We start from the raw sequence: 69,893 nt of genomic DNA, 5'->3' as shown, positions 1-69,893 counted from the left end.
AATAAGTTCTGAATCCCCAAAAGGTGAATGCATGTTTAGAAGAGGAAAATGGAAATAAAGAAGTGACATTGTCTAAAAAGAGAACTCCTGAGACCAAAAATACCGAACAGAAACAGAATGGCCTGGAAGGTTGTCGAGCATCTGAATGTTCAAGAAGGTAATGTATACACAGAAAGGGCTGTAGAGATGGCTCAGTGATGAAGAACACTGGCTGCTCTTGCAGAGTACTCCAGTTTGAGTCCCAACACCTACATAGCAGATCACAACCACCTGTAACTCCAGTCCCAGAGACTCTGACTCCCTCTTCTGGCCTCTGCTGGCACCAGGCACGCACATGCTCTGAAAACATATATGCACACAAAATGCTCATATGTATAATGTAAACCTAAAAGATTGTGGGGGGTCCCATGTTCAGGCTGCCATCTGTGGGAGGCCAGCTCACACCTTTTCAAGGGTTCCTATGAGATGGAGAGAGGGATTAAAAAATATCAGGTAGAAAGAGACCTAGATGATGAGAGAGAAGACAGAAACAGGATTGTGGTGATATATTATGTACCCCAATAAACTTATCTGGGGATCAGAGGACAAAGCAATTCAGTAGATTAGATATAGAGGCCAGACAGTGGTGGCACACATCCTTAATCCTATCACTTGGGAGGCAGAGATCCATGTGGATCTCTGTGAGTTCAAGGCCACACTGGGGACAGTCAGGCAGTGGTGGCACATGCCTTTAATGCTAGCACTTGAGTTCTCATGCCTTTGCTTGAAAAGCACACATGCCTTTAATCCCAGGAAGTGACATGACTGGGTAGAGAACGGTATATAAGGTGTGAGGAGACGGGAACTAAGCAACGGTTCAACTGAGACCCTCAGGGGTGAGGACTCAGAGGCTTTCAGTCTGAGGATTCGTGGAAACAGGGTCAGCTAAAGAGCTGGTGAGGTGAGGTTGGCTGTGGCTTGTTCTGCTTCTCTGATCTTTCAGCGTTCACCCTAATATCTGGCTCCAGTTTTTTTGTTTTTTTAATTAATAAGACCATTAAAGATTCATGTTACACAGGATAGCTTTGGGAGGACCTGGGTCAATACTCAACGGCCTTGAAGGTTTATTCAAAAGACTTTTTATAACATGTCAAGGGGAGAGGCAAAAGACCTCCCTCTTGCTAGATCAAAGCACATCATACAGCCAAGTGTAGACCCTTCCAAACTCCTGGTAAACACGCCTGTGGTCAAATCATCCCCTTATGCAGCCCTGCTGGGTAAACCAAGCTCAGATTCTCTGACCCTGAGTAATTTGGGCCTCCACAAAAAATATTTTAAAAGAGAATACACAGGAAAAGTGACTCAATAAAAACGTGGTTGTGAATATATATACATATACATATACCTACATACACATACACACATACACACACATCTATATATATAATGCCAACCCAGAGGATGAAGAAATTCTTAAAAGAAGGACCTACTAAGAGAAAACTAAAAATAATCTGAACAAATTTGTGAAAGAACTCCTACTTAGTATTTAACACTGGTGCCACTTCCTGAGTAAAAAAATAAATAAACAAATAAATAAATAAATCTCAGCTGTTAAAAGGAAACTTTTATTATATATGCATGTGCACACATATCATACACACACACACACACACACACATGCTTGCACACAAATGCTTGTGAAGTCCAGAAGAGGAAGTTGAAACCCCCACGAGCTGGAATTACAAGCAGTTGTAAGCCTGCAACATACCCCCATACTTCACTGTAGGAGACTCTTTCTACTCATGCTGCTTCTATTTAGAAAAAGTGTGTATTTAAGCCATGGTACCATGGTGACACATCCTCTATGGCAAGCATAGTGTGAGTTAGCCCTGAAATCGGAAGTAAAGTGTACTCAAAATGACAAAAAATGCCTGAAGACACTTCCTTGACAGATTGAAATTACTGGCCCTTTGCTTCCCATTTGCCTCCACTAATTATGTTTCTGGTTAAATTTCATTTTTAGCCGGGCGGTGGTGGCGCATGCCTTTAATCCCAGCACTCGGGAGGCAGAGGCAGGCGGATCTCTATGAGTTCAAGGCTAGCCTGGTCTCCAAAGCGAGTTCCAGGAAAGGCGCAAAGCTACACAGAGAAACCCTGTCTCGAAAAACCAAAAAATAAAATAAAATAAAATAAAATAAAATAAAATAAATTTCATTTTTAGATGAAATAATTGCTTTGCTCATACCATGCACAACTTAGAATCATTCTTATCATCTTGAACAAGTAGTGACTATTGAATATCAAAATGTTAGACCAGTGAGTTTCTTTTTATATTAGTTGTACCATTTTTTATGGATATGACAGTTGTTGGGAGGTTGTGACTCTTAAATGTAAATGTCTCTTTGGCTATAAGACACCTAGATGAAACATTGCTTGGGGGGTTATATATTCTGAGTAAATACATGTTTCAAAAGTGTTGAATTTTTGACTTTTTATTGTATCATTTATTATTTATTTATTCATTCATTTATTTGTTTTTTTTTTTGTTGTTGTTGTTGTTTGTTTTGAATAAGGTCTCATGTAGTCAGAATTGTAGCTAGAGTTTTCCTGCCTGGCTCACAGTCAGGACAAATCTTTGTCACCCGCCAGTCCCACAGCCACTTAGACCCAACCAAGTAAACACAGAGACTTATATTGCTTACAAACTGTATGGCTATGCCAGGCTTCTTGCTAATTGTTCTTATAGCTTAAATTCATCCATTTCTATAAATCTATACCTTGCCATGTGGCTCATGGCTTATCGGCATCTTCACATGCTGCTTGTCATGGCGGTGGCTGGCAGTGTCTCCCTCCACCTTCCTGTTCTCTCAATTCTCCTCTCTGTTAGTCCCACCTATACTTCCTGTCTGGCTACTGGCCAATCAGTGTTTTATTTATTGACCAATCAGCAACACATTTGACATACAGACCATCCCACAGCACAGCATGATCTCATAGTTATTATGTAGCCAAGGCTAATCTTGAATTCTTTCTTTTGGAAGGAGGATTGAGAAAGAGTCTCTCCATTTTGTAACTCTCTATATAGACAAGGCTGACGTTGAACGCAGAGTTCTACCTTCCTCTGCCTCCCAGTTGATGTTTTTCTGTTGGCTTAGCAACTGTACATGAATCTACTGATATTTTAATTATCGTCTGAGGCTCTGTGACCCCACACACAGTCAGTGCCCTCTCTGGCCTGGTCATGGACTGCATCTGCCACAGCTGCTATTTGTAGGATTAAATTAGGTCTCTGTCATTCTAATTATCACTATGACTCAGAGTCAAATGATGGGGTGAATATCAGAGAAGTTAGGCAGCACCTAGAGGACTTTGCTTTTTGGCCAGAGACACTGCAAGAAACCGGTTTCTTCCCTTGTCCCAGGACCAAAAGGAGTCACCAAACTCAAGTCCCTGTGCTTTCCTTCCTGTGCATCTTCTATACCCAAATTGCTGGCTTCTCTGTGGCCAATTCTGGTCAGCTAATCACTGGCTCCACCCCTCAGTCAAGGTTTAACTTTGTTAGCAAGTTTCAGGAGAATCAGAATGCAATCAAAATAGCCTATATTTCCCTCTTTTTGTCTAAATAAAAAGCAAGGGTGATTAGAACAATTATTAGGTATTATCTAAATAAAAAGAGAAGGTTTTAACTCCAACATAGTAAAACTATATACAATAAGGACAATTATCACCTAAGAATTACTTTCACAATGCCCAGGCCATGTTTTTGGCAAATTTGGAGAAACTACTATACTATCTATCCTATCTTAGTGAGTCCAAAGTTTTATACCTAAACCAGACCTTAAAACCTCTTAGATAAACAACTTAAGTTTTTATGTCTCTCAACCTTATACACTGTACACCTCTTTTGTGAGTTTCTTTCTGAATTTGGAAACAAGGAAAACTGAAACTATAACTATCTAGTCTTTAACACCATCAAAGACCCAAGAAGGATATAATGTTACCCAAGTAAACAGAAAGTACAGAACAAACAACTTCCAAAACTATAGAAATCACAGAGACAGCTGGCTGCCTGTACAGTCACCCAAGTTTCCTCTGCAACCTTGGGACATCCATCTTCAGCCTACAGACCTACAATATCTGACAGACATTTCTGTGAAACAGAAAATTATGAAGGACTGTCCTGCCTTGACTTGGCAAAGTTTGGTAGTCACATTCTTTTGTGTCCTGCTTGTCCAATTTGGACAGCATAGTGTCAGCAGTTGAGGCAAGAGCAGTTTCTTACCCAAATGGCTATCTTTGCTGAATTGAAAGCAAACTTCATATGGAGCTTCTTTGATGCTCATCATCCTTTTTTTGAAGTAGATTGGTGCTGCCAGGAGTAGACATGCCTCACTGTCATGAAAAGCCTTAGGTTATTAAAAGATTTTAAATGCTATATTCTGTAGGTATCTGAAGTGTTTGAAGACCACCTATCTATCTAAAATATATCTCTATTGAACATTGAGAATATGCCTATCATGACTACAAGTTTGATTATTACAGATGACTAAGTACTAATGAGTATTTCTTAATTATACATTACATTTTTACATGAGCTTCATAGGTACAATGCCTTAAACAAGAATAGAAACATATATACAGTATGGTATACCAAAAATAACCTTAAATTTGTGACAATATACAAAAATGCATACTAATGTAAAATATTTAAGACTAGTAGTTGCTTTTTAGTCTAAAAGTAGGTCCAATAATCTACCCTTTTATCCTATCATTCTCACATCTTCATCCATCTCATTTTTTTCAGAAGGGATCCTTGAATCACACCTCCTTTGCTTGGTTTCCTCCCTACCATGACCATTAATGATTTGGAACCAACCCCCTAAATGATGACAAATATCTATAACCCACCAAACAACCCAAACCACCCACTCCATCTCTTGGGAACATGGACATTGTGTTCTTAAAATTACTTCCTGATTTCTGGGAGTGATGGCATCTTTAGGAGATCCTGAGGAAATTGAGATAATGGTGAAGTCCTGGGAGAGCTAGCTGTATCATTGTTGTTCAGTCTATGTGTAATGGGAAAGTGCAGGGCTTATCTCAAGTCCTGACTCAAGTAGTCTGTGAGGCTGGACATTCTTAGCTAACCACTTTGAAGTTGACCTGAGCATTTTGGAGTCTAAAGTTGATCTTTGGGTGGTGTTTGTCAGCTTAGTGGCATTACCACAATCCAGGTGGAATAGTCATTCTGGGGCCTCATCATCTTTTTGGAAACTCCAAAGGTCACTGCTAGGAATCATTATGGTTCACAGCAGAAAACTTAAAACATTTTAAATGTCATATGTAGCAGATCTTGGAGAGGTTAAAGGACCACTGTTTGTTAAATACACCTGGAGTACACAAACTTAATTCTTAGTTACCTGCTTCAGACTTAAGCCTGAAATCACATCCAGGAAGCTAGATCAAGCCTATTTCTGGAATTAATTACTACCCTATATGACCATTAATATCACAACAGAAAGTTTAAATATATAATCTTATAAATTTAGATATATAATATTTATACCTTAAGAAAAGTTTTAAAGAGTCAAAAATAGAACCAAAGGATTTTTAGATAAGTGGCAATAGACTAGTCCTTCAATTCTGGTTTTCTTCTGTCTCTTGCCAGGTAGCTCTTCTGACATGAGACAGATTTTTGATTTTCCTCTAACAAGCATGTATGAGTTTAGAGAAGGAAAGACACATGCTTCAACTCCAAAGCCAGCTTTGACTTTTATTTGAATTAGGACAATAAAAAAACCATTTGCCCTTTCTGTTTGTAGAGAGTGGCAGAAACCAATATTTGGAAAGGTTTATGAAATTCTACCCTGTTGGATGTGTGCTATACAACTAAGCCAATTTACTCTGTTTCTCAGGACGTTTTTCTCTTGATGTGTTGTCCTTTTTCAGATCTCTCATTTGTCCAGTAGTCTTCAGATTCCTTAGTTGGATACTTTTATTCTCTTAGAAAGACAAAAACAAAAACTTGCCCCAACTCTAACATTGGGGAGTTCCTTTTTGGTAGGTTATATCTTTTTAAAGACAATATAGTTGTTTTTTTTTTTTTTTGCAACAGAAAAAGTGTTATCTTTTAATAATAAAATAGTTAACTTTTGTCATGCCTAATCAAATTAAAGGCATTTGTTAGTCTTATAAATTAGTTTGGATTGAATGACTAAGCTGATTGATAAATTATTGCCTCTCCTAATCCAGAAGTCTCTCTTGTTCGAATCTAATCTTTATCAATCTTGATGGTATCCAAAACTTTTCTTCTGTGAAAACAAAAGCAAAATCTCTTCCCCAATGTAATACATATCCTGGCTTCCATTCTGAGGTCAACACATCTTTAAAATATGTAGGATGATTTAGTTCAGAAGTTTTTTCCATTATCCAATGTCTCTCTGCAGCTGTTGTTCCCTTTTCATTAGCTTTTTAAAAATTTAAGGTTGATAAAGCACTGTGTAATCTATCTATGGGGATATTTATCACCCCTTTCCATTTATTAAGCATATCTTTTAATGTGCAATTAGATCTTTCTATAACTGCTTGTCTGTAGGATTCTGTGGCATACCTGTAAAATGTTTTATGTTATAATATGCAAAACTGTTTCATTTTATTAGAGACATACGGTGGAGCATTATCAGTCATAATTTGTACAGGCATCCTTATAATGACCATGACTTCTAGTAAATTTGTAATTATAGAATTAACCTTTTCAGAATGTAAAGCAATTGCCTAATGAAATCCTGAATGATTATCTTTGGCATGGTACACATATATTCATTTTCCAAACTGCAAAATGAAACACATCAATTTGCCTAATTTCATTTTCTGAGTAACTTTTTGGTTACTTCTAGCAGGTAATGGAGTTTGATTATACAAAGAACAAGTAGAACATTTTCTTATAATTTTCTTTGCTTGTTGCCAAGTGATAGAAAAATCTTTCTGCAAAACTTTGCTGTTAACATGGTATTTTTTTTTATGAAATTCTGAGGCTTCTAGCATATATTCTACCAATAGCTGATGAATTTCATCATTACCTTGTGCTAGAGGGCCTGGTAGACCAGTATGTGATTTAATATATGTTATATACAATGGATGAGTACTTGTAGTTGAATAAACAACAAAGTTAATTCTGAATAATTTGGAGTAAGTTCAATGGTTTCAATATGTAAAACAACTCTTTCTGCATATTGAAAATCAGTAACAACATTTAGATGTTCTGGAGGCAGCCCCAGCTACCTCCAGAAACTCTTAATGTTGTTGCTGACTCATGATGGTGAAACCCACGGAGACAGCTGATCTCGGCTCATGGGAGCTCACAGACACTAGACCAAAAGCTAGGGAGCTTGTATGAGACCAACCAATGACTTCTGCATGTGGGTGACAGTTGTGTAGCTTGGTCTGTTTGTGGAGCCCCTAGCAGTGGGACCAGGTCTGTCCATAGTGCATGAGCTGGCCCCTTGGAACCTATTCCCTATGGTGGGATGCCTAGTTCAGCCATGAAGCAGTGGGGAGGAGCTTAGTCCTGCCTCAACTTGATATGCCATGTGTTGTTGATTCCATGGGAGGCCTTACCCTTTCTGAGGAGTGGTTGGAGGGGGGTAGAAAGAAGGTGGGTGGGGAGGGAACAAGAGGAGAGTAGGGAGGGGAAACTGTGGTTGGTATATAAAATAAATTAAACAAGGCAAAGACAGAGGTTCTGGAAAATCTCATAACATGAGAATAGCATACAGTTTTGTAAACTGAATCATAAGGGCTTTGAGCCACTAAACTTAAATTTCATGACTTATAACCTGCTTTCTTGATTTATATGCATCATTATAGAATGTGGGGGTTCCACCGGATGCAGAGATCCATGGCCAGGCCCTAGGCGGAGCTCCAGGAGTCCAGTTGGTGAGAAAGAGGTGGGTTTGTATGAGTGAGAATTGTTGAGACCAAGGTTGGAAAAAGCACAGGGACAAATAGCCAAACAAATGGAAACACATGAACTGTGAACCAATAGCTGATGAGCCCCCAACTGGATCAGGCCCTCTGGATAAGTGAGACAGTTGATTGGCTTGATCTGTTTGGGAGGCATCCAGGCAATGGGACCGGGACCTGTCCTCAGTACCTGTGCTGGCTTTTTGGAGCCTGGGGCTTATACAGGGACACTTGGCTCAGCCTGGGAGATGGGGGCACTGGACCTGCCTGTACTGAATCTACCAAGTTGAAATCAATCTTCAGGGGAGTCTTTGCCATGGAGGAGATGGGAATGGGGGGAAGATGTGGGGGAGGAGGAGGGCAAGAGGGGGGAGAACAAGGAAATCCGTGGCTGATATGTAAAATTAAATTAAATTATAAAATAAAATAAAAAAAAGCATGTAGGGGTTCCAGAAATTGGTTTTCCCTTTATTATATGAGGGAGAATCCAATTAGTTTTTTTTTTTTTTTTAATTAACTGAAATCTCTTGCTTTGGGGATATTTGTTGCTAATACCTCCATAAAATTACTGCAAGCTCTTTACCAATGTTAATTTTCTGTCCATAATAAGGCTATTTCAGTATTAGTAAAAGGTGCCACAATTTCTGCTAGGTCTATTCCTGCTAACTGACGAAGTCTCAATTGTCATTTCAGAATCAATTCAGAAAACTTTTCTTCATAAGTATTTAATTTTTTACTCTGTTTGTGTGGTAAAAATATCCACTCTAAGATATTATCTTCTCTCTGTATAAGAATTACTTTAGGAGGGTAAGTAGAAGGTAGTATGACTAGGATATAATCAAGCTCTGGATCCAAGGAATCCACATGTGCATTTTTCTTTTCTACCAGTCAATTCTGTCTCAGCCTCAGCTGACAATTTTCTTGGACTATTCAAGTCTTTATCACCTTGTAAGGTTTAAAATAAATTACTTCATTCTTGGGTTGTCAATCCAATTGTGGAAAGTAGCCAGTTAACCTCCCCTAGCAATTTTTGAAAATCATTAAGTGTCTGTAATTGATCTCTCCTGATTGGTACTTTCTGTGGTTGAATTTTCTATAAACCTACCTCATATTCTACAATACCTTTTTCAAATGATGCTGTTTACCACAATTAAAACAAGTGACATTTAGATTATTCTTTAAATTTTTAAAAATAACTTATCCTATCCAATTATCATTAGAAGTGTGGGATCCAATAGCAGCTGTATTTTGGGTCCATTCATCTATGGGTGCTGATCTTGTCTTTAAAGGCCTAACACATTTTTCATTCTCCATTAGCATTTTCAAAAGCCAAAGATTCAATTAATATTTGTCTAACTTATGGAACTGATATTATTCTATTTAGAGCTGAAGTCAATCCTTGTAAAAAAAAAATCAGTGAAGGCTTCTTTTGGCCCTGTATAACTTTAGTAAGTGACTCAGTCCTATTTCCTGATTCAATCCTATCCCAAGTGTAATACAAACTGCTAAACAGTCTTATAAATAAAAAAAAAACCCAGAGCCAGATATTGGGGTAAAGACCTGAGAGATCAGAAGAATAGGAAAAGGCACAGCTACCTCTCACTTCATCAACTCCTCAGCTCCCAAAGAGACCTACTTCCTGTATACCCATGCCTATATGCCTTTCTGTTCTGCATCTTACTTCCTCTCTTTGCCCAGATACATCACTTCCTGTCTGTCTGTACAGACCTCCAGACCTCTATGGTTAGTGCTAGGATGAAAGGTGTATGTCACCATGCCTGGCTCTGTTCCCCCCGTGTGGCCTTGAGCTCACAGAGGTCCGGATGGATTTCTGCCTCCAATGCTAGGATTAAAGGTGTGTGCTACCATTGCCTGACTTCTATGTTTAATATAGTGGCTGGCTTTTTCCCTCTTATTCTCAGAAAAGCTTTATTAAGATGCACAATATTTTGGGGAATACAATATATACACAATATAGCACCACACCCAAGCATTCAAAGCTGCTAGAGCCAAGGTGTGATCATCTAATTCATACTGTCTTTGCAACTCAATATACTGCCCTTCACTAAGAATCTGTTCTTGGCGAATTTCAATATCTTTAGCTCTACCTTGTTGTTCTATGACCCTACTTTCCTCTCTCCACCATGTTTTCCATTGTATCTGAGGACCAGCTTCCAATATTGCTGTTGCTAAATCTTTCCAATCTTGTGAAATATATCTGGTCCAAGTGGCCCATGAATTTAACATTTATTGATGTAACCAACCGTCTTATTAAATAAGAAACACAGAAATAATGCAAAAGAGAAAGCCGAGAGGTCAGAGCTCAGAGCCAAAATCTCACCCTTCCGCCTGCGGTGTCCCAGCTTCCCGAATGAGCGCTCTATTTCCTGTCTGTTCGTCTATTTAAAGTGACAGAACAAGCCACAGCTATCTCACCTCACCAGTTCCTCAGCTGGTCCTGTTTCCTCAGACTGGAAGCTTCTGTGTCCTCATCCCAATAGCTCTCAGCTGAACTGTGTTGCTCCAAAGCCTGAAAGCTTAACCAGCCAAATGCTTCTAGTTTCTGGGCCTCACGCCTTATATATCTTTTTGCTTTCTACCACCACTCCCTGGAATTAAAGGCTGGCTTTCTGGGATTAAAGGCGTGTGCCACCACTGCCACACTCTTGCAATGGCTCTAATAGTTCTGACCCCCGGGCAACTTTATTTATTAACATACAATCAAAATCACATTTCAGTATAATTAGATTACCACCACAAACATTTGCTTCATAAAAAGATGAATGCATGCCACATGAAAGGATTGCTTCTTTAAACTCTTGAAATTAATAATACTACAGGATCCTAGATAACTTCTGTGTAGTCATAGGGGTGCCTATCATCTGGTTGTCATTCTTGAATGGTAACTGGAAAAATTAAGGTTGGTTTTCCTTTTTTTTTTTGTTTTTGTTTTTTGTTTTTTGTTTCTCGAGACAGGGTTTCTCTGTGTAGCTTTGCACCATTCCTGGAACTCACTTGGTAGCCCAGGCCAGCCTCGAACTCACAGAGATCCGCCTGGCTCTGCCTCCTGAGTGCTGGGATTAAAGGCATGCACCACCACTGCCCGGCGGTTTTCTTTCTTTCTTTTTTTTTTTTATTATTGAGAGAATTTTTTTTATTCCTTTTATATACCAACCACAGGTTCCCCTCTTCTTCCTCCTCCTGCCCCACAGCCTTTCACCCAATGCACCCCCCATTCCTACCTTATCCCATGGGGAGTCAGCAGAGCCTGGTACATTCAGTTGAGGCAGGTCCAAGCTCCTCCTCCCTGCACCAAGGCTGTGCAAAGTGTCCCATCATAGGCACTGGGCTCTAAAAAGCTGGCTCATGCACCAGGGATGGGTCCCAATCGATCCCACTGCTTTCCTGGGGGCGGGGCCCTAAATAGTTCAAGCTAAACAACTGTCTTGCCTATCCAGAGGGTCTTGGTTGGTTTTCTAATAACCTTAGGTTGCATCTTGTAGTGGGAGATGTTTGAGCCATGCCCTGAAGCACCACCTCTAGCAGGTAGCAGGTAACTGTTACACCTGCCTATGACCTTGAGTACATGCCCCTGGTGCATGATTGCTAGGGGATCCTTAAGACCTGGGATGCATGTACACAGCTCTGTCTTCATTACCTCGTGGTTTTGGATGCTGGGACAGACCAGGGCAGAGCTTACCAGAGAACAGCATTGGACCTTGCCTCACCCTTACAGGATCCTGTGACAAATTCCTTTATTCTGTCTTGTGAGTTAACCCCCAAATAAATTCCTTTGATCATTAAGTAGACTCCATGGATTGCTAGCAATATAATCCCATTAGCATCTCTTCAGTTTTATAATGCAATGCTGTGGTAGGTTCTTTTCTAAGTTCCTCTGTTTGTGTCTGAGTATTTTTCTTATTTTTATTAGCTGATTTTTCTAAGGCTTGTATATTATTAGTCAAAATTCTCTTATTTTCATTAGTAAGTCTTTCTAAGGCATGTATCTTATCAGTAGTAAGTCTTTGTAAAGGTTGTATCTTATCAGTAGTAAGTCCTTCTAAGACTTGTATCTTATCAGTCAAATTTTTATTATTTTCATTAGTAAGTTTTTTTAAGGTTTGTTTCTTATTAATAGTTAATCTTTCTAAGTCTTGTATCTTATCAGTCAAATTTTCATATTTGGCAGTTACTAAACAACTTTTTAAAAGGAAAAATATGAATTACCAAACTGATAGCATTTAAAATTGGCATTAAATCAATTCCAGCTAAGTGGTTTATCCTCTCATTTATTTTTTCCACTTGCAAGCCATCTCTATTAGCACTTTACAGAGTCCTTACTCCTTACATTATGATATTTCTGATTCTTAACATGGGAAAGATTTTTCTTTTTAATATCATTTACCTCTCTCCTTATGAACTTCCCAAGTATCTTGCCAAATCTGCTGACTTCTCAGTTTGTCCACAGCAACAGTGCCATCATCATCAGGCTCAAGCAACTTTTGTGATTTCCAAGCATGAGCCTTTTATAGAGTCCCTTGGAAAGACCCAGGCAGCAATTGAGAATGTTCCAGTTGGCATGACTTCTCCATCCATGTGGTCATACCATTTATTGGAGCACCAAATGATGCTTTTCTGTTGGCTTAGCAGCTGCACATGAATCTACTGATATTTTAATTTTTGTCTGCGGCCTCATAGCCCTGCAGTCAGTGCCCCACCAGCCACTCTGGCCATGGCCTTCTGAAACTTCCTGTCCCATGTCCTGGCTCTGCCCTGGCTGCTATAGATAGGTTTAAATTAAGTCTCTACCATTCTATTTATCAATGCAACTTGGGAGTCAAAGGATGGGGTGAAAACCTGCTAGCTCAAAGAGGTTGAGTAGCAAGTAGCTGACCTTGCTTTTTGGCCAGAGACCCTGCAAGAGACAGGTTTCTTCCCTTGTGCCAGAACCAAAAGGAAGCACCAAACTCAAGTATCCACCCTTTCCTTCCTGTGTGTCTTCTATACTCAAAGTGCTGGCTTCTCTATGGCCAATTCTGGCCAGCTAATCACTGGCTCTGCCCCCTGATTTAAGGTTTAACTTTATTGGCAAGCCTTGGGAGTATCAGAGTGAGATCAAAATATTCCACAACACCTAGTGCTGGAATTAAAGGCATGTACCACTGTGCCCAGCAATCCTGGAACTCTTTTTTTTTTTTTTTTAATGACAATGCTGTTCATATTTATGACGCCATTTTGTGTGTGTGTGTGTGTGTGTGTGTGTGTGTGTGTGTGTGTTGTTTGGTTTTTTATCCTGGAACTCTTGATCTCTTCACATTAACCTCCCAAGTTAATGCAGGCATGCTTTTGGTTATATGGGCTTTTGATAGGTAAACTATCACTTTTACACTAAAGCTACTCAGTCTTTCAAAATTGTTTGCCAGCAAAATATACCTTTCTCAGTAATTATGGCAGTAAAATTGGCAAAGTACAGGCTTGTCTTCATATAAATGGAAAAAAAACAATTTAAATATGATAACTGAATATTTTGGCACATGATAGTAGGAAGCCTCCGTGTAGCATGAAGTAATTACTACACCCTTCTCATCTCAAGGTGCATTCTATTTATTACTTTGATTTTATAAAGCAAATAATTTAGAGTCACTCATTCATCAAAAAACATAACAAAACAAAATAAGAATGTATCTTCCATGGGGCTGGAGTTAATGGCTCAGTTGTTAATACAGTTTGCTGATCAGTCATAAAGGCCAGAGTCAGAACCCCAGAACCCACGTTTCTCAGCCCACCACTTCCAGTATCTCCAGCTCCAAGGGATCTAATACCTTCTGGCCTCGAGGGGCACCTTCACACACATGTTCCAGCCCCCTAAACTAAAAAAAAGGGGGGGTCTTCCATATCACTTCCTTTCATGTAATTGCCATTCTTTTCTCAGGATGTTCCCCCTTCCCTACATGACATAGACTTAACATGTGCCACTGTGCTTCACCATAATCTATGAAATTTTAATGATTTTTAGTGAAAGCTTACTTTCATATATTCCTCTGTGGGGCATTTACCCACCAACCCCACAGCTCCCCAGAGTTTTCTTGAGTGTGAGCAGCAGGAAATATTAGATAGAAGGATTTATTGCAGAGAATCTTGCAGAGATAAACAGACAGAAAATAAAGGACAGCCTCGAGAGGGTCTGGAACCTTTCCCAATGGGCCCTGACTTTCTCTGCGCCAGGGTATTTATAGAAGACACCAAGGGGTGGAGCAAAAGACCGCCTCCCCCAGCACAGCCAAGTGCAGACCATCTCAGACACTTGCACTCAAGCCCGTGGTCCTAATCATCCTCTATGTGGACCTTCTGGGTAAAGCCATGAGGAACCCGAAATCCCACATTCCTCCCCCTTCTCTCTTTCTCCCTTCCTTCTTTCCTTTTTGTTTTCTCCTCCTCCTTTTTCATGGTTGAGGATTGAATCAATCTTTGCATATTCCCCCTAATTTATATATAGCTCACTAAATAACCCAATAGCAGACATTGAGAAATGCTATATTTTATCTTTATTGTAGCTTATCCTATTTCCCTCTACTGATATGGAAAATGTGCCTCTGAAATATTCCTAGGCTGGCTTTCCTCAGAGTAATTAATGCCAGCTGCTGTCCTAACAGCCTTAAATTCCAGTGGCTTAATATTTCAGTTTTTTCTTGCCAAAGTGTTTGGTTGGGTGACTTTTCCCAGGCATGTTCTTCCCAGTGGCTACTCAGGAATGAAATTTCCTTCATGCTGTGGCTCTGTCACTTTTAAAATGTGGTTTCAGTCTTCCAGCCAGTACACAGGGCCACTAAGGAGCCATTTTGCTTCGGATAAGGAGTACACATCCCTGATGCTAGTGGTCTATAAGCAAGTGCTACTTACAACATCATCATGGGGCTGGGAGAATTGTATAAATGCACCTGTAAAAAAGCTAGGTTAGATAAGATGAACTGAGCAGTCTCTGCCATAATTCCAAGGCAAAAATTCCAAAAAAAAAAAAAAAGAAGAAGAAGAACACAATTTCACACATGCTCTTTTTGCTTTTTACCTCCTTGCTTCCCTATTCATGCTGCCTTGCTAACAGAGGAATGTGAGGGCCTACAAACACAGCAGCCTGTTAGTAAGGATGCAGCCATAGGGACATAGGATCTGAGCTCATGTTTATTCCATCATGAGTTATACAATTCTTACTTCATGAAGGATTGTTTTAATGCTGTGTTTACATAAATGAAATGTAAGAAGACAGAGTTTCACCATGTAGTCCTAGATGTCCTGGAACACTCTCTATAGACCAGGCTGGCCTTGAACTCAGAGATCTGCCTGCCTCTGCCTCCTGAGTGCTGGGATTAAAAGTGTGTGCTACCACTGCCTGATAAGAAGTAGCATCTTAGCTTAATTTTAGAAGTTCCCTGGGATTATTGGATCCTCTCTTTCTCAGAAAGATTGAAATGGATGTGTGTGTGTGTTGATATATGACACATGTATATGTATATACAAGACACTAGAAAAAAGAGTAAGTGAAACACTGATAAGAGAATAAAGTGAAAGTAAAATACATTGAAGTTAAAACTTGTATAGAGCACGTTATGTTAGACATGAAACACTGTAAATAGTAAAGTGGGCTAAGAATTTGGTGAGATATGTAATAGATATACTTCTAAGTGAGAAACTTGTAGACTGAAGTTTCTTGGTCCTGCCCAGTCCTGCCTGAGCAGCAGTCATTTTTATAAAATAATTACTCAGAGGCTTAATATTAATTACAAACTGTTTGGTCTATGGCTCAGACTTCTTGCTAGCTAGCTATTACATCTTAAGTTAACCCATTTCTCTTAATCTATGTATCACCATGTATCTTGTAGCTTTACCTGTCTTCTGTTAGTTACATCTTGCTCTCCTGGCAGCTTGAAGCATCTTCCTGACTCTGCTTTCTTGTCCATGTAACTCTCTTAGATTTCCTGCCTGACTATATCCTGTGTTGCTAGGCAACACAGGATATAACAGCTTCTGTATTAACCAATAGCAGCAACACGTATTCACACTGTACAGAAAGACCATGCCACAGCAGAAACATTGAATCAAAAAGAGTCAGATCAATTGCCTCAGAACTGTACAACTGCACTTTAGGCTTACACCAGAAGAAAATATAAGGCAGGGATTGCTGACATTATCCATTCTTCTCACAAATATTGTGTGACTAATACATGCCATACATCATTTTAGGGATACATCTGTGAGCAGACAAAATCTTGTATGGTGGAGTTAGGGAAGAAAGAGGAGAAATAAACAAGTAATTGTTAGTATGTCTAGGAGTAGTGAGTCCTGAAAGAGTGCGAGCCTGCTAAGAGTGATGGATGTACTAAGATGGGGTGTGGGAGGGGTCAGAAAAGGCTTCACTGCTAAGTTAACGGCTGAGCCAAGACTTCACAGAAAGGAGGGCATTCAGGATGCGAACCCCAAGTGCTCCAGAAGCATTAAACCACAAAGGTGCTGGTCTGGAAATGTTTAGGCTCTTAAGGAAACCACTCTTTCACAATTCCAGATGAACATAACGTGCTTTGATTCTACTTCCCATTATCTTATCTTATCTCCTTCTAAGTCATCTTCCTCATTAACCCTGATTCTACTTAAAAGTCTTTTGGGGGGTACCCAGTGAGCGTCACTTGGGTTGCTTGCAGGAGTGGGATGAGAGGTGTTTTACAGGAGCACTGGCGCCTTCCCAAATGGTTCTACCAATGAAGAAGGCCTCTCACTCTTCCAGAAATGGTTAACTGCCTATCATTCCTCAGGGATGTTTGGGGGCTTTTCATTCCTTTCCAGTCCATGATGGAATGTTGGTGGCCCAGACTTATGCAGACAGTCACAGCTTCTGTGAGTTCTAGAGTAAAAGATATTGCACAAAACTCCTCTCTGAACTTCTGGTCCTCCTGCCTCCATCCCCCAGTTGCTGGCTTTACAGGCATGTGCCACCCCCACCCCATCTGCACCCCCACTCCAGACCTCCCTTGCTATTTACTTTGGTGTTTGTTTTGTTCCCAAGAGAACTTTAGAAACTTTATTAGGGTAATTACTTGACATAGCTCTGATTCTTTTTTCATGCAAACATCCACAGATGTCGACTTTCCTCTTAGAAACCCTTTTGCTGTACCCTAAGGTCCTGGTAAGTTGTGTTTTCAGCTTCATTTGATTCTAGGAATTTTAAAATATCATTCCTGATTTTTTTCATTCATGACCCATTGATCATTTAAGAATGTGTAGTTTACTCTGTATGTATTTGTAAGGTTTTTGAGTTTTGCTTCTTGTTGACATTTCTTGAGTTTGTCTAATATTATTTGATAAGGTATGTGAATTATTTTGATTCTTTTTTAACTTTTTAATTTAAAAACATGTTATTTACATTTATTTATTTTCTTATTTGCATAAGTGTCTGTGCATGTGTGTTTGCATGTGTGCCTGTGTGTGTTTGTGTGTGTGCAGGGCTTGCACATGGAGGACACAGGACAACCTCTAGGAGTTTTTTCTCTCCTTCTTTCCCCAATGTGGGAGCTGAGATTGAACTCAGGTCATCAGTCTTGGCAGCAAGAATGTTTACCCATGGAACTATTTTGTTAAAATACGATTTTGGGGCGGGAGGCTAGAATGATATGCATCACAATAAAAGTCAGACAGACATATGGCAGGTGTGGTTGTGCTTTGTAACTCCAACACGCAGGATGCTGAGGCAGGAGCATTACAAGAACAGGGCAGAATATGTTCCCAGTGATTTGAAGGTCACCCACAGTGAGATTCTGTCACCACCAAAATTAGAAAACTACCCCAGTCTTTGAATAGGCAGCCTAAGGTTAGGGACATCTCCCCAAAGCACTTTCCCAGCCAGGAACAGAATGGACACCAGTAAAAAGGTTAAGAAAACTTTGAGTGAAAACCGGAATCCAGGGGAAGGATAGTACTCCTTGCCAGAAGGCAAGATGGGTGAATGGCAAAAGTACAAAGGACAGTTGTAGTAAGCCTTTGCTTTATCGAGGCTAGCATAAAAACTATCTTCTGCCCAAGATCATGTGACACTCCACCTCCTCAGGCCAATACAGGAAGAAGCAAACACATTTTATTTCTGTTGATTTAATCTTGCAGGCTGTTCTGTGTAACCCAAACCTCGGGATGGGTGTATGAGACAGGAGATTATAGCTAACCAGACTGAGAACTTTACCTTTCTAGCTCTTTTTGGTGTTGGGCCAGGAAGGCACAGGTATTTATAATTACTGTTACCTTTTTAATTTAAGCTTCAGGGACAGATTAGAGCCCCAAGCTGCTCATCTGGTTCCTCTTCAACCAAACAAAATAAGCACTTTGAATACTGTTTACTGAAATGTCCGTCTTGAAAACATTAAGGGGCCTCATTGAGAATCTGCCTCCCTTTCCAATTCCCTAACTCCCTGCCTACAACTTTGTCCCCAAAGAAAACAATGGCTGGGGATGTAGTTCAGTGGAAAGGCACTTCCTAGTATATGTGAGGCCCTGGGTTTGAACTGTAGCACTGAAAAATGTGGAAGGACTCCACCTGTTCATTGCCTTGCTAGCTTTGATGGCAGAAGAAAGAGCTGGGAAGTAAGCTGTCTGATGGCGGGTCCTCAGCCCTGAGGAAGCTCAGACAGCAGTGATGTTCCACTGTGGACAATGAGTACAGTAAGCAGGCGTTTGTACCAAACCAACGAGTATGGGAGAAGTCTTAGATGTTGGAAAGGCAAGGAAACAGATTTTTCCTCAGATCCCCCAGAAAGGCATATATATATATATATATATATATATATATATATATATATATATATATATATATATATATATATACACAGCCAGTCATTTTATTACAAGGAGACCTTCGTTGAGCTTCTGGCATGCAGAGCTGTATTAGCCAAGCAACGGTGTTTGTGTAGTTTGTTAAATCAGCAATAGAAAACTACCATACAACCTGAGTAACAAGGGATATAAAACGAACACAACACATACACGGACGTTTACTCATGGCCAACATTCTCTGGGCTACACCAACCCAGTGTCAACATGAGATTACACTAAGACTGACAGCCCGCATTTACTTCCCTGCCTTTAGCTGATTGTAGAATATCTTTTTTCTCTTTTTTTAAAAACAAAACTTACCCTCAATTGTCCCCAAGACCCCCAGTATGGTAAGGGACCTCATAATCACCAGGTTAAACTCTACTCCTAACCAGGGTCCCACGGTTTCCCTTGCCTGGCTTAAATGTCCTTGATGTCTACTGTCCCTCCGTACCTGGGGAGTCTCACTTAAGGTTCCAGACACAACTGCGCAATTCTGTGTCTGGCCACAGCTTCCAGCTTCCGCAGAGCTTCCCTGGCGATCTCTTGATGCCAGGGAAGCCTTTCAGGTAAAGCCTGGGGGCATGGCTAGGTGTTGCTGCCTCTCTCGGGGTCTCCGTGCTTTCAAATAAAGTCAGAAGAGTCATTTGCCTCGCTTCATGTTAAATGTCTTTGAAACAGTTACAAAGCAGTGTGCCCCAGGACTGATCATCTTTTTTAGGTTTTTCAAATGCCTTTTTTGATGAAGTAATTCTATCAGTTGAATTATAATTCTTCTCTAAGACTCAACTGTAAGTCAAGAGGGCTTCCAGTGGTTCTCAACCTTCCTAATACTGTGTGACCCTTTAATACAGTCCCTCAGATTGTGGTGACCTCCAACCATAAAATTATTTATTGCTATTTCATAATTATAATTTTGATACTGTTATGAATCTCAATGTAAGTATCTGATATGCAAGATATCTGATATGCGACCCCCCCCAAAGGGGTTTAAGACACTGCTGCCTTTTAACAAAGGAGTTTAGGTAAACTACTTTCCCATATGCCTTTCCCCAGGGGGGAGGAGGGTCCAGCTCGTAAGGAATTTCTAAAACTTTATACTAAGTATGTGAGGACCTACTTCTAGGACTTTCTTTTACATCGGTTCCTTTTAGGTTTATTGGAGTGGAGGTTGTGGTCCTTATTACCTTGTAACGCCTGGCAAAGCCTTGGGGTGGGGGACCTTGCTCCCTGACATTGCAAGTTTCCGGGGAAACTGCTGATTACGAGATCTACCAGGAGGTGGCGCTGTTGCCCCACCTGAACTGACTTCTCTCTTGCTCTGTTTCTTCACCTTGCAATCGAAATTGAGCCCGTCGCTTGGCAACAAGTCCAACTTTTTACAGTTTCGGCCGAGGTTTCCTGCTGGCTGCTGTGTGGTGAGTTCCGGAAACCTCAGGGCCCGCAGACTTCCCCTTGTGGGGCGCCCGCCCAGAGTTCATCCTCTGCGGGCAGCCACGCCCCACCGGGGGAAGTTGAGAGTGGAAAGCCTTTCCTTGAGGCTGGCACACCTGGCTGAGCCTCACCTGTCCCTTCCAGCCCCCTGACTGGCCAGCTCCATCTGAAACCCGAGTGACCGGAGGAGGAGGGACAAGGTAGCCGCTGGCTTCTGGGGTCAGAGGGAGGGAGAAGCATGCGGGTTGCATCTGGGGTGAGTTTGAAGTCTGGAGAGAAAAGAAGGAAAGAGGAGCTGGTGGTGGAATGGCCCGGCTGGCTGTCTGAGAACCAAGGTGCGTTGATCTGTATTTCTTTGGAGCAAGTGTTTTGTGGCTTTTGACTTCTGACTTTTTATGTCACGAAAACTTCAGTTTTGGCAAAGAGAACAATAAGGTGAAATTCTCGGAGAGGGGACAGCCAGGACCTAGAGGGTATAGAATAAATGAGGGCATGGGAATTACTTATAGGAGGGTCCGTAGCCCCTTAGATAAGTATCTTGGGTTCAGCATGCTCAGCCCCGGAATTAGGCACCGCAGTTACAGTTTCTGCATAAGGTTGTGAGATAATATTTGTTCAATGAGATAATATTTTTATTATCTCATGTTTCAAAACTACGTGCTGTCCTTCGTTAGGACAACCTGTTTTCTCCTTCATCTCTTTTTTTTTCTTGTTCCTATTTCCCTCTATTTGTCTCCTTTGTTTCTCTCTCATCTGTGCTACTTCCTTCCGTAAAGAGTCGTCTCCCCATGGTGTGAGTTTCTTCTGTACATGAAACCATCCATGCCTTTCCCCCGCTACTTAATAAGAGCCACCAGTGGATGTGGGGGGCGGGGGATGGGGGTGGGGAGGCCGGTGCTGGTACACTGCAGTGGACCTGGACAGACACCGGCCTCTGCTAACTGCCTGGTTTATCCTTCTTCCTCCATCGGCGTCTCCACTCACAGACACCTAGAGATTGATCCTTGCACTGAGACATCACGAAGTATTTGTGCTACTGCAAATTATAACCTTTTCTCCATGCCTTCATTATTGGCAGTTGGATGGGGGTTTGAGCAACCAAAACTCAAGTTTTCAGTTGTAGAAGCACACGTGTAAAGTCTGTACATCTGCAGGACTGCTGCTCCTGAGCTCTGTGGGAAGGGTTTATTCTGAGCCTCTTTCTGGGGTTGACAGGTGACTCTCTTCATATTATGATGCCCCCCCCATTTGTCTGCCTTTGCATTTTCATTTTATAAGCACATCAGTCACATTAGACGAAGGCCAATCCTGCTTGTCTCGTCTTTTAAAAGTCCCCATTCCTAAACAAGGTCAAATTTGGGGGTAGGAGGTTCTACAGTTCCACTCCAACATACGAATGGAGTGGGTCACAACTCAGCCCATGACAATCGTTTAATCTTTATATATATGCTCAAATGCAGTCCATTATAAGTGTACTCAAAGATAGTCAGGGCATCTTAGGAACTGCTCAGCCGTCTCCTGCTGATGCTTCTCCCCACCTTTCCCACCTCTCGCTGTGGTCTCAACAACAACATGCTCCGAGGTTGCATGGTCTGTGATTCTACAGTTCTGTTCTGTTTTAGCATGAGACCTCATCTGTGCTGTGGCAGCTGTAACCAATTACGCCCGCGCCCCCTCCCCCCCACACACAAAGCACACAATCTTGTCTTTGGGTTCTGTGGGTCTGAAGTCAAGCATGGGTAGGACAGTCTTCTCTCTGGAGGCTCCAAAGAAAAACCAGTTCCAGTCTTGCTTTTTCTGGAGCTTCGAGCACATTCCTAAGTTCATGCCCCTTTTTCCACCTTCAAAGTCCACACTGCCTGGGTTTGGTTTCTTCAGTCTTTCGCACCAACTCCTTGCCCTCTTCTTGACCGTTTAAGCATCTTTGTGACACACTGGACTCACTCGGTTATTTGGGGGTAATCTCTCTCTTTCAAAGTTAGTTGATTAATTCCATTGGCAAAGTTAATTTCCATTTGCTATTTAACACTAATAAAAACAACACATTAATAAGGTCAGAGATTTAGGGCATGGGCATTGTGGGAAGAAGGAAGCTTTTTTTTTTTTTTTCAATTCCTGTATTGAGTCTTTGAATATATTATCATCCCCCATCCCTACACACCTCTCCTTTATTTTCCCTCATTACTGGGAATTGAACTCAGGGCACTGTCACTATATCCTTAGTTTTTTTTTTTTTTTTTTTTTTTTTACAGATTTTTGCTTTGTTAATTCTTACATTATGTTTGTGCCTGCATGTTTGTGTATGTAACTAATGTACAGACACACAGACACAAACATATGTAGTTACATACATGGACACATACACCATAATGTGGGTTCACGCACAGGAGTGCAGTCAAAAGGCGGGGGATCCTCCAGAGATGGCGTTACAGGCAGCTCTGAACCCCTGGATTCGGGTGCTGGGAACTGAACTTGGGTCCTCTCCGAGAGCGGTGTGTGCTCCTAGCCACTGAGCCGTCTCTCCAGCCTCATCTTAGCCCTCTTTTTATTTTCTGTTTTTCAATGGGGCTTTGGTTTTCCAACCTGGCCTGGACTGACTCTAGCCCAGGCAGGTCTTGAACCTTCTATCTTCTGGCCTTAACTTCCAGAGTTACTGCTAGTATTTACTTTTTACTTAGAGATTAGCATTTTCGTTCTTCTGTGTAGCAAGGAAGTTTAAATCCCTTTCACAGAGAAAAACATCAACTTGCCTCAAGATAGAATGAAAAAAAAATGTGTTTACTGGGCAGCAATTGGGTATCATAATACTTTCTGTATAACATTGTTGCAAAAAACTCCTTGCAATGATGAAATGGCGCAGTGGGTAAGATACTTGACACAAGGCCTGACAACCTGAGATGAACCCCAAACCCATATAAAGGTGGAAAGAGAACTGTTGTCCTCTGATCTCCACACAATGAGCTGTGGCATGTGTGTGTATGCATAGACACAGACACACAATAAATAAAACAAAATAAATGAAAAGAAACTCATTCTTTTCATGCTTTTCAAAGCAGTTTGATCCCATATGCTTGACCAATTTCTGTAGGTTATTTTCTTATAAAAATTACTTGCAGACCCAGAGATACTTTTGTTTTTTTTTTTTTTTTTTTTTTTTTTTTTTTTTTGGTTTTTTGAGACAGGGTTTCTCTGTGTAGCTTTGCGCCTTTCCTGGAGCTCACTTGGTAGCCCAGGCTGGCCTCGAACTCACAGAGATCTGCCTGGTTCTGCCTCCCGAGTGCTGGGATTAAAGGCGTGCGCCACCGACACCTGGCCAGAGATACTCTTATAGGCAGATTTAGTTACTTACTCAGGAAGCCTCTGCTCTAGAGTATTGCAATGAAAAGGATCTCGACAGCTCCTACATCTCTGTGCTCATGGAAGTCTCATCTGTTCTTCTCTCTTGTCCTCAGCAGCCCAGGGTTAGTTGGTCTGGATTCCCACGTGCTCCTTGTGTCTCCATCTGTCTGTGCTAATCCAGGAGGCTGACTGTGAAGCCCTGGAGGAAATGGCTGTCTAGAGGAAGGAGCAGTCGAGAATAGGAAACCCAGCATTAAGTGTGGGATAAGTGGTGTGGATCCTGAAAGTTCTCTATTCGTTAGGTCATGTGTTGGACACAGTTTCCAAGTGGAGAAAATGAGAGAAGAAATCTGTTCTCTTAAAGGTACAGCTGTCAGGTGCTGATAGAGGAGGAGAAGAGTCCTGTCTTGAGTCCAGGTCCTGAATTTACTGTATTTTGTTTATTATTATTAGTGTTGTTATTACTATTGTTCTTGGGATTTGCTCTTGTTGTTGTTATTGGCTTTTGGTTGTTGTTTCTTTGTGAGACAAGGTGTCTCGTATCTCTGACTGTTCTCAAACTCACTGGGTGGCTAAAGATGACCTTGAACTTCTGGTCCTCCTTCCACCATCTCTCAAGTGCTAGAATTTAAATGTGAGCCACCATGTGTGAGTCGGAGATTTATTTTAAGTGCTGCCCTTCTATCCATGCCAAAGAACAGAGCACTTAGCTCCGTCTTTGACTGTTCTGTTATCCTTTTTTCTTCTTAGAGAAGAAAGGTGGTCATAGATGGGGAAATGGCTGGGGATACTTCCACGTTTAAAGACCTTTTAGTTTTGAACTTCTAAGACTCTCTTTGAGTTCTCTACCCAGCATAATGAGGAGATAGGTTAGTGCATGGTTGGGGACAGTTACTTTTAGATTATGAAGGGAAGTGAAGGAAATCAGGGACTCCTGTCTGCCCCTTGCAGTTTGTCACTTGCAGCCTCTTTCCTGGGTTTGTACTCTCCCAGCTCCAGGCAGAAGGCCTCCTCTGGTAGTTCTCTCCCATTGCACCAACTGAGCTACATGCTACGACTAAATACTCAACAAGAAGCAAATTAAGGGATGAAGGATTTGTTCGATTCATGATTTGAGCATGCAGTCTGTCAAGGTGGGCAAAGCATGGGAGTGGGAGCAACTTGTGGCTCTGGTGGCAAAAGAGGGAGAGTTCTCACTAAAACGCGTGCATCAGGAACCAAAACCAGGGAATGTGCCCCACTCTGTCTCATGTAGCTCAGGCTGGCTTTTAACTCAATGTAGCTGGGGCAGGCCTTGAATTCCTTGATGCTGGGATTACAGGCTGCACCATGACACTTGGCTTGGCTTTCTCCTTTGTAGTCAGTTTGGGACTTAGTCCATAAGACTGTGCTTCTCACATTTGGAGTGGGTCTTCTCTCCTCAGTTTAACTTCTCTGGCAACAGCCTCAAAGACACTGCCAGTGGTGTGTCTCCTCGGTGAGAGTAATAGAGGAAGATGCTGGCCTACCGTGGCATGTGCATGCATAGGACACATCCACATAAGCAAGCAATACACATACACATACCACACACACACCACATATACACAGACACACACACACACACACACACACAACACACACACACACACACACACACACACACACACACACACACACACACGCCTGTGCTCATGCAAGCACACATGCACACAAACACACACGGGCTTAGGACCAGCCTCCTGAAGTCAGGTTGTACTGTTTTAGTTCCTGTTGACCTTCACCTAGGTGCTCAATGAGTCTTTATTGATCTTGGCCCAAAGTTTAGAGCTGCTTCTGGTCGGCTAGGGAACACAGTAGCAGGATTTGTCAGTGTGAGAAGCAGAGGGGTGTACTTTGTGAGTCAAGGGGGGAAACCTAAGGGAATGCTGAGAATCTGACTTGGACGTCCTGTCTCCCATCTGATTTATAGTCTTCAAATCAGTCTTCAAGTCCAGTCAGTGTGGTTGGAATCTGGGTGGGCCTACTTGGCCTCTTGCCCCTTGAATTTTGCCCAAGGCCTCAATATTTGATCTCTTCAAGGTACAGAAGGGGCTGACATCTTGGTATGAGCCAGCATGAATTCTGGTAGAAGAAAAGAGCAGAGTGCTAGAATATTCCTATAGTCTCAGCAATAAAAACACTGGTAAGTGGCAAATTCCATGTGTGTGCAGGAGCTGGATTCAGAAGCCTGCCCGTCCCAAGGCATGGTGGCAGAAGACATGATGAATTCTAAGACCCAGGATCTCCTTTCTCCTTCCCATCTACAGAAAACTCAACTAAATGCAAAAAGACTAAACATCACCAGGCTTCTGAGTGGTGGGAACTTGTAGTGTGAAGAGCTGGGGATTGGAAACATCCAATGCCTGCCTTAGCTTTAGTGTCAGTTAAGTGCTGGGTAGATGTTGGTGGTTTGAGTTGTTTCCAAGGGTCCTTTTTTTCATTAGTTGTAACTTGTGCACACTAGTTATACAGAATAATAATCACATGGAGATGCTTTCCCATCACCCTCCCTTACACTTTCTTCCTCTTCTCAAGTAATTCCTTCAGAGGGCTCTTGTAGCTTCACAGTTAGAACTCTGTGGCCTTTGTGATGCATGTGCTGCATTTCATAGTGCGCTTATAAAGGGGTTAATAAATGAATGAGGCAGGCCCAAGTGGTGCATGCTTTTAATCCCACACTCAGGATGCAGAGACAGAGAGACAGGTGGATCTCTAGGAGTTCAAGACCAGCCTGGTCTTCATACCAAGCTCTAGGACATCAAATGCTACATAGTAACACCCTGTCTCAAAAACAAACAAACAAACAAACAAACAAATAAATAAATAAATTAATAAATAAATAGGCTTAGCAAGCAACAGCATTTGCTTTACAAGCCTGCTGATCTGAATAAGATTCCTAGAAGCCACATAAAGCTGGAAGGAAATAATCCACTGACCTCCACACATGCACAGTGGCACAAGCTCACACACATATGCAACACACACACACACACACACACACACATACACAAACAAACATACATTTATTTTTTAAAAGAAATGAATAGCAGGGCTCTGTTTCAGATATCTTGCTTCTTTACTTGGAATGTGGCTATCATGGCATGGACCATAGAGGCACTCAGTACATTTGCAGTGTGTTAGCAGAATGGCCTTTTGATGCTGAGGGTTGACCTGCTGTGTTTGCATCACTCCTGGAAGCCCGGGCTGCTCCTCTTGATACCATGTGACCTTATTTTCACTTTCCTCACCCATAATCCAAATTCAGGATAGTCTAATAATACAGCCAGAATCAAGAAGTCACATGTCACCAGATTAGATTTCTCCTTTTTTTCTGATCTCAGGCAAGGCACTTTTAAACTTAACACTTAAACTATAGTTTCCATGTGTAATATGCTGTTAATAAAACAGCAGGGTCATGTTCAAACCTGTTGTTTTTACTATAAGAGTGAAGGAAAACTTGAAGAGTACTGAATCAATGTAAGATTGTAAGAGAGAAATAGAGAAATGGGATAACACAAATACTGTTTGCAATGATCTGTGTCCACTCCATCCTTCATCACCACATTAATTGTTTCCCTTTTTTGAACCAAAATGAAAGCAAGTAATTTTCAGTCCTCTGGATCAGCAGGGAATGGAGTTGGCCCAACTAGAAAGTGGAAGCCAGAGTGTAGATTATCTATAACTGATTGGGCAATGAACACTTGATGGTGTCTGCATAACTGGTGACAGGCTGTGGGCTACAGGTATTCAGATAGCATGGCATAAATCCCTTACAAAAGGGAGGTTCTTTGATCTTTGATTTCTGGGATAGAATTGCTGATGATGTATCTTGTGTATGTTCACGAACGAGTCAATGGTTTAGCAGTAATATTGGGGGCTACAGCTTTGTGGGCTTGAGTGATGATGTAGCTCAGTGCTGGAGAACTTGCCTAACACAGATGAGGCCTGAGGCTTCATCCTCAGCACTCACAAAAAGCTGGCCTGAAAACCCAACGGAATGGAAGGACAGTATAATATAAATCTTCTGAAACGTATTTTGGGTGCCAAGGGAGCAGTGGGTTCTGCTGGAGGATGGATTAGTAGAAGTCAAAGTGGTGATGGAACTTAGGGACGTGAATTGTTGGGATGCCCCCTTGGGCGTATGAGGAACTGAGATCATCCCAGGGCTGTGAGCAAAACTGAGCTTGGTTCAAAATACCAACAGAACTACAGATGGTGCTTTTGTTTCTATCTATCCAGCAGTTGCCCAGGGACCAGTGGTCCCATTTCATACCACAGTGCCTGCCATAGTATTCTGGCCGGTCTTTAGGAGGTCCTGATAGTCATTTTGCCCATGTACTGATTCTCCAAGAGACAGAACTTCTGTGGCCTCAGCAAATGACATATGAATTAATTTATTAATTTTTAGGTTTACATACAAAGCAATGTTTTTCATTATGGCATTTTCATGCATATGTTCATTGAATTATTTTCATTCATTCCCCTCTGTCTTAGTTATGGTTTCTTTTCTAAAAATTACACTTTAATTTGTTTATTTTGTGGAATGTGTGTATGTTTGGGGGCAAGAATGCTACAGCATGTATATGTAGGATGGAGGTCAGAGGACAGCTTGTTGGTGTCCATTCTTTCCTTTCTAAATGCAGGTTCTGAGGACTAAACTTATTTCTTCAGGCATGGCGACAAGTACCTTTACATGCTAAGCCATCTCACCAGCCCTTAGTTAGGCCTGCTAGTGTTGTGATAAACACCATGGCCAACAGCAACTGGGGAAAGAAAGGGTTTACTTCAGTTTACACTTACACTTCATGGTCCATAACTGAAGGAATTCAGGGCAGGAACTCAAGCTAGGGACCTGGAGGCAGGAACTGAAGCAGAAGCCATGGAGGAGTGCTCTTACTGTCTTGATCCTCATGGATTACATGACCTACCTTTTTATAGCACCCAAGACCACTAGCCTGGGGATGGCATCATCCACAGAGATCTGGGTCCTCTCACATCAATCATCAATCAAGAACATGGACCACAGGCTTGCTCACAGGTCAATCTGGTGAGGACACTTTCTCAGTTGAGTTTCTGTCTTCTAAAATGACTCTAAATTGTAAATTCATAAAAAACTAGGCAGTACCCCTTCATCACTGCTCTCCCTTAATCCATGCTGCCTACCCTTCTAACTTTTGCCTTCCATCCCAAGACAATCACCCTTTTGCTTTCCTATCACAGGTGTTTAATTATCCTATCCCCCTCTTTATTACCCTCCTTTCATGATTCTCTGTCTAACTCCATGAACTCTCTCTTTCAATTTTTTACTTAGGTTCAGCATATAAGAGAAAATATGTGGTGTTTGTCTTATGAGTGTGGCTTACTGCTTTTAACATGTGATGTCCAGTTCCATACATTTTCATGACAATCTCATTTTTCTTTGGGGCTATATAAAATTGCCTGTATGTATATATGTATCACATTTTCTTTGTCCATTCATGTATTGATGGACATCTATACTGACTCATTCCCTGGCTACAGTGAATAGTATGGCTATAAATGTGAATGAGTAAGCATCTCTATGGTATATGAGTCCTTAGGCTATACAACTGAGAGTAGGATAGCTGGGTTTTATGGCATTATGACATTTATAGTTTGTTTATTTACTTATTTATTTTTAAGAATCTGCCACTTTGATTTCATAGTAGCTGCACAAGTTCTTCCTCATCAATATTTGTTGTCATTTGTATCCTTCATTCTGACTAGGGTGAGATGGAAACTCAAAGTGTTTTACATGCATTTCCTTTACAGCCATTTATTGGCCATTTGTATTTCTTCTTTGTAGCAAGTCTTTCTCTGTCCTGCCATCCAGCTCCCAAATAACTACACAGAGATTTATTATTAATTGCAAAAGCTTTGCCAAAGCTTAGGCTTGTTTCTAACTAGCTCTTAGAACTTAATTAACACATTTCTATTAATGTACATGTTGCCACGTGGTTTGCGGCTTTTATCTCTCACCCTGCATGCCTTGCCTCCTCTCTGTTCGGCTGGCGACTCTGCCTTCTTCCTCCTAGTGTTCTCTCTGCCTCAAAAATCCTGACAGCTATTGGACATTTAGCTTTTTATTAAACCAATCACAGTGGCATATCTTCACACAGTATAAAGGAATATTCCATAGCATTTCCCCTTTTTGTCTAAATAAAAAGGAAAAGTTTTAACTTTAACATAATAAAACTATACACAATAAGAACAATTATCAGGTAAGAATTACATTTATAATGTCCAGTCCATTTGTATTTGGCATATTTGGAGAAAATACTCCATTATTTATTCTATCTTGATGAGTCCAAAGCTTTGTACCTAATTTTCCTACTGTCATAACTAAGGAAAGCTGCAACTATAACTACCCAGTCCTCAACTCCATCAAAGACCCCAGAAGGACATAATATTACCTGAGTAAACAGAAAGTACTGAGCAAGCAACTTCCAAAACTGTAAGAAATTATAGAAACAGCTGGCTGCCTGGACACTCACTCAGGTTCCTCTGCAGTGTTGGGGCATCCATCTTCAGCCTAGACAGATTTTTCAGTGAAGCAGGAAACTTTGAAGGACTGTCCTGCCCTGTCTTGGCAAAGTGTCCTGATTGTCCAGTTTGGACAGTATATTATCAGCAGTCGAAGCAAGGGTAGTTTGTTGCCCAAATGGCTAGCTTTTGTCACACAGAAAGTGAACTCCATATGGAGGTTTTTTGATGCCCATCTTCATTTTTTTGTAGTAAATTGGTGCTGCCAGGAGTAGACATGCCTCACTGGCAAGAAAAGCCTTATATTATTAAGACATTTTAAAATGCCATATTCTTTAGGTCTTTGAAGTGTTTGAAGATCATCTGTGTATCTAAATGTATCTCTGTATGACCTTGAAAAACATACCTAACATGACTGTAAGTTTGATGGTTATGACTATTAACCTGTATTTCTTTAATATCCTAAATAGCTTTCAAGGACTAAAACTTTACACTACATTTTTAAGTGAGCTTCATAGCCTAAAAAAGAATATATATATATATATATATATATATATATATATATATATATATATATATTATAACAAAAATAACTTTAAATTTCTATCAGTATACAAAATGCCACACCAATGTAAAATATTTGATACATATGGTTGTTCAAAAGTAGATTTGACAGTCTACCCCTTTATCTCATCATTTCTATATTATATCACCTCTTTTCCCTTTTAGAAAGAGATCCTGTGAATCTAATATCCTTTGTTTAGCTTTTTCCCCTGGCCATGACCAATAACAATTTGTAACCAGCACCCCTAAACAATGACAAACATCCATAACCCAGTGAATGACCAAAAATCACCCACTCCATCTCTGGGGAATGTGGTTGTTGTGTTCTCTAGACTGCTTCCTGTTGTCTGTGGTTGCTGGAATCTTTAAGGGACTCTGAAAAAATTAAAGACTCTGGTCAAAGACAGCTGCATCATCAAAGCACACCCCAGCATAGGTGATAGCCCACAAATGGTGGACATCTGGACCACACTTGACAGCCTGAAGACATCTCAATTGGTTGGAGAGTATCTTTTCTAAGCAATTCAGTTGATCTGAGCCTCTTACAGGCAGGTTACCTAGCCTTAGCTTCTTTTAGGAAGCTCTGCTTGTCTCAAAGTATCTCTGAGAAGTCCTTACTGTTTATATAGCCTTAGGGAGGGAGGAGCCTAGTGAATCTGGTCAGTTTCAGGAACTTCCTGAAGACCTGGAGTTACTTCCTAAGCTTAAGGGACTTTTCTAAGGAGTGGAATGTTTCACTCACCTCCCCTTTAAAACATCCTGTTTTGTAACAAGGTTCCTTCTAAGATGGAAGTTTATCTTAGAGGAACTTATCATCCAATACACAAGCATAGGTATGCAAAACAAAGAATTGTAACAAAACCTTGTAAATTTAAAACTATTGAAAGTTTATGTTGGAGTTGATTTGGAAATTTTTATCCATTTTATAACAAAACAAAATTCATTAAAAAAAAGACCGTGATTATGACCCCCTGTGTTAGACGTTGCCACCAGATCTTTAGGATATGACCTCAGTTTCTAACTTTGGAGGCACTCAGGAGAAAAGTTTAAGAGCTCTGTGACATCGTCTGTTTCCTTATTTCCACACTTAAGAAGGAGAGGTGAAGAAAATGACTAGGTTTGGTCATAACCCAACTTAGTGGTAAAAGCTTACAACTTTTGACTGCTTCCAACAGTTTTTCCACTAGGTAAAACAGAGTAAATGAGCTGTAGGAACAATTCATGTCTGGCTCCACTTGAACTAAAGAGGAAGATGTCTCTTTGACTAGAGAATAAAAAAATATGCAGGATTACAGAATTGGTGGGGGGTTCTCAATTTTATTTAAAAGCAGCTCTCAGGTTTTTAAATTTGCATTTGGAGCACACTGAAGTAAGGGAAGCTTTGCATTTATGCCACTGTGCATGCAGTCTACTTGATAAATGTATGCCAAACCAAGGAGCATTAAAAATATGTAGGTGTGTCGCTTCCACTTTCATAGAAAAAAACCCCATCTGTGCGTGTCTCTATTCTAAATTGGAAAATGTTGGAGAAAGCGAGAGAAGAAGCAAAGGCAGCACTCTACACAGCTTTAATCATGTCTAAAATAAAGGCAGCACAGTGTCCTGTGTCAAAAAACATCAGCTCGTCTTCCCCTTCAGGCTATGTACAGTAAAGTACCAATAAACACAATACAAACCTTATGAGCTGTTGGTTTCTATGGAGGATGTCTTACGCTTAGCTGTTTCCCATGTGAAATACATAGTGTTTATGTAACACAGCCACCTACAATTGTTCAAGAATGTTCCGTTTGATCTCTAAAATTCTTTAAAAACTATACCTTTCCTTGGTCCTGAAAGATATGAGGTGCGTTAAGCTTTCTTTTGGGTGATAAAAATATATTGGAGCTATGTAAAATTACTAGTTAGTTACTCAAACAAAGTATGTGCACTAAATGTCACTGAATTATGTACTTTAAAATGGCTAGGGGCTGATGAGATGGTAAGGTGTTTGCTGTGCAAGCCTGATTGACCTGAGTTAAATCCTGGGAACTCAGAGTGGAAGGAGAGAATTGACTCCTTTAAATTGTCCATGACACATGTACAAATGGACACATACACAAAATTAATAAATAGAATGTAAAAAACAAACAAACAAGCTGAAGGCAGAGGCAGGTGGATCTCTGATTCAAGGCCAGTGTGGTCTGTGGTCTACAGAGTTCTAGGCCAGCCAGGGTTGTATAGTGAGACCCTGTCCAAAAAAAGAAAAAAAAAAAAAGAAAAAGAAAAAGAAAACAACTAAAGTTTGTGTTAAGTAAATATTACCTTTATAAAAAATGTGAAAAAACTTAAAATATTTTATATGTCATTATTCATAGTAACATTTATAGTGGTGAAAACTAGAAATTAATCATGGTAAATGGGTAGTCAAAGTCAAATATACTCATACAATCCAATGATTCAGTCTCAAAAAGGGACTCATGCTTAGAAATCATTACATTAAGTGAAGGAAGCCAGACACAGAAGGCCACATACTGCATTACATTATTCAGTGAATATGAGAAGTCCATGGGCAGAAAATGGCTCATGATTGCCCTGGCTTAGCGGGCAGGAGAACTAGGCAATCTCTGCTATTAAGAAGGAGTTTCATTTTAGTAAGTTATGAAAATATTTTATTTAAAAAAGATTTATTTATTTTTATGAGTATGATGTTTTGCCTGCATATATCTGTGTAACAAGTGTGCCTTGGACTGGGAAGAGGATGTCAAATTCCCTGGAACTGGAGTTATGGATGGCTGTGAGCCACCATATGGGTGCTCAGAATCAAACTTAGGTCCCCTGGAAGAGCAACAAGTACTTTTAACCCTGAACCATCTCTTCAGCCCAATGACATATTTTTAAGTAACATAGTGATGACAGTTGTCTAATAGTGTGAATATACTAACAGCAACTTTAAAAAATTTGAAAATGTTGAATTTTATGATACATAATTAAAAGAGCAATATTAAAGGTAATTCTAACTTTGCAAAGGAAAGAAGGAAAGCAGAAAAGAAGACAAAAGAAGGAACAGAGTGGAGGAAGGAGAACAGGAAGAAGGAAAGAAGGAAAAACTTTTAAGACAGTACAGTACAGTTTAAACTGTAAGAACATTGGCTCTGGGCCACGGTTTCTCCATCTGTGAGAATTCTGATTCACCACACCCAGTTCGTTTAGAGAGGCATCTGACCTGTGAGGATATTGTCCACATTTGGCACTGTAAACACAGTCAAGAGCAGCAGGCAACAGTGGGGTAAACCAGAATCAAGTACGCCCAGGCAGAATGGCAGTGAAGGAGCAGCGGGGTGGGGCAGAGAGCAAAGCTGGCTGTTTAGCTGGATTGTGTGAACTCTGCTCTCCTGGTACTGGAGACTCTGCGGTATAACATGGAAGGTAGCTAGTTTCCCGGTCTAGCATTTTGTTTTATTTTATTTTCGTTTTGTTTGTTTATGTTTTTGTTTTGAGTCAGAGTCTCACTCTGTAGTCTAGGCTGGCTACGGAGCAAAGACCAATCTTGAAACCTCTGCAATCCTCCTGCCTCAGCCTCGCCAATGCTGGGATCACAGGTGTGAGATACTCTTCCCAGCTGTACCTGGGTTTTGTGAAGCTCTGAACACGTGTGAAGGGATGGTGAGCAGCATCTCATGCGTTTTGTGGCTTAATGTGAATAATCCCTAGATGCATACTTCTGAGGAGCATACTTCTGAGGAGCTCTCCTCCAGAAGTCAGGCAGGAAACAAGACACCTTTGTCCTCTTGTTTCGATATGAAATTACCTTTTCAAGAAGATTGATTTTTAAAGTTTTAGTTGTGTGTGTGTGTGTGTGTGTGTGTGTGTGTGTGTGTGTGTGAACATGTGAGTGTAGGGGCCTATGGAGTCCAGAAGAAGGGGTTCAATCCCATGGAGCTAGAGTCACAGGTGGTTGTAAGCTGCTTGGCATGAGTGCTAGGAGCAGAACTAGGGTACTCTGCAAGAGCAGTATGAACTCTCAACTACTAAGCCATCTCTCCAGCTCTTACTTTGTTTTTTTTTTTTTTTTCCTAATGAAGTCTTTGTTAGACTTTTATTTTGCAAAGTAAGGTCAAGGTCAAAGGTAAATCCTATCTTTAAAAAAAAATTAATGTCACTGCCAGTTTTTATTTCCAGGACGGATCGAGATCCCATGAGGGTGCCTGGTGTCTCTGATGACTTTTTAACTTGGCAGTGCTCTCTGCATTTTGGATGGGGGCACCTACGTGACTTGAATTTTCTGCAGGAGTCAGGATGTCTGAACACACAACAAGCAGCGATTTTTGGAAGGATCATCATGTTCTTCATCCTCTGTTTATCAACACAGAGACAAGTGCTGGTGTCCATGTCCCTTCTGGTTTCACATCTCTCAATTCTGTTCTGTGAGCAGACATTTCACAGAACAAATACTGACAGTGTGTTGGTTGTCATTGCCCTTGCTCTAGATCACAAAGCTTCACTGGGCCATTGAAGAGTCCGGAGACCACACTGGTACCTATGTAAAGCATTACTGGAAGTTCATTTGATTGCACATTATCTCCCAGTAATGTATTAGCATTTGTTAATCATAAGTGTAAAAAATGTAAGTATAGATAAAAGAGAAGAAAACATGCAGCTAACAAGTGACACAGTCACGTGGAGAACGCACTTGACCTCTAAAATCACCAGAGCCACAGTTGAGTGGCTCAGATCATTTACTACTGAGCTTCAACTCCTGAAGGCAAGGTGCCTTGGAAGAGGGGGCAATAAGTGTGTGTGGGTGGAGGGGCACACACAGCATCTGATAATCCTACCTTGGAGTTTTAAAATACTTTGGTCTTGAAATTTTAAAGCACTTTAATCTTTCACTTGTTGTTTTGAGGTTGGGTCTCACTCTGTAGCCCAACCTGGCCCTCCTACTCTGGATCCTCCATCTTTAGCCTCCTGTGTGCCAGGATTACAGGTGCGCACTTGCATGTGACCTATATCCTTTGTCCCCATTAGAATGTCTCTGATTATGTGATTCATATTTTAATGATTAGGACTTAGTATTATAATCCATTATTTTGTAGATTAGGAATTTAAATGCAGGAAGGGATGACACTTGCCCAAACTTACATAGAACAATATGGGAAGTCAGGAAGCAGATGTGTGTGATACTAAAATGATGGCTGGCTGCTAATACAAAATCTTCTCTAGTGAATTAGAACCTAGTGAATTTTCTCTGGATTACTTAAGAGAGAGAGAAGCAGAGTGTGGAAGGGTGATGAACTCGACTTCCATACTACACTTATCCAGAGGGCTGTAAGTACTTCTTAACACTTGGTTTTCATTTGCAGAGAGTCTTATTCTTTTTAAAATTAATTTGAGATGATTCCTAAGAAATGTCTTTCTTGCCTTCTTTTTCTTTCATAGTTTTTGAAAAATTCCAACAGAACTATAGGTTTCAACTTGGGAGTTACTGTGTAGAAAAGGAAGTCTGAAATCTGTTATTTCATATTTCATATCAGAAAACAATGAAGCAATTTACAAAAAGGAACAGAAGGATTAAAAATTTTGAAGTATTAGGTATGGTGAGGCTACTGTACCCCTACTACTCCAGAGGTGGAGACAGGAGGTCAAGTCCATTCTTGGCTACATAGAAATGGAGGGTCAGCCTGGACTACAAGAAATCCTGTCACAAAACAACAACAAACAAAAAAAAATCTTCAAATCAAACCAAAACAAAAACCTTGAGATTTAAGGACTAGACATTTTGTAGAATGAGGATGAGAAAATTGTACTGGATATGCAGGTGAGCTCTTCTGCAGGACAAATTAAACCTAGATGTTGGGCTGTAGGTGTCCTACTTGTGATATTATGTTTTGATATAAATGTTGCATACAGTGAAAGGAAAGACCATGTCAAGATGTTATAATTTGATGAGTAGTAATAGCAATTATTACAAGATGGTGTTTATTCATATAATAATTGGTAACAGCAACTAGTTAATACACGCTAAGTCTTATGCTAAATACTTTGTGATGTTCCTTAATTCTTTTTTTCATTTTTTAAATTTATTTATTAAATTTAATTTTACATATCAGCCACAGATTCCCTTGTTCTCCCCCCTCCCACCCCCCCACCTCCCCAACTTCCCTCCAGCCCATCCCCAATTCCCATCTCCTCCAGGGCAAAGACTCCCCCGAGGATTGAGTTCAACCTGGTAGATTCAGTCCAGGCAGGTCCAATCCCCTCCTCCCAGGCTGAGCCAAGTGTCCCTGTATAAGCCCCAGGTTCCAAACTGCCAGTTCATGCACTGAGGACAGGACCTGGTCCCACTGTCTGGATGCCTCCCAAGAAGATCAAGCTAATCAACTGTCTTATTTATCCAGAGGGCCTATTCAGTTGGGGGCTCCTCAGCTATTGGTTCATAGTTCATGTGTTTCCTTTCGTTTGTATATTTGTCTCTGTGCTTTTTCCAACCTTGGTCTCAACAATTCTCGCTCATACAAACCCTCCTCTTTCTCACCAATTGGACTACTGGAGCTCCACCTGAGGCCTGAAGTGCTAGAGAGGCCCACAGAAATCCACAAAGATACCCTCACAATAGATGGCTGGCAATGGTTGAGAGACAGCCAGAACTGACCTACTCTGGTGATGGGATGGCCAAACACCCTAATAGTCATGCCAGAAACCCCATCCAAGGACTGAGGAATCTGGATACAGAGATCCACGGCTAGGCCCCGGGTGGAGCTCCGGGAGTCCAATTAACGAGAAAGAGAAGGGTTTATATGAGCGAGAATTGTTGAAAGCAAGGTTGGATAAAGCACAGGGACAAATAGCCAAACGAATGGAAACACATGAACTATGAACCAAAGGCTGAGGGGTCCCCAACTGGATCAGGCCCTCTGAATAGATCTCTGAAGTATTCGAAGGCCACCTGGCTAAACATCCTAATTGTCGTGCTAGAAACCCCATCCAATGACTGAGGGAACCGGATGCAGTGTTCCTTAATTCTTACAATAATGCTTAGGTAACATCACAAACCAAGTAAGAAAGTGAGAAAACAGAGTATACAGCTAATGAGCACTGGAGACAAGAATATTTGATTTCAGAAATAGGGTTTATTTACTATACTTCCGAGACTTGATGCAAAAATTGAAAGTGAACTGAAGCCAAAGTATGCATACTGGATAAGCCATATAAATCTGCCTTTAATGTGTAGTTATAAATGACTGTAAGGAAAATGGGCAGAGGCAGTAATGTACACAGTTTAACAGTGCAGGCAACAGATGTTGGGCTAGCTGCTAGGCTACTGTATGGTTGTTTAGGTAAAAAAAAAACCAGTTGCAACAGAGTTATAAGTACATCCCCACACATCCACATCCACACCTGTGCACACACCACTTTCCACTTCTGTTCGTTAGATTATTTCGAAACTGTTCTTTCTTAACATTTAGGAAGTCTTTCACCACGTTAAGGGGAGAAGGGACTGGATCCATGTTTAGGTCTGTGCTTTGAAGAGGAGCTTATTTTCCAGAGAGCCTGGCCGTGAAGCTGTAACAGCTACTAAAGAACTTCAGGTTCTGTGATATTCACAAACACAACATCTGAATTCTTTGAGAAGAAATTATAGAAACGAATTTCTTGACTCAGTAAGTTGTCTGTGAATGAAAGACATTATCACTTACGTGCACTGGAAGAGCTGCAGATGCTATCCGTCCTGATTTATTTACTTTAAAATTGTTAAGTTTATTTATTTATAAGGCAGTGACCATGTGAAGCATGAACATGAGGCTCAGAGAACAACTTGAAGGTATCTGTTCTCTCCTTCCTCTATTTGGGTTCTGAGATTGAAGTCACTTCAGCTTGGTGGGAAGTACCCATACCTGATGAGCTATCTTGCCAGCCCTTATTTGTTTTTTTTATTTATTTATCTATCAATTTATGTATTTGGAGATAGGGTCTTATGTAATCTAGTCTGGACTTGAGCTAGATATCTAGCTGAACTTCTGATCCTCCTGCCTCTACCTCCAAAGTCCTGGGATTACAAGTAGAGCCACCATGCTCAGGTATTTGGTGCTGGAATTGAATACTGGGCCTCACACATGCACCCTACCACCTGAGTTACATCCCCAGACTCCTTGATAATGCTTTTTTTTTAAATTTATGGATATAATATTTTTCCTTTTTATTTATTTATTTATTTATTTATTTTACAATACTATTCACTTCTACATAATAGCCACAGATTCCCTTGTTCTCTCCCTTCCTGCCCCCCTCCCCTTCCCCCCAGCACACCCCCCATTCCCACTTCCTCCAGATCAAGGTCTCCCCTGAGGACTGGGATCGACCTGATAGACTCAGTCCAGGCAGGTCCAGTCCCCTCCTCCCAGATTGAGCCAAGCGTCCCTGCATAAGTCCCAGGTTTCAAACACCTAACTCATGCAATGAGCCCAGGACCTAGTATCACTGCCTAGATGCCTCCCAAACAGATCAAGCCAATCAACTGTCTCACCCATTCAGAGGGCCTGATCCAGTTGGGGGCCCCTCAGCCGTTGGTTCATAGTTCATGTGTTTTCATTCATTTGGTTATTTGTCCCTGTGCTTTATCCAACCTTGGTTTCAACAATTCTCGCTCATATAAACCCTCCTCTTTCTCACTAATTAGACTCCCAGCGCTCCACCAGGGGCCTAGCCGTGGATCTCTGCATCCAGATTCCTCAGTCCTTGGATGGAGTTTATGGCACAACTATTAGGGTGTTTGGCCATCCCATCACCAGAGTAGGTCAGTCCCGGCTGTCTCTCAACCATTGCCAGCAGTCTTTTGTGGGGGTATCTTTGTGGACGTCTGTGGGCCTCTTTAGCACTTTGTTTCTTCCTTTTCTCATGTGGTCTTCATTTACCATGGTTCTCCCTTGTTCTCCCTCTCTTTTCTTGATCCAGCTAGGATCTCCCGCTCTCTTTCCCTCGACCCTCACCCTTCATTGCTCCCACTCATTCAACTGAAGAATGGATAAATAAATTGTGGCACATATACACAATGGAATACTACTCAGCAGAGAAAAACAATGACATCATGAGGTTTGCAGGCAAATGGATGGATCTAGAAAAAAATCATCCTGAGGGAGGTAACCCAGACTCAGAAAGACAAATATGGTATGTACTCACTCATAGGAAGATGCTAGATGTGGAACAAGGATGATTGGACTGCTACTCACATCACCAGTGAGGCTATCTGGAAAACGGGACCCCAAGAAAGACACGGAGAAATGGATGAGATCTACATGAACAGCCTGGACATGAGTGATAATGCTTTAATAACAGTTTTTATTTTAAAGCTCTGCCTATGGCTTAGAGGTAGAATGCTTTCCTAATGAATGTGGCTCTACTTTATATTTCCAGCAACACACACACACACACACACACACACACACACACACACACACACACACACACACACAAATACAATATAAGAATCCCATCGTGGTTATCAGAAAGAATTCTTGCTAGAACAGCCACTTGCAATCACTTTTATTGATGACCCCCCCCACACACACACACACTCACTGACTCTCTGGAGGATTCTTGGAGCTAATCATGAAGGATGAGTTCAGCTTTTTAGATTAGAAAATGTAGCCTTCAGCAGGGTGAGATAAGTCCACCTCAGGAATCTGATTCTTGTCCTGAGTTCTTTCTGCTATTGTAAAGAGATAATACATTAACTCTGTTCTGTGAACTTCAACTTGGCTCTCTTACAGACTGGGCCAGATAGTAGCCTTGACAAGCACCAGGAAGAACTCATTAAGCTTCAGGACTCTACTCTGACTGTAGGTCAGGAGAGCAATTTTGATTACTCATTGAAATAGATAGGTTAAAAAAAAATCATATCTGATCCTATTTCAAAAAAATTTGGAGACGGTCTCACTATGTAGTTAGTCTGGGCCAACCTTGAACACAGAGATCCTCCTGCCTCTGCATCTCAAGTTCTGGGATTATAGGCATGCACTTAATGTATTTTCAAAATGTATTCATTAAGCTGGGCATGGTAGTGCACGCCTTTAATCCAAGCATTCAGGAGGCAGAATCTCTGTGAGTCTGTGGCCAGTATGGTCTACATAATGAATTTCAGGCCAGCCACGGATTCATAGTGAGGCCCTGTCTCAAAAAATAAAGAATAAAAACAGCCAGGCAACATCTCCAGTGTTTATTTTTACTGTCAATATTGTAACCCCAGAGCCCATTGTGAAACAGTTGCTTTCTCCTGTTCATTGTTCCCTCCGACTTACTATTCAATGCTTACCAAAGTAACATCATTTCTTTCCTTTTAAGTTTGAAAGGATCACATGGTCACACGGAAGAGACAAGGAGGGATAACCTGTTTTCACCTGAGTCTGACCCTTTTGTCCCTGATTCATTTCCTGCTGCTCTGTGTTTCTCCACTGTCCACAGGAGAGAGAGGCGGGTTTCCTAACCCCTGGAGGAGGAAGAAAGGGACTGTCAAGGTCAGATGCTGTGGTGTTTCTAGGTGATGCAGGAGTCACCCACCAAACCAGAGCTCAGACTACAGACGTGTTAGCACAGAGCCAAGTCCGTGCCGACCCCACCTCTCCTAGCGCATAGACAGCTCACAGGTGCTGCTGACCCACCTTCAGGAGGGGACAGGCTCTGCCTCAGCTCCCAACTCTGCAGAAGGAGGTAGTACTGTCCTCCTGGGGATATATTTTTAATCTGGCCTGATATTTATTGTTTACCTGGGATTGTGTTCTGTGTACAGAATCGTTACTGAACCACACCCCGAATGACACTGTCCTGAGGTAAAGGCAGCTGAGTGGACTGACTTCCTGATTGTTGGCTTGGCCTGAAAGAAAGAGAGAGGAGAGGCAGGGAGGGAAGGAGAAGAGGTGGAGGGTGTGATGTATGCCTTTGTGTGCACGTGCATGGTCCTCAGGTCCCTCTTCTTAACCTCAGTTTGAACTTTTCAATCTATCAGAGAGAAAACAGATGAGAAGAGTGTTCAGAAACAAAACGTTCTCCTTGTTTATGGAGGAAACTGTGAGGAGATTGTGTGTGTGTGTGTGTGTGTCTGTCCGTCTGTCTGTCTCCCTGTCTCTCCCTCTGTGGTTTTTTTTTTTTTTTTTTGAGACAAGGTCTGGCTGTTCTGGAATTCACTATATAGACCAAGCTGTGGTCAAACTCACACAGATCCACCTGCCTCTACCTCTCCCTCTTCCCCCTTGAGTTCTGGGAACAAAACTGTACCATCACAACCAGCTGTGAGGAGATTTTTAAAGGGTTGGAAGCACCTGTTTGGTAGGCAGAGTCCAGTGGGATGAATCCAAAAGGGGCATCAAGCCTTGAAAGTACGATGTGATGAAGAATAATGTGAACAAAGCTTCTGGAAGAAGGCTTCCACAGCCACCACAGGCATCAGGTGTGCCAGTCTAGTGGGGAAAGGAAGCCACAGCTGGATCTGAGGTGGCTGTTTGGGGTGGACAGCAGTTGTGTGCTCTTGTCTCTTCCTTCTTTGTGGTAACCCCAGAAAGAGAGTGACCAGGGAGAAAACATTTCAGATATATTATCTCTGTGCTTTTAAGGTTTCAAAGTAGTGTGTCATGGAATTGTGGACATAAAAAAGAGAGAATGAAAATCTGGCAAGAATCAGTTGCTATTAATGAGTAAAATGCCTTGTAGGAAATCAGAGGTGTGCATCATTGTCATTTGTGAACTCTGATGCTGTTGGTGATGTCTGTGAGTTGTCACTCTGTGAGCCCTGATGCTGTTGGTGATGTCTGTAAGTTGTCACTCTTTGTGAGCTCTGATGCTGTTGGTGATGTCTGTGAGTTGTCTCTCTGTGAGCTCTGATGCTGTTGGTAATGTCTGTGAGTTTACCCAGATGCTCAGATTATCTGCCTTAAAAACATTGCTGCTTTCCATGGTCAACTGTCCAGAGGCATCAGATAGCCTGTCAGGCCTCCTCTCCTCTGCCTTGCATCACAGGTCTTCAGGCACTGGAAAAGCTGATAACATGCTTTGTGTCAAAAGATTTCTGCTCAAACAGGCATTTTGTGAGATTTCCAAGTTCATTTCAGGCCCCAAGTCTCTGAGAAGGTGGAATAGGGAGAATGTCAGAACGATCATAATCTCAATTCCAGAGAAGAGCAGGGCAGTGGGTGCCCCCTCACCTGCCCATGTCATCACACCAGCAGATATAGGATGCACCAGAAGGCTAGGATCTACATGAGCCTGCCTCTGTAGGTCACCTTTGCCACTTTTTGTTTGTATGGTGTCTCACGGGATTGTTTTCCAGGTTTGTCTCAGGAGAAAGGTGGAGCCTGAGTATGAGAGAAGTGCCTAGGGATCTCAAGTCCTCAGCTGGTGGTCTGTCCCTTTGGATAATGGGACAATATCCTTCTTGGCTATTAGACACACCAAAAGATTACTATTCCTGAGAACTGAGTCTTCAAACTCAGAAAGCAGATGATAGAAATAGAATCGAAGGTGTGTGTGTGTGTGTGTGTGTGTGTGTGTGTGTGTGTGTGTGTATGTATGTATGTATGTACATGCAGTAGTTTAAAGAACACTGGGTATATAAATAAGAGATCTGGGATTAGATATGAAACCTTCTCTGCCATTTAGTCACATGGGTAAAAAAGACTTGATCATTTATTTGCTAACATCTCAGCTTCTGCCTTTCCTCTTTGGCATGGAACAGCCTAAAACAATGACTGGCATGCTGTATTTTCTTTGTGTCTAAGATCTGAAATCAGGAAGGATAGCTTGTTTTTCAGGATGTTGGACATAAGTTATACTGAATTCTTCCGGATCTGAGCGGTTCTCACTCTTCCTGCCAACTGAATGTGTTCTCTCTCAAAAGCAAGCTTTCTTGTTGGATAGCTTGGGAGGAGACCGGAGAAAAGGGCAGTCAATGATTGAGGAACAAAAGTAGACCCTCTCAGCCTAGGCTCCCTCCTCCATAAAATTTTTCCTCATTTAAAGTATTCAATTCCTCTGCCCCATAGCTCATAACGATTAATAACTCCCTGGACCCATTGTATTTTCCAGCAGGTGGGTCACTTGGATCTTTGAAAACCACCTTGCTGGCAGAGCCACAAGGGCTGTTATATAGATGCTGAGACTGGGAATGAAGCTTCAGACAGACAGAATCACACCTCAGTGGAACAGAGTCAGATGTCGTTCCAAGGAAGTTTCCACAGCACGTGTAGAAGTTTCGTTCCAGCAGGACAAGTTTGATTTTCAAAGTACATGGCTGTACTTTGGTGGGGAAAGTTTCTTTTGGAAACTTGTGGGTAGATTGGTGATTGTGTCTTGGGGGTGGTGGTGGTGATGACACTGTGCTAACTAAACAGAAAAGTCTGGAACAAGGATTGTGTTATTGTTGCAAGAAGATTTGCCTCTGATGTATTGAAACAGGTGCAGAAACGCCCTGTGGTTTGTGATTGTGTTGTGAATCCATGTAGCGGTTGGAGAGTTGGTATTGATATTTAGTTAAACTCTAATTATCACAAACTTCTAGATTCTTCAGAATGTTGTCTTGCAACCAATTAGGGCCTTCACCCCCCTTTCACTCTCATGCACTTTGTATTGTGTCTGCTTTGTCGCTGTGTGATGGATTCTCAATTCAGGTGAGGGGATTAAACCTCTTATAGGAAAATTAAGACATTGAAGTAGCTGAGAGGAAATAAAGCAAGGAATAACAATCCACAGGTGAGGCAGTATTCTTGTTTCAGATAGAATTCTGCCTGGTGAGATTTGGCAAACACAGATGCATGCAAACTGCAGGCAAGCTATATACAGACATGTTTTGCAAGTGTCAAATGAGGGTGAGAATAAAGAACTCACAGCTGCAAGAGTCCCTTTATCCCAGTGCATGCCTTCTGTTATTTGTTGCACTAAGTGTGGACTAATGCTTTACCTTCTTAACTATTTTGCAGTCCATATAAGAGAAGCTGTAGCCATGCTATAATTTTTTAACAAGAAAATTATCTAAATATTAATATAGTGTTGTTATAAATATGGTCTTAATAGATAATATATTTATAACTTAAATTATATTATTAATCCATTAGTGTTCTTCTCAGGTACCTAAGTGACCTATCTTACCCTGTAGGTAGATGCCACATGGGATTTAAAAATTTATTAGTGGTTATGGGCTATGGGACTTAGGACTCCAACACTTAACTATATTATACCTATTTATTGGTATTATGAATTAATTTAATATATTTACTATGTAAGTATAAATGTTGGCTATAGGATTCTTCTAAAAGAGACAGATTAAGTCTTCATAAGAACCATCCCAGAGGATGGCATCAAGGCATGCCTTTTCTCAGCTTGATACAGAGCAATAGACAAAGCCATTTGCTAATCAGTCACTAATTTCAGGGGGAAAGTGGTATAGCAAATAATTTTGCTGTGACAACCAACTGTGAATATCTTCCTTTTGTATAAACTTGGAGGGATACAGGGTCTGTGTGGCAAGGTTTTCTGCTTATTTTATGACTATCTGGGTATGCTTAGTAAGTATGCCTGGTGTGCAAATTTTAAAAATCCTGGACTCAGTTGTTATAATGCCACATGACTTTTGGCAAACTGTAACTTGCCATGATGCCTGTGTGGAAGTCAGAGGCCAAATTTTGGGAGATCTCACTTCCACCATGTGGGTCTTGGGGATTGAGGTCAGATTGTCAGGCTAGCACAGCAAATACCTTTACCCAAAAGTCTTCCCTAAGCCCATATGAATATCTTGGAAGTTGCTTCACAGAGTACATTTGCTTCCTCACTCTAGCATCCAGCTTCATTGGCTTGCTGTGTATTAATAATCCTAGTTTCGTTAAACTACCAGAGACAAGGAGAAGCCATGGCGAGAACCTGGATCAGGAAGTAAAAGTGAAGGCCGTGTGGTATCTTAAGGTGGATGTTCTGTATCTCCAGGCATGGAGGAAGAAGGGAGGGTTTGGGTCACTGAGGGAAGGTGTGTTTGGCCATAGCCAGTTCAGCGTGGGGTCTGTGCACGTCTTCAGGTTACTTCCTTATGTGCTAGTGGGCGTGTAGTTTGGTTTTCGGGCAGAGCTCACAGTCTGAGCTGGCTGCTGACTGACTCTGTTTTTCCATATGTACTGTGTAGAGAGATTGTGTTCCTAGCACCTACTCCCCAGAGAGCCAAACTCGTTCAACTGGCTGCTCCCTGAACAAAAATAATTACTTACATCTGATAAGGTCCTGCAAAGGAAGCGAGAGGAAATGAAAAGAATGCCTACAGCCTTGAGACATTTTCAAACAGGCTCTGAGGACCCAGCTGAGCTCAGGGTTAGTTTCTGGGCCTTCTCCTTGGCTCCCACAGTGCTCCTTTGCTCCTGACCTGTGGTGTCGGGAGGGTGGGAGCTTTCTGAACTGCTTTCCTCTTTGCTTGTTTGGTTCTACATGAGGTAGACTTTGCTGTCCAGTTGTTCACTGGTTTCATGGATTCCTTGCTGTGTAAAAACTCACAGGCCAAAAGTTCTCTCTCTGTTTTTTTTTTTTTTTTTTTTTTTTTGAGATAGATATGAACTCCTGACTGTTGTGAAACTCACTATGTAGACCCGGGTGGCCTCAAACTCAAGAGATCCACCTGCCTCTGCCTCCCCAGTGCCGGAATAGCCTGGTAAATTTCCCTCTCTTGCTTGCAGCCTTTCCTTCTTACCCATATCTGATTAGCTGGCCACATACCTGTCTCCCTTCTGAGTTGTTTAATTGTGATTCACAATATGTACTCGTGGAACAGGGAAAAGTGAAAAGGCATGAGGCTGGAGCTGGGAGATTTCTTTATGTTTTTTGAGCAGAGTCTGTGCTTCACTAAGTAGCACGCTGGTCACTAGTGTCAATACTAAGACTCAGTGTGTAACCATAGGAGGCCTAAGATGGCTAACAGACGATTTAGCATCACGTCGTGTCAGCTGCACTTCCGGTGTTTTTTTTTTTTTTTTTTTGTTTGTTTGTTTGTTTGTTTTTTTGAGACAGGGTTTCTCTGTGTAGCTTTGCGCCTTTCCTGGAACTCACTTGGTAGCCCAGGCTAGCCTCAAACTCACAGAGATCCGCCTGCCTCTGCCTCCCGAGTGCTGGGATTAAAGGTGTGCGCCACCACCGCCCGGCAGGTTTCGGTTTTGTTTTTATCAAATCACTACAAAATGAGACTACACAGGATTACTTAGCAGGAAAATCTCTGTGTTTTGTTTCAGACTCGTTAGAATGAAAGCGGTAGGGTGTGCTCACTCCAGAGCCACCACATCTCTGGGCAAGGGCATAGGGAAGGTAGCTAGATATGTAGAACAGTGGGAATTATTGCTTCTCTTCAGAAAGAAACAGGTCTGGAGATGTCGCTTAAAAGATGTGTGTGTGGGTTTTATGGAGTTGTTGCATGTGATTAGAACCTGCTCAGTCACAGCAGCTGTGCCTGTGAGCAGTAGCACTACTTCCACACAGTCGGGTGCTCCCGACAATCTGCTCCAGAGGGAGCAGGGGCTCTCTGGGCCCTACCACTTGCTGCTGATCTACTGTGAATGAATAGATTAAGCAGAGTGGGAGGCAAAGCAGCCAGTTGTATATGTAGTCATTGGTGATTCAGGGTCACACAGATAGCCCTAGTTAAACCCTATGAGACACTGAAACAACAACAAAACAAAGCAATAAACTAGTAAATAAAGGAAAGAGATTTGTAAGGATGATAGGGTGCTGGCAGGGGCGGTAGGGAAATAAGAGGGTTTTGTGTGTGTGTGTGTGTGTGTGTGTGTGTGTGTGGTGGGAGAGAACCACAATGTATTATATACTTGTATGAAACTTTCAAAGGACAAACTATATTAATAATAAAAAGAATCTCCAACAATAGACAGTAAACTAGGAACTGTAATCTATTTGGAAAATTGGTAACTGGAATGGGAAACATTTTTCTGCTTTGATTTTATCTTTGAATGTGAGTGCCTGCATACTACTACATTAGTGTGGAAGACATCCTCTGGTGTCAGTCCTTGCCTTCTAGGCTCTGTTAGTTGTTTTTCCTGCAATGGGTGCCAGGTTAGCTGGCCTGCATGTTTTAGGGGCTCTCTTTTCTCTGCATCTCATTTAGGAGAGCTGGGATTTCAGATACATGAGTTCCAGAGGTCCAAACTCAGGTCCTCAGGCCCTCACAGCTAGCACTTTACATACTGAGTTGACTCCTCAGCTCTACATTTGAAACACATTTATGTATAGATGCATTTTTTTTATTTAAAGGAGTGAGAAAAATAAAAGGTGTCTCTTTCTATAGTGACACTTTCTATAGTCTATGACCTGGTCAGAATGTGGGTTTGTTTGACTACACCTGGTGGGTGTAGAGAAGGTCCACACAAGCTTTGAGAGCTGAGGGATTAAATAGCTTTCATTGACAAATGCTGTCTACTTATTTGTTCTGAGGGTGCAGGTGTCTCAGAATAGGCAAGCAATAGCATGAATCATCTCTTTTGACATTTGTTGAACATTCATTTATTGTCCGAGTAAAAGGTGTAATGAAATGTTATGTGTAAAAAAAAAATGTGACATGCAGCTGAAAGGAATTTAAGATGCTTCAAGGCTGTAGTGGGGGTAGATATTCTACCAGTGGTCAGATGTTGCTGTGGGTCCCTACTTCAGCATGGTCACAGAAGTGTAGGGCGTCCTTAAAATAATTTCAGTAAGAATGAAATGAAGGGATCAAGGTTTGAAAGATGTATAAGAAAAGAAAATGCTTCAGGAGATAAAGAATGTTCCTTCAGCCTGAATTCCAGATGAAAGAGCAGAGAGAAGTAGGTAGCTCAGAAAGGGCACTGTATGCTTAGTAACTAGAGATTCATAGTTGTATTTAAAATTTCTTCATGTGCTCTTTTTTTTTCTAGAATAACACACACAGTTCTTGCAAACAACATATCACTGTGGCTGTGCTCTGTGCACCCTCTGTGGGCCTAGCAGAGGAGGCTGGCCCTGTGGCAATGGGAGAGAAGGGTCGCCCAAGCCGAGTACTGTTGGAGTGCAGTCTCAGTGATAAGCTGTGTGGTAAGAGCAGACACAACTTCCTGTTATATGATTCTGTAGCAATAGAGACTGAGTTCTGGGTGGTTCTAGAAGAGGAGGGCTGGTATCATTTCTAGCAGGCATCATGTCTGTGGTGTGGGATCCATGCCAATCAGAGATCAGGATAGAAGAAATGTCCCTCATTGGTCTAAGATGCAGGGTTGCCCTCCATGGGCCTCCATTGAAGAGAATGAGGGAATGCCAGTGTAGCATGAATCTTAAATGGCCTTATTAATAAAAACAAACCTGGAGCCAGGTATTAGGGTGAACGCTGGAAGATCAGAGAAGCAGAACAAGCCACAGCTACCTCACTTTGCCAATTCTGATCCTGTTTCTTCAGACTGGAAGCCTCTGTGTCATCATCTAAATGGGCCTCAGCTGAACTGCTGCTCAAAAGCCTAAAAGCTTAACCAGCTCTAGCTCCTGGTCCTCAGGCCTTATATACCTTTGTGCTTTCTGCCATCACTTCCTGGGATTAAAGGCGTGAGTCACCATGCCTGGCTGTTTCCAGTGTGGCTTTGAACTCACTGAGCTCTGGATGGATCTCTGCCTCCAGAAGGCCAGGATTAAAGGTGTGAGTGCCACCATTTTCTGGCCTCTATGTCTGTCTAGTGGCTGTTCTGTCCTCTGACCCCAGATAAATTTATTGGGGTGCACAATATGTCAACCACATACCAGGAGCACTGGGATATGGTGGGTAGGGGGATCCTGCAGACTTCTCACTTCCTGATTATTGCCTACACAGTTGTCCAAGAGCAACAGTATGAAGTCATCATTGTTCCAGCTCTTCTGGTTGGCGGCTTCCTTATCCTTCTTGCAATCATCCTGTGGCTTTTTATTAGAGGACAGAGATCCCAAAGGCAGCGCCCTGGACCCCGGGGTAAGGCTCAAACCGTGGAGCTAGGCATGGGCTCAGAGAAGATCTATTTTAAGATCTATGCTAAGGTCTCAATAGGCCCAACCTATCATCAGATCTTATGAATTATAAACCCAAGCTACTTACATCTTGCACTCCTAATGGTTTTCTCTATAACTGCTTCTAGCTCTATAATGATCTAGTTCCTCCTTGACAAGGCAAAATAATTCATGAATGCCTTGACTGGTCTCTCAGTTCATATGGTTTAAGACCCTCCAATAGCTTGTTGTCTCCCACAGAATGGAAAATTGCAAGGTTCTTCCCACGGCCTTGTATGATCTGGACTCTCTGTCTCTGTCTCTTATCTCTCCAGCCATCCCACTTGGTTTCCATCTGTACTGCCTTCCTTGTGGCTTCTTAAACACCCCATGTGCATGCATTCTTTTCTTGGTGCCTTCATGCATCTTGTTCCATCTCCTACAGTGTCATCATGGTTTGCTCTGTAATTGTTTCTAGGCCTTTGTTAAATGTTATCATATCTGAAAGGTCTTTTTTGTTTTTACCTCTATAGATAAAATAGTATCTCCTTTTGCTATTTTCCCCCATAACATACTGCCTCATCCATTCTTAATGTTCTATGTCCTCTGATTAGAAACTAACCTTAGGTGGATATGAACTGTGCCTATCCAACTCACAGACAGTGTATGGCATATGGTGATACTTACTGAATCAGTGATCACCACCTTTTGGTACCTTTGGTGGGGATTCCTTTTGAGACTTGTCCTGTCTCTGTGCTACATTCATAGAAACACTGAAGGTAATCCCAAGGATGATAAAAAAGAAAAATGACCACTTTCAAGGGATTCATCTTTAGTTTTTCTATAAGTAATGGAATAATTGTGACTATTGTAGAAGCTTAGTGGTCGTATTCATTCAGCATCAGAAGATGTCCTTGTGTTATTCATTGAGAAATCTGACTGGCCAGTTTGTTAAGTCTGCTTTTCTGGTGTCCCTAAGGCAGGGGACAGCTGGTGGACATTGTCTCTTTGTTCTAGGTACTGCTTCTGTACCTGCATCTAGAGACCTAAGCCTGGAGCCAGCAGGACAAGGAGAAAAGGTGCTTGTACCACTTAAGGAGACCTCCGTGGAGAGCTTTCTACGAGCAGCCTTGCCTCGCCTGGCTAAGCTGCAGGTGCCTAGGGAACAACTCTCAGATGTTCTGGAGAAGATCCACAGTGGCAGTTTTGGGACCCTCTATCATGCCACGATGACCACCAGGGACAACCCTAAGCCAAAGAGTGTTGTCCTCAAGACTTTAGAAGGTAAAGTATGAAGATCAACTTCTCTCCTCTTTTACTCTCTGCTGTGAGCCTATACCTGTAAATATTAACAGGAACTGCAAACAATATACTCTTCCCTGATACTGTGTCTCTTTCCCTTCCTCCCCTTTCTTTCTCTCTGTATACACAATTAGCACTGGATACATAGAACATAAAACAAGGAAGGGCTAAACATAAGCAAAAGTGTCCATCAAAAAACCCAGACAGTGATGTAATATGAACAGAACACTCAGGCAAGTGAAAACCTATCCAGGTCTAAGACCCCTGACTCTGTATTCTTTCTGTGACTCTGTATTATTCCTGTTAAAGTGACTGAGTATCACTCTCCTCTACATGGCTCCCCTCCTGTCCCCTTTCTGGCTGCACTTCTTCCACTTTTGGTCTCTCTTCCACAAGGGGCCTTGAACAACACCATCTGCATGTGTCTTTTGCTTCTTGCCTCTTACTCATCAGCTGCACTTGACTGACTATTCACTGACCCAGTTCTTCTGTTTCCATAGAACCTGCTGGACTCCAGGAGGTCCAGGATTTCATAGGGCGGATCCAATTCTATCAGTACCTGGGGAAACACAAGAACCTGGTACAGCTGGAAGGATGCTGCACAGAAAAGATGCCACTTTACATGGTGCTGGAGGATGTGGTCCCAGGAGACCTGCTTAGCTTTCTCTGGACCTGCCGCAGGGTGAGCAGAAGAGAAGCTGCATTAGCAGGGAAAAGCTTTGATTAGCTTTTCAGACATCAATTAACAGCACAAATGACAAAATATGCAGACAATGTAAAGGTGAAACAATTACCACTTTTTAATGGTACTATGGCAATGTAAGTATGAAATAATCATCACATAGCTAGGTGGTATGGATATGGCTCAGTTGGTACAATGTTTGTCTATCAAAAGGCTCAGGGTTTCTTCTCCCAAACAGCATAAAACTGTGTGTGGTTGCATATATCTATAATTCCAGCACTGGGAAAGAACTTGAGTATAGGCTAATTTTCAACTATACATCCATTTTGAAGTTACCCACATACCCAGGCTGAAAAAATAAAAATTCCATATCTGTTATGTGCACAACTAGCCACAAGTGACATGTGACTATTAAACACTTGACATGTAGCAGGAGAAACAGAAAATGAACTTTTTATTTTGGGCAATTTTATACACTGTGAGTTGAAATAGACACACTCGTGACTGTTTACTTTCTTGTTGGGCAATGTATGGTTAAAGACTTTTTCTTTCCTCCACTGCCTAACTTTGACTTTGGCAAGGTGTTTTTTGTTTTTGTTTTTGCTATTATTTGCGACAGGGTTTCTATATGTAGCCCCGGCTGTCCTGGAACTTGCAATGTAGACTAGACTGGCATTGAATTCACAGAAATCTGCCTGTCTCTGCCTCTCAAGTGCTGGGGCTAAAAGTATATGCCATCATGCCTAGCCTGGAAAATTAATTCTGATCTGAGTTTTATAAATAAATTATCATAAAATGTCAAAGACATTATGTATGTAAAACATAGCAGCAATTGGTACTTAATAAGCAATCAAAATGATAGCTGTTAAAAATGATAGTGACATAACAATATACCACTCTCAGTAACAATAGTTACTCTGTTATTAACTGCTAAGTGTATTTTCCATTCCATAAAAGCGCCCTAGTGTGCCAGAGTTGACAAGGGAGAAACTCAGCTATAAGCGTTTGTGTGTCAAAATCTTAAAAAAAGAAATAGCTCAGAAGTTTCTAGATTCTAATGAATCTCCTTTTTAAAAGAATTAATAAGGGAAAAACTTGACAATTGGTTATCCAATACCAAGTGGTCAGGCCTGAAAACATACACATTCAAGTAACATACAGACTGAGCAGATTGTATTTATATATTTATGAATATATACATATATACATACATATGCACATATGTAATAATAATTAAAGAAAAAGAAGCTATGAATTTGAATGAGAGCAAAGAGTAGGTCAACTTGGGAAGGATTAGAGGGAGGTAAGGGAATGGGCAGATAATGTAATTATAATCTCAAAAAGTGAAAAGTTATTAAAAAACAAAATAATACTAATAATAATATCCTTAGTTCTCTAAATGCTTCCCCTGAAGAGCTGAAGAAACCAGTGTCCCTGGTTTCTCACTTACTTATGAGCCAGCTCAAGATTAACTGAACCCACAGACAGGCTGATCGTCACACAACTGGAAGTGTGTGGGAAAGGACCCTGTGGAACAAAGTTTTTCCCCTGGGATGTGAAGAAGAGAGCGCAGACCCTGTCAGTTTAAACCTTTCAAGAGATTGTCCGACTGCCACCAGTTCTGTGCTCTCACCAACACACAGCTTTCCACCCCTCAGAGCCTCCATCTTCTCTACTTCAGATCATCTGCATCTTCTCTTCTTACGACTTGAAGCGCCTTTCATGCAGCTTATGTCCACAAATCCTTCCTCTCCCCACTGTCCTCTATCCTTGAGGTCGCTCTCACCTTCCTCCTACCACCACACGGTCTAGCAGATGCTGTATATTTCCTTTGTGGCCCTTAACATATGTCGCCATGTGTTTATTTACAGTTTCCTGATGCTAGTTCTCATGCCTGGCATTCAGTAAGTCTCGAAGGCATCAGACTCACATGAGAAACTGCACATAGTGAATTTTCTCAACTTCTTTTTTGTTTGTAATTTGAAATTTTTCTGTAGATGAAATTCTAAACAGTCTTATTAAATAAGAAACACAGAGCCAAATGCAGAGTTAAAAGCCCAAAAGATCAGAGCACTAGAGAAGCCTTTAACTTATCAGTCACTGCCGTCCTTCCCCTGAGAGAGACCTTCTTTGTGACCTGTCTTTTTATTGCCTTTCTCTTCTACTTTCTCATTGGCTTTAAACCCAACCACATGATTTCCTCATCACTGCCTGTCTCTACAGACCTCCAGGTCTCTATGGTTTGTACTGAGATTAAAGGTTCGGGTCACCACTTGGTCTGTGTCCTTGACCACACAGAGACTCTGCCTGCCATGTGATCAGGAATAAGGGCGTGTGCCACCACCACCAGACTTCTGCTAAATGGCTTGCTTTTGGCTTTGACCCCCAGGCAACTTTATTTATTAACATACAAATAAGATCATATTTCAGCACAAATAAATTATCACCATATTTTTCTTTTTTAAAAAGTACATTTTCTTCACTTTTGAAGACCAAGTTTTTAACAGGGAAACTGGCATAGGTAAGCCTTCCAAATAGCTGTGTTAATCATGTGCATGTCTGCGTGCGCGCACACACACACACACACACACACACACACACACACACACACACACACGCACGCACACAGAGCAACTGCTGCATTATTCAGTGCAGAGTGTCATCCCTGCTTATTTTTCTTGCCTGCTGTTCAACTGCTTTCCTTAGCATTTCTGCAGTTCAGGGAACCCTGTTCCTCTGTGTATCTGAACACACCTAATGTTCCTCTCTTGATTAAATATGTTTCCTGGAAAGATTGCTCAGCAACTAAGAGTGCCTCCTGCTCTTGCAGAGGATCAGGGTTCAGTTCCCAGCATCTACATGGAGGTCAGATGCCATTTTCTGGTCTCCAAAGACACCGGAGATACATGTGGTGCATATTCATACATGCAGGCAAACATTCACACACATAAAAGAAACATAAATGCACCTTAATGTTTTACAGTTCTCTCTCTCTCTCTCTCTCTCTCTCTCTCTCTCTCTCTCTCTCTCTCTCCCTCCCTCTCTCGTGTGTGTGTGTGTGTGTGTGTGTGTGTGTGTGTGTGTGTGTGTGTGTGTAGGGAGGGGTGGGGAGCACATAGAAGTCAGAGGACTACTTGTGGGAGCCAATTCTGTGCCTCCACCAGGTGGATTCTGGGGTGGAACTCGGATCATCAGGCTTGGCAACAAGCGCCCTCACCCTCTGGCCATCCCCCAGCCCCTTCTCTTTGACTCTTAATCCCTGTGTTTTTGTGTTGTTCTTAGCTTTGATCTCTCATTTCAGAGTTTCTCTACCACAATTTAAAAAAGAAAATATGTTGAAGTCACTTTTATATAACGGTTTTCTTTCCTCTGTTTCATTAGGATGTGATGACCATGGATGGCCTGCTCTATGATCTCACAGAAAAACAAATATATCACATTGGAAAGCAGGTCCTTTTGGCCCTGGTAAGACCAGCATAAATGGAAACTGATGGTGGGATTTTCTCATCAGCCTAGATTTACGCTGTATTTCCCACACTAACAATTCTAAATGGGGTATATATCTTAATGATAGTTAGATAAAGTGAGGGAAAGACTATTCACTGACAGTTTGTTTTTCAGCCCCTTATTTATGAAATTATTCAGGTAATACAGTGCAGTATAAGGCATTCCAGGCAGAAGACAGTCAGTTTAGGATTGATACAATGAACTAGAAGGTTGTGAAAGTTTACTTAGCTTAAATTTCAAAAGCCAGGGTCACGATTAATTTGGTATTTGAACTTGTACACATGTAAAAGAAGAAACAAGGGAAGCAAGATGGAGGAGATATGAGGGAGGAGAGTAAATGGGTGAAAGGATGAAGGATGCAGATTTATACCTGAAAAACAAGACAGATTAGCTCGGATTGTGTTTGGTTGGAGACTTGCTTTGATAAAAGATGTGATATGAAATATATATATATATATATATATATATATATATATATATATATATACACACACATATATATGTATATATATATATAATAAACTTGAAAAATAAGGAGCAAGGGGGAGAGAAACAAAAGAACAGGAAAGGCCAACTGTTCTTCTATTTTTAAGCCAATTTAAAAAGGTTTAAAGAATTTAGGGTTTCAGAAAAAAATTACCTTGGTCAAAATTACTCAGGAAGTATATAATCTGTGAAATTATTTGGTTGTATTTCAAATGGATATTTTCTATAGAAAAATCAAGGCTCTGTGAAATTATGATTTTAAGCTTCGTTGAATTTTGCTACCATAATATGTGAAATGGATCAGGGTCTAAAGGGACTTTTGTGTGTGTGTAGTGGTGATAGTATGGGGGATTGAACTCATGGCTTCTTGCACAGCAATAGGTGCATGCCTGGTCCACCAGGTATTTAAATGAAATTAGGAAAAATGGACTAAGAAGGAAGTGATGGGAGAAAAGAGAAGTAGTTCTGGTTGGAACTCCCATTGGATGGAGAGAGAAGCCATCACACACCAGTTATTTTCACTTCTTGGAGGATGTAGTCAAAGTGTTGCTAAGCTGTAAGCTTCAGCCTACCTTGCCTCTTGAATTATAAATGCAGAGGTATCTATCCTACAAGGCTGTACCTGCATCACCTCTCACGGGGCAAGGCTATATTTTTTGTTGTTATCTTTAATGGCCTTAAATTTAGTATATTCTTCAATTCTTCTCATTAGAGTAAAATTTCCTTATATATTCTTTAATTCAGCTCATCATATTTAATTTCTTTTTTTCTAAAAATTTCCAAGGGACAGAAAACTGCACTCATGGTCTCCTTCTTCATCAGTGACTGGAGTCTGTCACTTTAACCCTCTAAATTTCCCTTTTCTGTCCGTGTTGGGTAATTGGAGCCCCAGATCTCTGGCTCTTCAGTCACGCACAGCTGAGTGGCTTCATGCCAGAGGAGGTGATCCAGCACACATCACCAGCCACCGTGACTTCAACCTGATTTTCTAACCACACCAGAATCCTTTGATCCTTTATACTGCAAGTCACTACCTCTCTCTTTCTAGATGGTGGCTTAGTAAATCTGTGCTAAAAGTCTTAAAGTTTGTTTTTACAAGGTCTCAGAATTTTGATCTGGAGCCTGGCTTAGGAACTATTAGTGGACTGGTGGAGTCTGTGGCACTTCCTGAGTTAAGAGACCGGCCTCGGGTTACAATCACCTTCTGTCTTCCTTTGTGTTTGCCTTAAAGATACTTCCTTAACTTCATCTTGTTATGAGGACAGAATGAGATGATTTGAACCTTTCTATAAATTTGTGACATGGCATTCAGCTTTTGTGTGCTTTGATCTCTGTTCCAGAATTGACCTGAGTACTATCGGAAGGGAAAATACAATCAAGAGAGGCTAGGGTTGACACTGCGCATGTGATCATGCTTTCAGAGTCCGGTGCTAGGGATGGGCATGCAGCACAGGTGCAGAGTGCTCACACAGAACACAGGAAACGCCAGGATCCATCTTTAGCACTGGAGTGAAACCCCTGTGTTAGTAGTTTGGTTGTCCTAAAAATACAGTGAAAAGATCTAATCCCTTATCCTGCTTTGGAAATGATCTCATTGATTAGTGAGAGTGTTTGGAGCAGAGAAGGCCCTTGTCTTTTCGAGGCCACCCAAGACTGTCTTATTTGTGAACTTTGACTTTCAGAAGGCTGATTACCTTTGATCATATGCTGATAGGAATTCCTCCAGGATAAGCATCTATTTCATGGGGATGTGGCTGCCAGGAACATCCTGATCCAAAGTGACCTGACAGTCAAACTCTGCCGACTGGGCCTGGCTTATGAAGTCCACACCCAAGGAGCCCTCTCCTCTGCTCGTACCAGCACCATCCCTCTCAAGTGGCTTGCTCCAGAAAGGCTTCTCCTGAGACCTGCCAGCATCAGAGGAGACGTGTATGTTCCCACTCTTTCATTTCTTCTCTTTGAGGCTTGGTGTTTCCCCTGGAACATGATTGCACTTGCAGTCAATTATGTCTGCAAATGAGAGCTCTACTTGAAATCTGACATACTCTCAAGCAAAGATATTTGTCATTTGCTTTCAATCATTTTTTAAAAACGCTTTTCCAGTAGTTCTTGTGAATTAGAGTGGCAGCTGTTGTTAGAAAAGAAAAAAACTGAAAATATTATTCAAATCAGTGTTGGAGGATTTACCTTAGCCTCCTTGCTTTAATCTTTAGGCCATGCATGGTTCTACTTAAAAGCCAGGGAATGAAGAATTTGAAATAAAATATTTATATGTGTTTTAAGTCATTTCTTTTAAAAATTTTACTTATTTATTTACATGTGCCTGCATGAGTTTATATGCACCATGTATGTATAAGAGCTCTTGGTAGCCAGAAGAAAGTATTAGATCCCCACAACTGGAGTCATAGGAGGCTGTGAGCCAACACATGTGTGGTAGCAACTGAACCCAGGTCCTCTGCAGGAGTAGTAAGTGCTCTTAATCCCTGAGCTGTGTTTCCCCTCCCAAATCACTTTTTAAGTGAAAACTTTTGCATGCATGTTTATCAGACTTTTGAAGGAGAAAAAAAATCTACATTTTGTGAAGGGTCTTGAACATGCAAATACAGCACATAAGCCATGATCCTTTTGTCTTCACCTCTGAGGTGCAGGGGTCACACATGTATAGCACAGTGTCCAGATATAAATTATGTTTCTGGTCTGAATAGCAGCTGTAATGATGACTAATGGCTGGATGCCACTTTGAGATGGTTCTTAGTACATACAATGAGAGACCTGAAAATATTTGTGAAACAACCTGAGACTTTTATTGTTTCCCTTCTCATTTTTTTTTTAAAATTTTTGTTTTTTTGAGACAGAGTTTCTTTGTGTAGGCTTGGCTGTCCTAAAACCAGCTGTGTAGACTGGGCTGGCCTTGAACTCACAGAGGTCTGCCTGCCTCCCGCCTCCAAAGTGCTGAGATTAAAGGCATGCACTACCACTGCCTGGCTCCCCCCACCTCATTTTCTACAGTTGACTCATCTGTATAATTTTGTAACATGTTATTAATTTCTTTTTTTTTTTCAGTTATTTGGGGGTGGAAGTAGAGTTGAGATAGGGTCTTCCATATACCCCTGGCTATGCTGGAACTTATTATGTAGAAAAGGCTGAGTTTGAACTTACAGAAATCTGACTGCCTCTGCCTCCCATGTGTTGCAATTAAAGGCACGTACCACCACATGTGCCTCATTTTTGTTTTGTTTTGTTTTAAAGACAGTCTCCCTCGGTAGCCAGACTGTCCTTAAACTAGTGGTGGAAGTATTAAGGCAACTCCATGTAGTTAAAAGGGAGGTTTATTTTGTGGGGTAACTTACAAGTAAAGGGATAGATTACAGGGTCTGGGAGAAGTGAAGTGCAGTCCGGCAGTGTTCTCTGGAGAACTCTGCTGGGTCTACATCCAGCACCCAGGATCCAGGAACCAAGAGAGACAGCCCATCTGGATCTCAGGTCTTAAGGGCTCCTGTCTCAGCCCCATCTTGTAGGCGTGACAGTTTCTGGAAGTCTCAATGGGGGTAGTACTTCCAGGTCAAAGCTGGACCTGCTACCCACTACAGACCCTCTTTCATCAGTCTTTCAAATGTTGGGATTATAGCTGTGTACTACTATTGCAGGACATTTTCTTTTTAGCAGTATATCCTCACAGACTAGTTTCAAAACATTCAATTCATTTTTAGAAGATTTTTAGAAGATATAACTTATGCAAATACTTAAGTACCTTCTATAGCATTTAATGATCGATTAACTATAATTACATATACAATTGGTATAATCAGGATAGTAAAGACTTGAAATTGATCTTTGGAAATTATATACCTCAACTGTTTGAAGAGGCACACAATTCAATGCAAAATGCCTTCCTTGGTGTCCATATAACAAGAGGCAGTGGGAATTTAAACATCAGCACAACGAGCCAGTTAGAATGCTTCCACTGATGTATCACTGATACCTGCTTTTCAACAAACTCTGGGCAATTTTACTTATAAAATGTCACTCATTTAATGATGGTATCAATAGTGAAGGATTTACCTCTCAAGTCATGTTGATTAGCCAAATTCCCTGTCCAAATATCTAAAGTTTACTAATACTTTTTCTAGGTTTGGGTAAATAGATCTACTGAGAAAACTGTGGTTAGATGAAGAATCCCTCTTTGCTTTGTGCTGAGTAAAGGTTAGAGTTTGAGCACAAAGGGAAGAATAAGATGAAAAAAAGAGGGACATTCTGTTTTAGTTAGTGGATTTGTGATTTTATGATCATATATTAATAACAACAGCAAACATGTATTATGAAGAAGGGACATAAACTCAGCTCTTTAAAGAGATGAGATTCTGGGGACATGGACAGGAATGTTGTCTAATAACTCTGTTACTTTGCCTCTTTTGAAAACACTTCAGCTCTCTTTGACTCCTTCATTTCCCTGCTGATGTTAAAGTAAGCTTTTTTTTAGTAAAGATAAAGGTAGAAATTAAATGGATGGCTTTGTTTCTTTTACAGCTGGTCCTTTGGGATCCTGCTTTATGAGATGGTGACTCTAGGTAAGGATGACCTCCAGGCAAACAAGCAAGCTTGCTTATTTGGAGGGTGGATGCTGTAGCCTTGGAGAAAGTGTTTTCAGACCAGGACAGATTGCACTGGGTTGACATGAATTCTGAGCCTCTTTCCTCGAAAATCTACTAAAATGATGATCTCCTTCTCTCTCCCTCTCCTAGACCTTCCTTAACTTACTTTAGCTCTCCTTTCTCCCCTTTCCCCCCCAAACCATACCAACTCCATAGCATGTTTTCAAAACCAAAGGATAATTCCCATAGCGATCTTATATAAACATAAGAATGTTTCCTCAAGTTTATTAATACATTCAATTTAGAAACTGTAGCTCCTTCTGTGTTATGAGAAGTGGAAGGTAGTTCTCAGTTCCTGTTTTGCCTTGTTTTATTATTTTCCTTAACACTCAGCATCTCCTAATGTTACCTTTCTTCTCAAAAACATTTTTTCTGAAATCTACTGTATCCTTACACAATCAGCAGGAAGCAACTATACTGTACACACTATTTCCCTATGGCTATGATTTAAAGGGCACTGTCTGAAGCCAATGGACACTGGAGTATTTTCACTTCATATTTAGAAGGTCTCTTGCTGCTCTCATGTTTTTCATATTGACAGGGGCACCACCATACCCTGAAGTGCCTCCCACCAGCATTCTACAGTATCTTCAGAGAAGGAAGATCATGAAGAGACCCAGCAGCTGCACACATGCTATGTAAGTTGATCTTAAAGGCTTGAGTTTCTGTAATTCCAAATCATGTTTTGATCCCTATTAACTACACCCTTTTCAGTGTGTCTTAGATGATCAGTAGTTGTCTTTATATGTTAATGCATGGCCTTAAATGAATCATGAGGCAAAACAAAGTCAGTTCTGCTCAACAACTGTATCAGTCACTTTTCTAATAGTTGTGACAAAATACCCAACAGAAACTGCTTCAAGGAAGAAAGGTTGACTGTAGATGTAATCGTCTTATTAAATAAGAAACATAGAGCCAATGCAGAGATGAAAACCCAAGAGGTCAGAGCTAAGAGCTAAAAACCTTACCCTTCACTGCTGCTGCTGTCCTCAGCAAGAGAGCTACTTCCTGTCTGTTTGTCTTTTTTATAAACTTTCTATTCTGCCTTCTCATTGGTTATAAACCCAACCGCATGGCCTTCTCGTCACTGCTCATCTATACAGACCTCCAGGTCTTCTATGGTTAGTATTGAGATTAAAGGCATGTGTCTCCATGCTGGCTGTATCCTTGAACACACAAATATCCGCCTAGCTCTGCCTCCCAAGAGCTGGGATTAAAGGCGTGCACCACCACCGCCCAGCTTCTGCTATGGTTTGCTATTAGCTCTGACCCCAGGCAACTTTGTTTATTAACATGCAAATAAAATCACATTTCAGTACAAATAAAATATCACCATATTTGACTTTGTCTCATTGTTCCATTATAGTGGGGAAGGCAGAGCAGAGGTGCTCAGTCTGTGACTGCAGGAGCACATAGACAGATTGTTCAAATATCTGTGGACCAGCAGGCAGTGAACAAAGGCTGAAATTAGGGTGGCTATAACTTTCAAAGTCTTCCCCTGGTGCCAAAAGCTAGGGAATCAAGCACTTAAAACATGGGCCTGTGGGGGACAGTTCAAGCTCAAGCCATAAATATGTCATATATGTATACTTATCATATGCATATATGATATACACTTATACATTATATATACATTACATATGCATTACACACATATATATGCATATTATGTATATATACAAACATCCTCACATACAATTTTGAGGTAACCCCTGAGGATTCTAATTTTTGCTTTTACAAGAACCCTTCAGACAAAGGACCTGGCCTTAAAGAACCTAATACTCTGATGAGAAGACAGTTCAAACATGAGATGATTAAAAGCCCCACCCATCACACCATAGAGTGGAACAGACAAGTTACCTTATTGCACTGCATGGTGGAAAAGGCAGAGTTCTTCTGTCACTTTGTAGTCTGAAAAGTCTCCAGCATTCTATTATAAAAAGAAATCATGCTGAGAGAATGTTGAGAGACTTGATAGAAAGAGAATGGTAGAGTACCACTCTCTGGAAATACAATGGGAGATGGGCAGAAAGATCAAAGGTCTGAGGGCTTTTAGTTTGTTCTTGAAGAGGAACTACATTCCTTTCACATTCCTCTCTGTTGTCTGCATCTCAGGTACAACATCATGAAATGCTGTTGGCAATGGAGTGAGAACAGCCGTCCCTTACCTGGAGAGCTGCGCTTGCGTCTAGAAGCTGCCTCTAGATCTGCGAATGACAAGGCTGTGTTGCAAGTGCCAGAGTTAGTGGTGCCTGAACTGTATGCAGATGTGGCTGGCATCAGTGCAGAGAGCCTTTCCTACAGCTACAGTGTCCTTTGAAGATGCCCCAGACAAGTGCTTGAATTAAGTTCCTTCAAGAACAGAGGGAAGGAACCTTCTATGGGCCACAAAGGGAAAAAAAGGACATGGGTCCCACATCTCCCCCTATATATTTTCCTGGAAATATGAAATGCTGCTGGATGAGGCTCTACCTCTGCACACCACGTACTGCTTCCCAGTCCCGAGGGCCTGAGTACAAGTGGTGGACAGTGTCATTCCAAAGGAGGTTTTTAAAATCTTCAATGATTGTTGGGGGATAGGGTAAAAGGGCTGGTCCCACCCACCCCAGGCTGGTTTTCAACTAAAAAGTTTTTTTTTTTTTATCTAAACTATTATAGAGTATAAGTAAATCTGAATGGTATGAATGAATAGGAACACAACATAGGAATTCATGAGAAAGAAAATTCAAGGTTCTTTTTTTCTGAGAAGTGTAAGGGGAATCAAGATTTCCTTTAAGAAGAGATCTTGTCTCTTCTACATTGAGGGGACATAAAAGTTGTTCATTCCTGGTCCCTTCATGAAGAGTTGGAGAAGAACTATGAAAAATAATACTGAATTTTTCCTTGACTATAGATTGAACTTTTATTGAACTCTTTTATTGAAATCTGAGACAGGTAGACCCTGTTTGATACTACATTCAATTAGATACAGGAGTCATTTCATGATTAAGAACATTGTCCATTACATTTGCTTGCTAGTGCTGTTAAACTAAGGAGAATAAGTCTAAAGAACCAAAGTTAGATCTAGTGATGAAGTGTATGTGTGTGCGCGCACGTGCCCAATGAGTAGGAAGCATGGAGACCAAGCAAGAAGATTTACTAACCCAGGTGGTCATTAAGAGGTGCCAAAGAAGTAATCTGATAGGGATGGGTGTAGCCTCTAATTTTCAACCATCCACTGAAACACTGTGAAATAACCCATTAAATTAGTATTTATTGTCTAGAAGTAGACTTTTCTGGTGTATAGCTGTCACAATATCTACAATATGGAGTAGAAAAGTAAATAAGTGGAAATTAATTTTAATAGAAAAATTAAAGAACATACATTGTCCAAAAAGATTCTTTATGTGTAAAATGAGAAGACTACCTCACAGAATGGTGTGAGGGTTAATGAGAACATGTGTTTGTATAATACGTGGCATATGATATGTGCTCAATAAATGTTAGTTTCTTCTTTTCCCCCTAACTCATGACATTTCTTTTCATTCTTTTTTAAGACATAACATCTACTGTGGCCAAGAAGAGAGCACTGGCTTGTGATAATACAGGGCAGAACATGTCTAGAAGATGGCAGTATGTTACGAGCACCACATCATTAAACTATGATCACATTTTGTTTATTTTCCAACAATGAGAACTGAAGCCAGGGCTTTACACACACAAGGAAGTAATCTACACTGGTCTTGAGCCATCGTTGTTTGTGTGAGGTTTTGGCTGATGACAGTAGTCTCCTATGATTTCAAAATACTGTAAGTATTACATTGAGGACAATTCTGTTTACACGATGATCTGTGACTTTGCAAGAACACCCTGATACCTTTAGAAGGATTAGGAAAGCTACCATAGACAAGATGCCTGGCAGCTGAAAATGGACACAACCGAATCAACTGAAATCTTGGTGTAGTCATAATGACTCAGCTAAATAAGGAATGTTTCTCACTGTGCAAACACCATGGTGAGAAGTCAGGATTTAAGCGGGCTAGAGAGAGAAAAAGAATGAGATCCTATTGTTGCCTCCCAGCTGTTAATTTGAGCCATCGTACGAAGTAATTCCCTTATTTGAATATTTAAAAATGTTGAGTGTCAAACCTTGATGTGCCAGACAGTGGGAAATGTGTTGGATAAAGAAACTAGGAGCTTTGAATATAGTCAGGCAGGATGTATTTATGTGTGGCTGTCTGCTAATTAAAAACTTATGAATGAAACCAATGGGAGAGTAGAGGGAGTGCAGAGTGAAGACCTCTCCTAATACATGGTATTTAAACTGAGACCCCAGGGAAGGGTCAGGTAGTCATGGGAAGAGTAAAAAGAACACTCCAGGGGTGGGACTTGTATGACAACTTTGAGGTAAAAAGAACCAGTGTGGGGCCTCGGAGTTGGTTCAGTGGATAAAGTGCTTGCCATGAAAGTTTGAGGAATAGAATTTGGATCCCCAGTACCCATGTAAAAAGTCAGATATGGCCGCATATATCTGTAATACTAGCATGCTGTTGATAAGATGGAAGTGAAGAGAGGAATCCCCAGAAGCTTGCAGGCTGGCTACATGGTATACTCAGTGGTCAATCATAAAAGACCCAAACCTAAACAAGATGGAAAGCACACAAAAGATGTCCTGTGACCTCCATATGTTCTGTGGCATGGACCTGACAAACTTGCCATACACTGAACACATACATACATAAACATGACCCATAAGAAACAAAGCCATAATCATAAACAGAAAAAGCAATACACAGGTGAGGTAATGAAACGATATCTACAGGATTGTAGCATGTGTCTTAAAGAGGGAGAAGACATATAATGAAATGGAGGGTAGCTCACTCTTTCTTTCCTTTTGGGTATGTGCTGACTGATGGAGGGGGCCAGGAAGGTCAGAAGGCAGTGTTGTATTCCCTGGAGCTGGAGTTGCTGATGATTGTGAATTGTCTGTCATACGTAGTGGGAACCAAACTCAGGTTTTCTGTATGTAGCCTTAACTATGAGCAATCTCTCTTCAGCTCCATTTCACCATATTAAATGAAGAAAAAATAGGTTAATAAAATTATTAGTGTACATTAATAGAATTTTCCCAATCTTACTATAACAATTTATAAAATGATTTACCATACTCAATGAAATAAGACAAACACATAGAAACAAAAACATAGAAAGCCAGAGGATAGCCTATTATCTTCAATTTAGTAGAATGTGCTTGTTTGAATGTAAGTTACAAGTTATGTTGTGTGTTTAAATTATGTGATATTGTTATATGTTTGTTGTAACAACTCTTTCTCTGTCCTGCCAGCCAGCTCCCAAATAATAACACAGAAAATTATTATTAATTGTGAAAGCTCAGCCTTAGTTTAGGCTTGTTTTTACCTAGCTCTTAGAACTTAAATTAACCCATTTTTATTAATCTATATTCTATCAAGTGCTGCCCATTCTGTATCTTCCATGTCTCCTGGTATTGCCTTTGCATGCCTAAATTCATCCCCAGTTCCTCCCTTTGCCTGGAAGTCCTACCTGTTCTCCCTGCCTAGCTATTGGCTGTTTAGCTTTTTCTTAAACCAATCACAGGGGCATATCTTTATACAGCGTAATTAAATACCTCACAACAGTTTGCCTCCCAGCTATTCCAGACCTAATAATGCAATTAAGTCTATCAAATCATGGTAATCAGTGATCCTGCCTGATAACCAGTGGTGTATGTGAATTTGGTGTTTCAGCATGATGGGGATTTATTTGAAATACATTGCTATCAAGTGGCAAAAGACATGCCTAAAATACACAGAGAAACCTAAGATGGAATAAAAGACAAAGGTGAGTGGATGGATAGGGACAGAAATAGATCACCACACTTTGGCTTTTCCTTCTTAAAATGTACCAACTTTAGTATGTTATATTAGACTGTATACTACTATTGCTACACAGATTCATTTTTACTAAAGGAGACAGCTCTGACATTTGATTTTATAAGTATATAAAACCAATTACTGATACAAAATGAGAACACAAGTTTATTACCTGCAGTTTTAATTGTGATACGGTTAGAGAGTGTTTCTGAAAATTAGAAGAGGGAATGATTTGGTCACTTTTTTGTTTGTTTGTTTGTTTTGGTTTTTTAGACAGGGTTTCTCTGTATAGTTTTGGTGCCTGTCCTGGATCTTACTCTGTAGACCAGGTTGGCCTCGAACTCATAGAGAGCTGCCTGGCTCTGCCTTCCGAGTGCTGGGATTAAAGGCGTCTGCCACCACTGCCCGGCTTATTTGGTCACTTTCAATAGACAAAAAGATGTATTTGGGGATGGGCAGAGAAGATATGAAAAAGATCAAAAGAAGAGAATTCTATACACAGAAAAAAAAGAAAGAAAAGCTCACCAGTGCATTTAAGACATTAACAGCTCTCAGGAAGAATCACATCTAACAAAGGCAGGTTTGTGGTGCACACTTGTAATACCAACAGTTGGTCAGGAGTTTAAGGCCAGCATAGGTTACACAGGTGGGTTTAAGGCTGGCTGGAGCCCATGAGACGTCGCCTCAACAACAAACAAACAAACACAACCAGAAATGAAAGAACTACTAAAGAAACACTTGAGTGGAAATAATTATCAACAAATAGTGTACATTAAACCATCAAGCCTCACTTTCCATTGCAGTCAGGAATGTTTGTTTCCTGCTTCAAAACCATTTCACAAGGTGTTGTGAGGCTGACCAGTGTTGGTTGGCAAAGACAGAAACAGTTCTTCAGTTTCACGTAAGTGATAACAACATTTATTTTCACACGTAAACTGTGACAATGTAGTTACCCTAATTTGGAACCTACAGTAGCTGAGAAAAGGAAACATTCACAATATATTTTCATTACTTCCAGTGCAATTAATGATACCTGGAACTGTTACATAACTGTGCTAACCAACATGAGACACACTAGCCATGTGTGATATTTAAATGTTAATGTAAGTTAATCAAAATTAAGAATTCGGTTTCCCCAGTCTCACTAGCTGCTGTGGGATAATGCTTTTGTACACTGGTTTAATAAAATGCTGATTGGCCAGTAGCCAGGCAGGAAGTATAGGCGGGATAAACAGATAAGGAGAATTCTGGGAAGAAGAGGAAGGCTGAGTCAGGAGACGCCAGACTGCCATCCAGGGAGCAGCATGTAATGGCACACAGGTAAAGCCACAGAACACGTGGCAACATATAGATTAACAGAAATGGGCTGAGTTTAAATGTAAGAGCTAGTCAGTAGTAAGCCTGAGCTAATGGCTGAGCAGTTTTAATTAATATAAGCCTCTGTGTGTTTACTTGGGTCTGAGTGGCTGCAGACTGGTCGGGACATAGGAAAACTTTCAGGAACAACTAGCTGCACTTAGGAGCTCAGTAAACAAAACACTTTCCCACATCCCTGGTGTCTACCATCTGAGAGTATAAAACACAGTGCTCTGTTACTTTTTAATACTGATCACAATGCAACAGTTCCTGTTTTGGTACTATCCTGACCTACAATATGAAGAGGTAGGTAATATAGTTTTCTATTTTATCTTAAAAACATGTAGGGTTCTACAGGACCTAAGGCCCCTGAATGAGGCTTTCTGTAGAATTCAGTGAAAGGGATTATAACTGATACTTTCACAGATGCTATGAAACACTGTCCTTAAGTTTCTGTGAATTATTCTTGTAATAAGTCAGGCCCTTCTAGGTTTTAAAACTGAAAGTCTCACATCCTAGAAAACTCCTCAAACCTGGGAAAACTGGAATGGTGAGTCACCTAATGGTAAGATGTGGTGAATTATGTTTCTAATGTATTTTCCTAAATAGCAGCCTACTATGAAAGTGAGTAAATTTTATAACAATTACATAACTATTCAGATGACTGAAGAGGCTGAGCGGTGGTGGCACACACCTTTAGTTCCAGCACTGGGGAGGCAGAGGCAGGTGGATCTTTGTGAGTTTGAGGCCAGCCTGGTCTGTCTACAAAGCAAGTTCCAGAAAAATCGGGCTTCACAAAGAAACTCTATCAAATAAAATAAAATAAAACAACAAAAGACAAAACAAAAAGAAAAAACAAGGACCAAAGAGAACCTGCCTCAACTTGCCTTGAAAACAACTCTACTTTCTCGAATCCTACATTCTAGTTACTTATTAATTTCAAGTGTAGAAATTGTGGTTTTTGGCTTTCTCCAAACACACACATTCACACCACTGTGCCTTATTTTAGGTCATCCTTTGCCTGAAATGCTTGTCTATACTGGGGGACATTCACAGAATTTGCTCATCAAAAAGCCACTTCAAATAACATACCCTTTATAAGCCTTAATATTCTTGTTTATAAATTTCTAACTCCACCTATAATAAAACCACTTGCTTTTTTTTTTGTGCAGGGATGCTTTATTGCATATATGCTATATGTAATACTAATTGCTTCCCTGTGCTGATGTTTGCTTTGTATGTTTGCCTTCTTTTTAGTCCGAAGGTGCAAATAGCTTTATTGCTTTATTACTAACACCCATCTGTTCTGGCACATAGGGAATTCTTGTTAAAACTCATGTGGCATAGATTTCAAAGTGCATCATACACATTATTTAATTTTCTCAGTTCTGTGTTTGGGAAAGTTGATTACTGTGTATCTAGTTAGTTAATAATCAAACCGGTGGAGATATAATTAAGTGGTGACAGTGTTGAGATTGAACTTTCTTAGAATTACTACAGAAGGCTATCAGTCACCAGATAGGATTACTCAGGGTTGGTAACAGAGGTGATCAGGATTTGAAAAGTGAATTGTTTGTAAGTTCACTCACATTTTGTGCTCTTCAATACCATGACACAACAGAGTATTCCTTACTTCTCCAATTTAAACTGTTGAGAATTGTGGCCTAGGGCGCCCCTCCACCATACACAGGCTTCTTCTACCTATTAATCCTTACTGAATGAAGTGACTCACAAATTCCACCACGACTTTCAGTTTCATGTGCTATTTGAACATCAAACTTCCCATCAGGGAGATTCATTTTACTTTGTTTGCTTTCCTATTTAAAACTTTTATTTTTATTTTATTTTTTTTATTTGTTTGCTTTCTTAGTCTTAGTCTAGGCTGTTAGCTACTAGTAACTGAAGCACTGTCCAAAGGCTTCTGTTAAGACTCAGGAAGATTATATTCCAGTTGCCATGGGAATGTATCTTTACTCACCTCACCAGTTACAGGAAGTAGGGCCACACCCCATTTTACAATGTGCTTCAAGATCAGAGATACAGTAAGTAGAACTTGTAAACCTTAGTTCAAAACCCAGAAAAAGGCACACCCATACCACAGGGCAACCAGAAAGCAAAAGTGATTTACAAATGTTCCTTCCAAGCCCATTAAAAAAAAAGAAAGAAAGAAAGAAAGGCTATTTGTTCATTACTAAGATAAAATGAAATTTGCAGGAAAAAGGATAAAGCTCGTGTATGTGTGTAGTTTATATGCTAGTGAGTGTAGGTTATTAAACCAGAAAGGGGACTGGGGGTTGGTTAAACAAATGTAGGGCTGAAGATACAGGATACATTTGACAAGAAAGTGCAAGCGGGTATACTGTGGACAGACGGTTGGGGTTGGAGACAGCAGATGGGGGAAGAGGCTAACCCCAAAGAATAGAGAATCCAATC

The 69,893-nt window shown here is 41.0% G+C and overlaps 1 protein-coding gene across 5 annotated transcripts; it reads left to right on the top strand.

Annotated features, from left to right (window-relative positions):
* Positions 1–20,194: 20,194 nt before the first annotated feature.
* Positions 20,195–63,739, top strand: Styk1 (serine/threonine/tyrosine kinase 1). Of its 5 annotated transcripts, none has more exons than XM_076568077.1 (11): positions 20,297–20,558; positions 41,083–41,328; positions 48,537–48,693; positions 49,457–49,591; positions 50,623–50,889; positions 51,408–51,589; positions 54,971–55,054; positions 57,297–57,511; positions 60,110–60,150; positions 60,776–60,872; positions 62,350–63,739. In XM_076568077.1, exons 3-11 carry the CDS (start codon positions 48,630–48,632, stop codon positions 62,552–62,554), a joined length of 1,290 nt encoding a protein of 429 aa, XP_076424192.1. In that variant the 5' UTR covers positions 20,297–20,558; positions 41,083–41,328; positions 48,537–48,629; the 3' UTR covers positions 62,555–63,739. The 5 variants fall into 5 exon arrangements, with proteins under 5 accessions (XP_042130120.1, XP_006995738.1, XP_076424192.1 ...); XM_076568078.1 differs by lacking the exon at positions 20,297–20,558 and adding an exon at positions 28,522–28,630; XM_042274186.2 differs by lacking the exon at positions 41,083–41,328 and having other exon boundaries at positions 20,195–20,423.
* The last annotated feature ends 6,154 nt before the right edge of the window (positions 63,740–69,893 follow it).

Source organism: Peromyscus maniculatus, chromosome 3 (assembly GCF_049852395.1).
Source record: "Peromyscus maniculatus bairdii isolate BWxNUB_F1_BW_parent chromosome 3, HU_Pman_BW_mat_3.1, whole genome shotgun sequence".
NCBI classification, from domain to species: domain Eukaryota; kingdom Metazoa; phylum Chordata; class Mammalia; order Rodentia; family Cricetidae; genus Peromyscus; species Peromyscus maniculatus.
Note: the sequence above shows the minus strand (reverse complement) of the source record. Positions and strands in the feature narration are given on the sequence as shown.

What these genes read in the sequence shown, in the direction of transcription:
- Styk1 (XM_076568076.1), top strand. Translation starts at nt 45,895, where the DNA reads ATGAAAAGAATGCCTACAGCCTTGAGACATTTTCAAACAGGCTCTGAG. An exon ending in GCAGCGCCCTGGACCCCGGG is followed by an intron (nt 49,592 to 50,622) that starts GTAAGGCTCAAA and finishes TCTTTGTTCTAG; the next exon opens with GTACTGCTTCTGTACCTGCA. An exon ending in TTCTCTGGACCTGCCGCAGG is followed by an intron (nt 51,590 to 54,970) that starts GTGAGCAGAAGA and finishes CTGTTTCATTAG; the next exon opens with GATGTGATGACCATGGATGG.